The sequence below is a fragment of the Mya arenaria genome, chromosome 2 (genome assembly GCF_026914265.1).
Source record: "Mya arenaria isolate MELC-2E11 chromosome 2, ASM2691426v1".
Lineage (NCBI taxonomy): Eukaryota > Metazoa > Mollusca > Bivalvia > Myida > Myidae > Mya > Mya arenaria.
In genome coordinates this window covers 12,206,549-12,278,637 of record NC_069123.1, presented here as the reverse complement: position 1 = coordinate 12,278,637, position 72,089 = coordinate 12,206,549, and the positions used below count along the sequence as shown (strand labels likewise).

At 36.8% G+C, this 72,089-nt stretch overlaps 1 protein-coding gene across 4 annotated transcripts; it reads left to right on the top strand.

Annotated features, from left to right (window-relative positions):
• The first annotated feature begins 15,434 nt into the window (after positions 1-15,434).
• LOC128220601 (uncharacterized) lies at positions 15,435-29,248 on the top strand. Of its 4 annotated transcripts, none has more exons than XM_052929077.1 (9): positions 15,435-15,553; positions 22,345-22,390; positions 22,882-22,964; positions 23,821-23,910; positions 25,191-25,308; positions 25,633-25,701; positions 26,021-26,161; positions 26,355-26,703; positions 27,108-29,248. In XM_052929077.1, exons 3-9 carry the CDS (start codon positions 22,888-22,890, stop codon positions 27,170-27,172), a joined length of 909 nt encoding a protein of 302 aa, XP_052785037.1. In that variant the 5' UTR covers positions 15,435-15,553; positions 22,345-22,390; positions 22,882-22,887; the 3' UTR covers positions 27,173-29,248. The 4 variants fall into 4 exon arrangements, with proteins under 4 accessions (XP_052785037.1, XP_052785044.1, XP_052785028.1 ...); XM_052929084.1 differs by lacking the exon at positions 15,435-15,553 and adding an exon at positions 15,567-15,812; XM_052929068.1 differs by lacking the exon at positions 15,435-15,553 and adding an exon at positions 15,567-16,005.
• Positions 29,249-72,089: the final 42,841 nt, after the last annotated feature.

Sequence of the window (72,089 nt, the reverse complement as noted above, 5' to 3'; positions counted from 1 at the left end):
AGGTGTTCTTATATGTCATAACGAGAAAGTAAATATATATTACGGGTGGCGGTGTGATTACAAAGATTGGCTGTTACCCGACTTAATCAGCGGAAGTACATGTTACCAGTACCAGACCTGCTGCTATGGCTCCAGCTGTGGTATTGGGCAGATCGCTGCCCCTTTGACTTTTACTACAACGACCGCTGCATGTACCTCTAAATGCGATGCGTATGGATTTGAAGAACTTCACTATAACGATAACAACCACCTGGCCTTGATGCTTCTAAGAGCAGATGACAACGGCTGAGACGATAAATCATATTTAAACAAATTACTAGTTGAAACATACAGTCATTTTCAAGTAAGGCATACTACCAATTATTTCATGCTTTATACATCTATTAACTTAACCATCAATATGCCAGGAGCTTATTCATACTACGTTGTGTCCGGTACCTATTTAGGTTAATCATTTAAGGTAATAAAATCATATAGACGGCCACAGTTTCCATGGAAACTCTTACTTTATATTAGTTATTTAGAATCAGACGTCATCTCCGCCCGCGCCTACCCGCGCCAAGACTCACGCGGCGTCATTTCGTTCCCGCGGTTTTTGTCATTACTATTTGTCATTACATTACTACATAGCTACCTTATCCCGCACTCAATGTCCCTGCCGTGCTATTGTACACGCGTGCGTGCGTGCGGGCGTGTGTACATACATGCCTGCGTGTGAGAGCGTACATGCGTTTGAGAGCGTGTGTGTGCGCGTGCGTGTGTGTGCGTGGTTATGGGCGTGCGTATAATCGTGTGTGTGTGTGCGTGCGTGCGTGCGTGCGTGCGTGCGTGCGTGCGTGCGTGCTATAACAACCCTTAACAAAATGAGCTTATATAAGATGCACACTTACTCTCCCATCTCAACTCAACTCAATATCTTAATTTCCCCATGGCTGGACATATTCATAATATATCCAAACATTGATAGACATAGAACATAAATAATAGTATATACAATAATAGTTCAGTTTAAAAGTATAGCATATTGTTGTCATAATATTTATATAGGTAGGATATAGCTATATATAAGTATAAATAAAAAGCTTACATTCTACATGCAAATAAAATAAGTCTATTTGACTTTCATGAAAGTAAGGTCGTATGTGATCTGACGCTTGGATGCAGAAATCTTGTCGAAAACAAAGGTTCTTATGAGAAATACCGAGTTGATTTGAAAGAAATGAGCATTAAACATGGTATTTTTACATTTTGAGATTAGAGTAGACCACAGTAAATATTTTAGCATTCACCAATAATTTAATATTTTTGTGCATTCTATTATTAAACACGCGGTTAAAATCTTGTAATCAGTAATTAATTTTTCCATAAATGCATAATTGAGTAAGAAGTTAAAGTTTTATTAGACAAAATTGATCTTGTTATACATGTTTATGCATGGATTTTGGATAAGCATGTCACTTTAACTATAGTTCATTTACAATCAGTGCTTTAGTTATTTAAAAATGTTAACTATTCGTAATTCAACAGAAGAAAACAATGTTGAATTATCAATCTAACTAAAATTAACAACAACTGTTATATGTTATTGATCAGTGGTTTATTCAAAACTAAGCTCTTATTAGCGTAAATAATAGTTCGATTTACGTCATGCTAAACGTTTTATAACAATACGTAATGAAAAAAAACAGGTATAGGGGTTAGATTATTTGATACTGCGCAAAAACGAAGTCGGTGAGGTACCCTTTTTTTGATATCGGGCGATTTGTAATAAAACATTGAATACATGTATTTAAAAAAATCAAAAATTAAACGAGCAGTTTTTTCAAGAATTAAAGAAAGGCGCACTTTTTTCAGCAAAACACGACGCCGTTTTTCCCGCGAAAAATGACGTTAAAGACGAATTTTAAATAAATAACGTAAAACAATAGAAAGAAAAATATATGAGCGTGAACGTTTTTACAAGACGCACTTGAGGTTTAAATTTCTAAGCGGTAAACGAAGAATTGGTGAAATTATCGGTTATTGTAGCTGGAACGCAAAAATATGAGAGACGTCTCAAAATTGACGTCAGTGGTATATTTTGAGGAGTCATAGTTTCAAAACCGTTCCGAATATTGAAAAAGTAAAAACAGTCCCTAATTGGGCATATGCTCTTCTATTCGTATACCAATTTTCAGACAGTAACTCGAAAAAAAATTCATAGTCGCGTTCCACCTTAATGTGCCTTTAAACATATTATGTTATATAAAACTCTTGCTACATCACATAACAAGGAAACAGCCATATTATAGGACTGCATATAATGTACGACGTCATTGCAGACAATCAATAAGGCACAAATACGCACATGGCAATATATGCCCGCTTTCATCTAATAAAGAAACAGAGTGCAAACACTGTAGAATCTGAACAATAATATATAACATCCATGTTGGCTATACCATGCATGCGTTAGCAGCATTTAAAGTTGTGAGCGACGTCCTAATGTGTTTACCAAAATGTATGTATAGTTTTAATAGCTGAGGTATTTCACGTTGCAATATTTTGTCAATTTGCGCGGATTTAATCGCGATACTTTATAAACTGCATGTGTCTGCAAATCCGTCGCTATATTTTGACATTCGATTTCTTTAATGATTTATAATTTGCTGACCATTTTTCATAAATTTTAAATGGACGTTGTGCTTTTCGTTTGTGGAGTTATGTGGACATGACTATTTTTTGGAGCGGTAGTTGTTTATCAGAACACAACAGACATACTTATTTATGAATATATTACATATTGAGATTTATTAATTAGTTTTCACTTACACTTTTCTCTGCATCATTAGTGGCAGATAGACCGATGAATAGATGTACTTGTATGTTTTTAACCAAGGACCAGTTGTGGCTTACCATTATTTCTTTAATTTAAGAGTTAGAACATAAGTTAAAGCTCAAAATAAATGTTAGTTACTTTCCAACTTCAGTGATCTTTCGCTTACCATTTATAAGAACATGATATGTATTGATCGACTGTACTGGGTTAATTAATATACAGAATGTTTTCATTCTTTGGCTGTTCAAATGTTTGTCATACAGAACACGTTTATTTACAAGGGATGCAAGGTATTCAAGTAAGCGTATTACCCTTATCGGATTATATAAATGTAATGATGTGTAAAGGTGGATTGTGGACTGACACAGTGGCAGTGCGGTCTAAGCCACAGGTAGAGTGATCAAGGTGTGGACGGATCACCTCTGACTGGCGCTTGTTCAAGACCAACCAACTGCATGGGAAACACAAACACCAACGACAGCCAACTCAAACGACATGAGCAGGTCATCGGACAATCATGAACTATTTTTATTGATTTATTTCAGTCATTTTATAGAAAAACATTGCAAGATAAAGAATGCTTCAAGTTTCAGAATGACAAGATACGAAAACGTCATTTTTGCTGTGAACAGATCAAAATTGAACACACATTTCAACTAAAGTTAAAATGGTGTTTAAGTTGGATATATTCACCTGGTAAGTAAGATATATCACTTTTCGCGCAATATAAATACACCTTCCATTCGTGCTTCATCATAGTTCTTACATTGGTATAAAGAGTAATTATTTTATGCGCTTATATTTGAATTGCTAGAATAGAATACTACTGTATCTGGTAGGAAATTTTGCATTACAAATACGCAGTCAACGATGCTATAATATGGCTTTGAGTCAGTATAACACAACCTTCAGCCTTATGCGTTCAAAGAGTTTAATTGTATTCCATACAATAGAAGGATTCTCTAACATCAACCCTCAAAGATACTCGGAATCATAATTAACAGCTTTGTCTTTATTGCCAGGCCCTGTAAACGAACTTGATAAAGCATAGTGAACATATTTTAGCCTTACAGTCGACATGATTTATAATTCAAATCAATAATCATGGTAAAGCATAACACTTTAATAAATGGCTTAGCCGATTGAAAAAAACTGTAAACCATCGTCATTTTGCGATATTTCCGGGTCCTAATTGGTCCTGTTGTTAATGAATATGTATAACTTTTTGTTAATGCCTCTAAAACATAGGTGCAAAAAATGAGAGAAGCTTACACGTGTGGCCTCCGGGTCGGCGTATTTATATTGCGAGAAATTGATATAACTTAATAGGTGAAAATATCTTCCTAATACACTAAGAACACCGCCATTTCATTCCGCATCACACATTTGCCGCACTTATGATTCGGAAAACACCAAATACGTAGGACACCCTCCTTAAGCATCCCCTAGTTCTAGATTTTTATAAACATATTTGACATATAATGGTGCTTACCTTGAATGTGTAGAAACAAAACGTTATTTAGACGAACAATGAAAAACATATCACTGTTAACTAAATTTATCTTTTTTTGGATAACTTTGCATTTAATCAAGACAAACTTTATAATTATGGGGGTAGCTCCTGTAGCTGGGGAGAAACCTGGCGGGGGCGTCAGCGCCTCCGAGGTTACGGTTCCGGAAGGCGGCGGGGTTTTGCTCGACATACTTTGACATTTGTCCGGCTGGTCTGCGGTTGATCCTGGCGACGCCTCTTCCTTCGAGCGCTTTTTACTCTTGGTCATGGATGAAACAGCATAGAGCGTCAATCACGAGACGTTACTAAAAGATCAGCATTAATGTCCACACTATACGCACTATTACAGATTGCGGGTATTTCTACAAGGTCAGGACTGGAAAAGACACACTGTTTTGAACCCGGTAGAGAGGGGTTGGGAAGTAGTGAGTAACAAACTACTATATCCAGTGACAACTGAAACAGCACCAGTTCAAGCTCATATTATAAAAGTTGTACAGTGCGCTTGTAAAACTGTCTGCCCTAATACAGTAACATACACCTGCAAGAAGGTTGGATTTGATTGTGTAAGGCCTGCTCCGCATGCAAATACTGTAGGAATGCCATCAGCGTTTAAGGTTGTGCATATCTAATGCTACATTAAGGCACTGACATTGCTACTCTAATCAACTAAATACAGAGTTTAATGAATGTAAAAATAACCAATAATACATATGTTACAAAATATCTACATTATGTACGTTAAATTAGAGAACCTGTTCAGATATGTTCTCAAAAGTCCTATACAGTATCCTTCTTGTATAAAGACATGGAAGGACGACTTATTCTGTATACGGGGTGATAATAATGTCCACATACTTATATAGTTAATCTAGCTCGAAAGCGAAACCCTTAAATAACTAAGCGTGTTTTGCATTGTACCAGAGATTCAAATAAGCATGAGTTCAAATAATAAATAGAAACTATATAACATTACAGCCGAAGCATATTGCAAATGAGTATTGCAATATATACGTTTTTCATTTCGTGATTATCGTTGGTAACCGCGGCTATACCACGTAGGTTTTGGCATTGATTTTTCAGAGAGCTAGTTCCCTGAAGTTAGTGTATCCGTGTGGTGACTGCTCCCATGATACTCCGAGAACCCTGTCGAAAATTTTGAAGCTTATAGTCATTTATAAAACGTCATCGTGTGATATACCCTACTGGTAAACCACTGAAAGTCCATCGTAGTACAATTATTCAAATACATTGTTATATATCTATAACAAACCTCAGGATCATACAGCAAGGGAGGTAACCGTTACTAACGCGGTGTGAAGGTTACAATGCAGTTATCTCGCTTAAGTAACAATGAATACTAAGTATCAAAGAACGTATTCATTCACAGCAGTTTTACATTTTGGAAGAGTTTTGCCTTTGTGATGTTAGTAATATATTTAAACTTCATTAAAGCGTCAAAAAACAAACTTAGTATCGATTAGGCTCTGACGTCAAAGGTCTTTTCAAACAAAAACACAAAAGCCGAAGATTTTACCATTGTTGTGAGGCTATTTGAGACATATATTTGATACACTAAACGGAAACGTCAAATCTAAAATACGTCGTCATTCTTATACGCATATTTTATGCATTATTTAGTATAACTTGCAATGCGTTGCAAAATGTAAAATAAAGCTACAGCTGTGTTAAAATTGGCTTATTAATAATGTATAGTTCAAGATCTATCCAAGAACTGAGAAAGACAACTTTCTGTTATTCATTGATACTTACCACAATCCAAGTGATCAACCATTAAGCTGAGACACAAACTCATATTGTATTTAAATGACTATTTACCAACAGACATAAGAGTTTTTGTTCACATCAGTTTAATTCTATGCTCCCCGGTGATTTATCAATGAATGAAAGATAATATTTCACAGTCTTAGCCGTGTCTTAATTACGCTAACGCCGTGCCTCCCATACGATAACGCGGAAGCCGTACCTCACCTACGATAACTTTTAGCCGTACCTCACGTACGATAACGCGAGAGCCGTGCCACACCTACAATCACGCGGAAGCTGTGCCTCATCTACGATAACGCGGAAGCCATGCCTCTCCTACGCTAACGGTTATACCGTGCCTCATCTACGATAACGCGGAAGCCGTGCCTCACCTACGATAACGCGGAAGCCATGCCTCACCTACGCTAACGCGGAAACCATGCATCACCAATGATAACAGGGAAGGTGTGCCTCACCTACGATAACGCGGAAGCCGAGCCTCTCCTACGCTAACGGGTATACCGTGCCTCATCTACGATAACGCAGAAGCCGTGCCTCACCTGCGATAACACGGAAGCCGTGCCTCACCTACGATGACGGAGAATCCGTGCCTCACCTACAGTAACGCAGAAGCCGTGCATAATCTACGATTACGGGGAAGCCGTGCATCACCTACAATTATCCGAAAGCCGTGCATCACCAACGATAACGCAGAAGCTGTGCCTCACCTGCGATAACGCGGAAGCCATGCCTCACCTACGATAATGCGGTCACCATGACTCAACTACTATAACGCGGAAGTCGTGCCTAACCTACGGAAACGTGGAAGTCATATCTCACCTAAGATGACGGGGTAACCGTGCATATCCAACAGCAACGGGAAAGACGTGCCTTACCAACGATAACGCGGTAGCCGTGCCTCACCTACGATAACGCGGAAGCCATGCCTCATCACGATAACGCGGAAGCCGTGGCTCATCTACGTTAACGTGTAAACCGTGTCTCACTTACGATAAAGCGGAAGCCGTGCCCCACCTTCGATAGCGCGGAAGCCGTGTCTCATCTACGATAACGGGGAAGCCGTGCCTCACCTACAATTATCCGGAAGCTGTGCCTCACCTGCGATGACGCGAAAGACATGCCTCACCTACGATAATGCGGTAACCATGCCTCAACTACGATAAAGCGGTAACCGTACCTATCCAACAACAACGGGAAAGACGTGTCTTACCAACGATAACGCGGAAGCCGTGGCTCACCTACGATAACGCGGAAGCCGTGCCTCACCAACGATAACGCGGAAGCCGTGCCTCATCTTAGATAACGGGGAAGCCGTGCCTCATCTTAGATAACGGGGAAGCCCTGCCTCTCCTACAATTATGCGGAATCTGTGCCTCACCTGCGATAACGCGGAAGCCGTGCCTCACCTACGAGCATGCGGTAACCATGCCTCAACTACGATAACGGGGAAGCCGTGCCTCACCTACGATGATGCCATCACCATGCCTCAACTGCGATAACGCGGAAGCCGTGCCTCACCTACGAGAATGCGTTAACCATGCCTCAACTGCGATAACGCGGAAGCCGTGCCTCACCTACGATAATGCTGTAACCATGCCTCAACTGCGATAACGCGGAAGCCGTGCCTCACCTACGATAATGCGTTAACCATGCCCCAACTTCGATAACGCGGAAGCCGTGCCTCACCTACGATAATGCGGTAACCATGCCTAAACTTCGATAACGCGAAAATCGTGCCTAACCTACGGTAACGCGGAAGTCATATCGCACCTACGATGACGCGGTAAACGTGCCTATTCAACAACAACGGGGAAGACGTGCCTTACCAACCATTAAGCGGAAGCCCTGCCTCACTTACGATAACGCGGAAGCCGTGGCTCATCTACGATAAAGCGGAAGCCGTGCCTCACCTACGATAAGGTGGAAACCGTGTCTTACCTACGCTAACGCGGAAGCCATTTCTCACCTACGATAACGCGAAAGTCATGCCTCAACTACGAAAACGCAGAAACTGTGCCTCACCTTCGATAACGCGGAAACTGTGCCTCACCTACGATAAAGCGGAAGCCATGCATCACCTGCGATAACGCGGGAGCTGTGCCTTAACTTCTAAAATGCGGAACCCTGATTCACCTACGATGACGCGAAAGACGTTATTCACCTATGATAACGGGGAAGTCATGCCTCACCTAAGATAACGCGGAATCCGTGCCTCACCTACGATTACGCAAAACCCTGATTCATCTACGATAACACGGACGCCGTGCGTCACCTACGATATCGCTGAAGTTGTGGCGGTGTAGAATTAGTCCTGCCGCATTTATAATAGATATGAAAACTTGAAAAGCATGAACGCCTGGGATATAAGTACGAAGATTGCAATATTTGTATAAAAAAACTTGAGATAAAAGTTTGAACGCCTGATATAAGTATAGTACCTGTGATATAAGTATAAAAAGACTTGAGATAAAAGTTTGAAAGTCTGAGATAAAAACCTGCGATATAAGACTGTATAAAAGGACTTGAGATATAAGTTTGAAAGCCTATGATATAAGCATAAAAGCTTAAGGTAAAATGTTAAAAGAGTAAGATGAAAATAATCTTTCATAGCCGAGAGTGTAAGATAGATTTATACCGACCCGAGCGTAGGATGTTTTGCGGAAACGAGGTTTACCGAGTAAAAATGCACGGTATGCATTTAATGTATAATTATGTTGATTTTTAATGTTATCATGAAAGATAAATCACTCAGGTAAATCGGTCTGCTATAAATGTGTATATAAAAGACTGGATTTATTGATGCTGAACTAAACATTAAACCTGTCAATATTTCCCTTGGAACGCCAAGTATATGTTGAACGTTTTATTAAGATATGTTTTACCAGTAAACAAAAAGACAATACCTGTTTTCCTATATTTTCTTATATTGTTATATCGTAACAGAAATGTTTGCTTAGCGTAATTTGTACGAATAATAGCTGTATTTACACGTATAATGAATAACTAACCCTTGTCACGCGGGAGACCGGGGTTCGATTCCCCGTCGGGGAGCAAAATTCAACCTTTTGGCGTATTACTTTGTAAACGCCGTGATGGGTTCGATATTTAGTTTATTCATATATGGAGAAAAAAAACAGCACAGCTATGATGTCTTTATGATATTGAAAAATTTAGTATTGAGTATAGAATTTCGGTATTTCTCTTACGAGAAGCAAATGTGGAATAACATAAAGAAAAAATGAAAGGGACAAAGGATTTAATAAATTGTGCATAGAACGTGAACACAGCAATTAGGTTAGTAAAATGACAGGATAATAAGTATTCACACTCAAGCTAATCATACATTACAGAACAAACACGCCTGGGAAACACTCGCACTACCTATAATTAAACACCTGGTTTCATATGCAGATAAATGTACTGTTTAAATATAATATACAGTCGAACCCCTTTGGCTCTTACCCCGATGGACCGGCGAATATACCTCGAACCCCGGGAATTTTGAGTTATGCGGGAATGCTTACCTTCTGAAATAAGAAATCGGTCCTCAACATCCAGTTCGAGCCTACAACGAAATCTAGCAAAGCGAGTTCGAGCCAACAACGAAATCGAGCAAAGCTAGTTCGAGCCAAAAACAAAATCGAACAAAGCTAGTTCGAGCCAACAACGAAATCGAGCAAAGCGAGTTCGAGCCAACAGTGTTCGACTTTAATCACATTCTGATTTTTTCAACATGATTGCATTTACAACCAGAAATGGACGCGCAAGCACAATGACACCAAAATATAACTCCTTAAAAAGCAGGCCCACGTCAATGTCGCCTTCTAACCATATACAGTAAACTACAGTCGAACTCGTTATGTCGAAGTCTTCAGGTTATCTGAAAATATTCGAGATAAATATCCGACATAGATGAAATGCAAGGAAATAGCACAAACAAAACACATTTAAATTCGAATTGTGGCTGATGCTTACAAATGTAATTGAATTTGTTTTGTAATATACTTCCGTGCGACTATCACTTAATAAGTTACATTATAACTGGTTAATAACAAGATAAGATTCGTGTTGCCACTTATTTATAAATATAATTATTCAAATAAATAGATCTAGCCACGATCGGCGAATTTCACTTAGTAAGTGGTAGTATGCTACTCATTAATGCACCAGTCAATTGTAACTACGGCCCACCAGGTCCGGGGGTATACCTGGGATAGCCGGGGAAAATGGGCCGTGTTTTTACCTTTTAGGTGGCCCCGCAGTGCCGGGTGAATGCGGTGGTTTTGTCTTCGCTTTAATTATAGCGAGGATTGGGCCTTACCTAGGGTCCCTGGGGTTCGGGGTCATTTGGCGGTGATTTTATCATCTGTTCGTCTCCGCAGGGCGGGGATTTTAGCCGGGGTTGGCTGGACCGAAAGTCAAAGTCCCCGCTATTCGCTGGACCTGGGGGGCGTGGTTACAATTGACTGGTGCATAAGTGAAATTCGCAAACCATAACAAGTTATCCTGTTAATGTTGTACAGCTCAAAAGGCAATTATATGTCACCATAAATTCACTATTTCCTTTTCATTATCTTATTGAATATATGTCTTACTTGAAAAGAAATCACATCAAGACACACGAAATAGTTGATTATATATTATCAGGCATATTTGCAAAAGGCATACAGTAGTTATATGGTCCGAAAACAATGCGAACGCATTTTACCCAATTCTGAGTACAATCTTCTTTCGTAACAATTAGTCAACTTATTTGAATTCATGCAACAATAGACAATGTATCACGCGATATTGGAAATGTATACACATACATGTACATAATAATGTAGCATAATCCTCTTCACTATATACATGTATTAATATTTTCGAGCGATTTTACCTGCTTGGACAATAAAGAGCACGGGGATTTCACCTGAGTGAATGAAATCAAAGATTCCCGTTAACAAAAGTATAGAAACGTTTTACACTCAAAATTATCTCCTAGGGCGTAGCTCTAGCAAATGCCAGGCCCTTAAAATGATGTCTGAATTTTATAAGGCGTAGGCTTGTGATACAAAATAAAGTTTGAATTGTTTTTCTCCCCATCTTTTCTCGAGTCAACATTGTAAGCATTTTCAGTTATGCTGGTAAGAAATGGTAGAATTTGTGGGAATCGCTTCCGTTGCTTGTTAAAATAAAATAATATCCGGCTACACCCCTGCGAATCAGATGGTGCGTATCATCCTAACCTGTATATAAAGAGAATTAGACCACGAGCCGGCGGAGTTAGTTCGAGTTAGATTTCTGAGAGTTTATTTATTATTAGAATGGCAGCTTGTTTTTCGTCGTCGTCGTCGTCGTCGTCATCATCATCATCTTCATCATCATCATCTTCAACACCACCAACTGCAGCGTCGTCAGCAGAGCCGATGTCTTTTGTAGAGGGATGGGGCTGGGAGCCGGGAACAGACGTCCGTGAGGTCCCTTGTCTGGTCAAGGACTCGCGGACAGGGGTTCAGAGGTATGTGTTCGTAGGGATTCACATTTACGAAATTCATTGTTTTCTGTGAACTAAAACAAAAGTATCAAAATGGTGCAATTGAATTGAAGTATTTAATTGATAAAATGAATGTTTTGAAAATTGAAAATGAGTATAAATGAGTGTGTTCTAAAAGATACTGCCTCGTGTTCTATGACGAAAACAGAATTGTTTGAACAATTCAAAGTGCCTGTAAAAATATCAGAAGTTTGTTGTTGTTGTTTCTAGCAGTCTAACAGTGTAAAATTCAATTACACGAAAACTCGATCAGTGCCCACGTGACCGGGATTGTCTTATGGTCACCCAAAACGGGCAAAGTGTGCACTCTTGTTCTTGATAAGCAAACACCGACACAAGATCATACTGGCTCATGCCTGGTCATGTGGTAGATAAATGTTCACGTGCTGAGCAATCATTTATGAGCCTACTCTGGACTGATTCACGCACTCGGGAAAGAATTAAAGTATATAGTGTTTAAGCTTTATATCATACATAAAGATTGGTTTTCAATATAAATCCGAACAAGATTCAAATCAGGAACACCTGTTAAATTACGTGTTGTTTGCGGTGGTTGATACTTTGATCTAGAATAATACCAACACTTGCTCATTGACAATTGTATTGCCTTAGTAACACATATTTTCTTTGAGTATTTTTTCTAAATATGCCATCCATTTTTCTTATGTATACCGTAATGCTCAAAGATCAAATTGTTGCATGTGGAAGGAGAAACACCATAAAGCGCGCGCGCAGTTAATATGGGGCCTCGAAAATATTTTGATCTTCATTCAAGGGTTTAATAAATAGAAAACCTTTATTGAGTTTGCAACTCAAATCATTTTTTCTTTTCATTCGGTATGACATAACAGACAATACATTTGTTTTGAATAGCTATTCCCGACCGACTACACCTTTAGGGAATTGCCCCTTTTGAAATACAGAAAAAACATCTTTGTTGATAGAACTAATGTTTTAAATTTTGGAATCGCGTGTTTTGAAAAAACATTTGACTGCTAATGTAAAAAAAGTTAACACATACATATCAACCAAACTCATGTACATATACATGTATTTTGAACATTCGGAACTCCTCGGTCGTATACAAGTTTGCGATGGAAAATGACCGAGAGGTAACGAATGGGTTTTTGGCAAGTATTTTGCATTCATTTAGCCTTCAAGTCAATTCAAAATCTAGCACCCATCTTTTTTCTCCTCGTAGCACATTTTTTTAAATGTACTTCACGGTAAAATCTAAGAAGCCTTTCTTAGCACGAATATAGAATGATGATTTACTGTCCACAACATGACCTTTTAAGCAAAAGATTTATAAAATGTGAATATGTTCTTCAGTGACAAATGTTGTCACATTAATCTTTTACTGAAATATAAAACTCCCCTAACAAAAACTACACATAAAAATGTCAAAAAACTACAATGTTGTTTTTTTAACATTATTTTATGCCAGAAGCAGTTTGCTTCTGAACACTGTGGTTTAACACATTTATAAATATTAAAAAAAATGTTGACCGGTAGCCGTACCACCATGCAGGCTGTTTGGGGTCCCTAGACTTACCGAAATACGATTATTTACCGAAAGACGGATAAAATTACCGAAATACGCATGAAAGTTACCGAAAGACGCCTTCTAGTGCATTTATTTTTAAATAATCTTGTATATATAATGAATATACGCATTGTAGTAAAAAATTATAAAAAAAATATTTAGAAATAATGACTTTATTGACAAAAGAATTTCCCTTTTTTAGTCAAATAGAGTTATCTCCCGTCGTCAACCGAAATACGATTTATGGATATGGTTAAACTGGAGTTAACATGATAGAAATTTACCGAAAGACGCTTGCTATTGTATTTATTTTTAATATTCATATATATTTGATGATTTTACACATTGAAGCCAAAAATTATAAAATAATATCTAGAAATAATGAGTTTTTTGGCAAAAGAATTTCCTTTATTTAGCCAATAAGAGTATTCTCCTGTTCTCAACCGAAATACGATTTATTGATATGTTTAAGGTGAAGTAAGAACATGACAAATATATACAGTTAACTTAATACTAAATTTTTATTTTATTTTTCATCATTTCTCTACAAACATGACATATAGATACATTTGATTAACATCGAACATGGAAGGCTGCATAAAACATAAGTCATACACATAATAAAATTACATGAAATATTGAACGCTGCAAATACAAAATAAAATTATTAACTTACAATATGTATTTAAATCATTGACAAAGACATATATACATGTTAATGACAAAAGCTATGTTAAATGTACATTGAATATTCACCTTGTGTTACAAACAAATGTGTCAGACATACAAACAATAAAATTGAGATTGAGTTATAAGAATATATTAATAATTACCTTTGAATGCACCATGCGTATATATGGCCATGAAGAAAAGAAAGTTATTGTTACCTAAGTTCATATGTGCATGGCAAAAATGTTGCCCGAATTGAATTATGTTTCATTATTATGTGCAATATTTATTATTAACTATGTAGATATCTTCATCGTTGAAATCAAACAGTTAAAGTTAAAATACTTTATTTTGTATGGTTTAGCATGGTGCATTAGAAATAATAGCCTGCATTTCCAGCACATATAGCACAAGGAAACTCATCCATCATTAATGATTTCAGAGTGTTCTATTAATTTGGACTTCTTTAATACTTACAGCAATAACTTACCTTTTTACTCGCGATTGTTATTTATGAATCTTCGAATGAAGCCGTCAATTTGTGTGAAAATCACCCGCAATTATAAATGTACACGTAATGTGGTCCTTTAATGCGTAATTATTATGGTATTTACTCAACACGTGTCACAGAGCCGAAAAGGGTTTACCCAAATTAACACACTTTCAATAATACCAAACTGTCCCCCAAAAAACGTGCCGCTACATTGTGGGGTGTCATATACCGGGTGATAATTATGTTGTTTTAAACATCGCCTGATTTTGTGTATTTGGTGTGGTCTGGTTATTATTGTCCATAAATAAGCTAATTTATCTGAAGATGAGAACTTCGCTGTTTAAAACCTTCTTTTTTCAATTTTCATATAAACAAAAATTAAAATTTGAAAGCCCTGAACTATACTGTAGATCTAAGTTAGTTTAAAAGAAAATGATTTTAGCGACATTTTCGACCTATTTCAAAGGCAATGTTTCAAGTATATTCCAAAATACTTTCAAATGCTGTATATACAATTGATCTAACATTTCCATAAGAATATAAATGCTATTATTTGAATCCAAATTCATAATCATTTTCATAATACAACAACTAATAAGTTATTTTTACCTGCGTTAAATCGTCTTTCGGTTGGCGAAGGGAGACAACTATTTCACTGACATATTGTCTTTATTCAATTGAACAATAAGTACATATTTTCATGAACTTTTTCATTTTTATGAGTGTGTTTTAGTTATATGAATATTATGACATCATCATTAATTGGAATAATTGATTATTTTGGAAGCTTTATCTGTCTTTCGGTTGGCGAGTCGGCACGCGGAATTCGATCTCGAACACTGAAATTTCAACCTCCTATTACATCATTATATTTTAATATTTTTCTCTAAAATTTGGTTTGGTAATGTATTTGTATAATATTAATATAAAAACAATAAAATAAATGCATTAGAAGGCGTCTTTCGGTAACTTTCATGCGTATTTCGGTAATTTTATCCGCCTTTCGGTAAATAATCGTATTTCGGTAAGTCTAGGGACCGGGCTGTTTGCATTCGTTAGCAATTCTTTTTTGTAATTCGATGGTGTATTTTTCGTATTCTTATGTGTACAAGACGGCTGTTTTCATTGAAAATCTTGTTTAAATACATTGCGGCGTGTAGTGGTGACATGATATCTTCTAGATGCAATTAGTACGTGTAAATTGCAGGATCAATTTGAGTAAAATAATTCGGAGCTCCTCGGCGATTTCATTTTTGATAAAAAAAAATGGTCATACGGAAGTCGTCGACGTTGTTTTTGAAAAAATGGCCGAGGAGCTCCGAATGGTTGACAATTGCTGGTGAACGAGTTCTACCGGAAGTTATTGCGGCTAGTTGGGGCCGAGACGAAGACGAAGACGACGTTATTATAACAAATTATACCATGTGCAATTCATATATTAAGGCATCGGTGACGTACCTGTTTAAAACGGCTTTTTTGTTTAAATATCATGTTGGTAGTCTTATATATTAAAGTCTATTTACTTTCGAGCACCATTGTAATAGCGAAAGGTGACAAAATGTTCGAATAACGTGAATATGAAATTGATACGGTGACTTACGCAATAGGTCTTGTTAAAGCTGCGGGAATGATGCCTGTTTAGGTAACTTCTTTAATATTTTGATATTCATTTTGTTCTCTACTGTACTGGTTGAGAAGCAGTTTCTGACAGTTTTTATGTTTTTATTGAATTATTTATACGTGTTTAAATACCTACTAAAATTGTTCACAAATTAGATAACTACAGCTTAAGCTGCTTTTGTCGATATATTTTTCACATTTGTGACATCACATATAGTGTATCTAAGCAAACGGGGTGCTGTTCTGATTTCATGCCAATTTCATATAATTTTGAGTTTTTTTAAAAGCTCAAAAATCAGTAGATTTCAACGGGAAAGCGGTATGGCATTAGAAGGGTCTCAAAAGCAATATAGTTTTCCTACCACCTGAAGAGTTCACATGTCTGATTTAGATCAACTTCTGTCAATAAAGCATCGCCATTTTGAAATCGTCTAGCAGGTGCCCATTATCTTAATGCTCAATATGCTTTATGTGAAACACCTGGGCTTTATCAGGCCATTTTGGGAAAAGACCTCAGACATTTTGCGTAAATTTGCATGTCAGGAAATTTGTCCAAATTTGGAAATTTTACTTTAAAAACAAGCTTTTCCATCCTGCAAATGGGGAAATCATTAAATGTTTGCTCTTTCATACAGCTGAAACAATAATTTCTGAAATGATATCTCCTTGAATATCAATCATATTTAGTCTTGCTAATTTCTGAGAGGCTTCCAAGGGGATTTTGGTTTGAATTTAGAGGAATTGATGTTTAACCAGTTTGTTTTTTTTGATTTTAGGCAGATAATGGGGAAGTCAGAGGTATTGCATGTAAGATCAATCCTTGGGATGTAAATATCTATTACAATAAATCATGACAGACATTTCATACTGATCTCTGAATGGGATGAAGATCAATAATTTCTGAAATGATATCCCCAAATCTTTTATTTTTTTATGCAAATTTATATTACAGTAATATGTTGTGCAGGAGAACATCAATATGTACATTTCTTGAAGAAAATGATAATTGATTAGGTGGATATTCGCAACTTATTAGCTATACATTTATCAAAAAAGGGCATTTGAGCATTTCACAATAAATTTTTCATAATCATTGGATAACAAAATAATATAAAAAATATGAAATATGTAGAACATAGTTTATCATAGTTTGTTCTGTGTTTTTTTATGTAAGAAAAGAGCATTTTGAACACAAAAAAAGGGGATTTGGGCAGGTGATGATGAAGACTGATTAATATTAGAACGGATGTAAAACCATTTATTATCATGCTGCTTCATTTTATCAATTATCAAGGCAATTTCTTTCTCTATATTATGTCTAATTATCATGTATTTATATACTGAGTGAATGAGGCGCTGTTTTTCTATACTTTGAACCAAAGATGTAGAATTTCATCAGCACATTTATTAAGAAATTAGTAATCGCTGTGTGTTTTTCATTGCTGACTATTCCGAAGCTGATATTTTTTAGTAATGTTAAATTTATATTAATATGATTATCTTTTAAGAATTGGTTTTATTTACTCCATAGCGGTTGTATTTTTGGGCACTCCCAGAAAAGATGTTCCAGTGTTTCAATATTGAATTGACAAAAGTCACACAATCTTTGTTCATTTATTTTACATTTATAAAGGAATTCATTACAAGGAACGATTCTCTGTAAATATTTATATTGAAAACTTCTTATGTTTGTGTCATTGGAACATCTGTATGTGATCATATTTATATTTTCCCACTCTTTATCTGTTATTTCATTTAAACCGGGTTTTTGTACCCACTTCTGTTTACTTAATACACATGTGTCAGTTGATGGGATAGTCTTTGCATATAGAAACTTATGAGGTATTTTACAACACTTTAATTTGTACAATACTGATTTTGAGTCATTGGTAGGGATTTGATAATTGTCTGTAGATAAGTATATATCTTTATTTCATTTGGAATGCTATGTATTAGGGACAAATATTTTAGATAGTCGTGTTGATTTACTTGATATTTTGATTGAAATGTTTCAAAATCATACCATGTTTTTGACTGAAAATCAGATAGTTGCCATATAAATTTTATCCCTATTTCATACCAAGCTTCATAAAACAGGCTTTCGTTATTAAGTTTAATGGACTCGTTATTCCAGATTATGACATTTCTTTCTATATAAGACTCCTGATCAGTTTTTGTAATTTGCTTCCATGCATTTAATATATCGAACTTAACATAATTTATAAGGATGTTGAACGAACCAGCTCATGTAAAAAGACTTTCATAAAAAAGTTTTTTTTAATTGGGATTTTTCTGAAGATTGGGAAAAAGATTACATTACTTGCTTTGAGAATGGTCCAATAGTCAGACCTGTGGTTATTTGAGTAAAGGCCTGGAAACCTATCCAAAATTCAGTATAAATATGTTGGCTTAATTGTCAGTATTTAAAATATGCCAAGTCAATTATCTATGTGTAAAGTTGAGCTTTTAGATGGAAATGTTTTCAAAAGATTTGAGATTTGAGCTGATAATCTGTACAAGTAATATAGCAAAATAGACCTTGAGACTGATATGTCTGAATAAAAAAAAAATCTGTTCTGTTTCTGTGATCAGAGTAAAGTCATTTGAGTTAACTTAAATCAATGTCAGGTTCTGCATTATGTTTGGTGAATTAAATCATCAATGCTCAATTTGATGAAAGTCGCAATGAAATAAAATTCTGCAGTTACTACTTTTAGATTATAGAAACATTGCACGCTAGTTCACCATCATGTCCCCAACCTGTACACAGGGGGAGGTCACTGTATCAAGCATTTTGACAGAATTATGCCCCTTTTTAGACTTATAATTTATGTTAATGTTTGCATACCACCTCAAATATTTTTCCATTAAATTAATGTTAATATCTCAGCACAATCATCATGATTTGCATTGACACCTTATCTAACAGTGATCCATGATGTTTTGTCAAAACTTTTCAATCCATACACTGAAAAGTGGAGGAATAGTCAAGCGCCCTGTCTCTGTGACAGCTCTTGTTCTTTCAATGTCTAAGTCCTAAACTAGTTGTTAGAGGAATACTGGATTCTGACATTTATTTCTGTAAAGCTAATGGAATGAAGATTCATACAGTATATGATAGGGGTGTCTATTGGTATGTGACGAAATTTGATAAATCTGCAACTTAAGTGCTCAATATTTGGACAAGACCAAATTTGCATCGAGGTTGAAGTTTTTTAACTTATTTAAAAAATATTTTGTCATGAATAAATTGTTGTTTTTTTTAAAAAAGACACTTTCATGGGGTCTTAAATTTCTGGACTTCATTTTATTCATTAAAAGAAAAAAATCCTAGCCCTGGGGTTCTAGGTACAAAAACGTTTTGAAATACTAAATATCAATCATATGTTAAGATAATTATGCTCACTTCCCACTTAGGACACTCGGGTTCGATTCTTGGTCTGAAAGCATAACTTAAGATTGGTAAATTATCAAAGGTGGAAAAATGATCACTGATGAGTGCTGCAGGTTATGTTGAGGCACAGCAGGCACCTTTTGTGTTTCTCTCATATGTTTCTGTAGAGGAATTGTTGCCATATTTGGCCGATTCTTTACTATGACGTGATGAGAAAATCCACTTGTTTCATTAAGGACCAATAAAGTCAAATTCAAATTGAAATGATGTTCTTTTTTCATTGACCAGTAGATGACCCATAATGATATTAGGGATAATTGTGTCAAGGTTCCAGGTCAGTGACCCTGATAGCAAAAGGCTGTTTGATAACTTGACAATGCCTGCACCAATGGCCCTCAAACTTTGCATTCAGATTGGGGGAAACCAGTATTTGGTTTTTGCTAGTTGAAGTTGAAATGCTACAGTATAATTGTTAAGTTATCTGGTCATTTTCTAATCTAGTCAGTTACTATGTACAGTACCTTTATTATTACAAACTGTCCTTGTAATTGAACCTTAATGGATTGGTTCTAAACTTCTCATATTAATTTTGTGATTTAAAAGTGAAATTTAGCTCACCTTAGACGTAGACTGAGGGTGAGCTTTTAGGAATGATGATTGTCCGTCGTCTGTCATACGTCCACACTTAGTTTGTAAACACTCTAGGGGTCACATTTTACCTGAATTGTCACGAAACTTGGTCAGGACGTTTGTCCCAGTAATTACTCGAACAAGTATGAATATGGGATATCTGGGGTCAAAAACTAGGTCACATCGCCCTAATAATAAATATGAACAAACCGTGTTAACACTCTAGATGTTATTTCAGCCCAAATATTGTGAAAATATGTCAGAAAGTTTGTTTTAATGATTTCTAGCTCAAGTTTGAATATGGGTCATCTGGGGTCAAAAATTAGGTCACAGAGCTTAAATATGGAAAAACCTTGTTTACACTCTAAAAGTACCATTTTCAGCCCAAATATCTTGGAAATTTGTCAGAAAGGTTGTTGCAATATTTTCTAGCTCAAGTTTGAATATTGGTCATCTGGGGTCAAAAACTAGGTCACAGAGCCTAAATAAGGAAAAAACTTATTAATACTCTTGAGGTATCATTTTCAGCCCAAATATCCTGGAAATTCGTCGGAAAGGTTGTTTCAATGTTTATAGCTCAAATTCAAATATGGGTCATCTGGGGTCAAAAACTAGGTCACAGAGCCTAAATAAGGAAAAAACTTATTAATACTCTTGAGGTATCATTTTCAGCCCAAATATCCAGGAAATTTGTCAGAAAGGTTGTTTCGATGATTTCTAGTTAAGTTTGAGTATGGTCAATCTGGGGTCAAAAACTTAGTCACAGTCCCCCAAATTGGTCAAAAACTAAGTCACAGAGCCCAAATTGGAAATACCTTGTTAAACACTCTAGAGGTTACATTTTCTTACATCAGAGAAGCCAAATCCCTGTTATTGCCCATTAATTATCAACAAGTCTATAGCACAAAGTTTTACTGAGTTGAGTGATATAGGGCCATCTTGGCCCTCTTGTTTAAAAATGAAATTTATATCTTTCTTTGTTTTTATTTTACACAAGTGACATGTATACAATACAAAATAAAATTATATAAGTTAAACCATAGAGCTAGTGGTCTCATGTTATGTAATAGTAACTTGTAAACGCTAAAGGAAAGTTGCGTTCTGGATAAATAATGTTATCTAGCAAAGAAATGTACCGGGTACACACAATATTGTAAGGGAACATTGGTGCTTAAAACTGGTGCATGTACTGTATCTTTATGCCTTAAGTATGATGACCAAGGATAATTAAATAATGATCAAATTGATTAATAATCAATTATATATATAGGTTTCATTAACTGATTATCGATTTTTCTGTCTGATTCCAAACACTAGTACATGACCCCTATGGATTTTGAGGTCATAGAGTCAAAGGCCAAGATCACAATTGTATGAATATAGGTGAACAAAGTTAAATGTAGTTCCTATTTACTTGTTTCCTGCTGCTTCAAGAATACAAATTTATCTGCAAATATCAGTCATCATTTGAACATCATTAAAAACTGTACCTACTATCCCCACACTTTCGAATGGTCATAATCTTAAAGCGACTGTCTCACAGATGATAAAATAGTGAAAAAAATTAAAAATTGTCGAATAAACTTGGCATCGATGTGTTCAATCAATTGAATCTTACTAATTGAAGTACCACATAGTTAACAATTTATTTAAGTTTAGCAGTTATTTCGTATTTAAAAGATTACTGGTTATGTCTACCAGGTAGAATTCATTCCTTACGCGTGATTGGCTAGTCGGTGTTATCATGTGATATAACCGAGGTAGGTTTATAGCTTAATTATGTCACCTGTTTGGTGTAAGCCTTTTAGATAGCTCAGTAAGGAAGACGCTGGCCTTCAATTTTGGCGACGCGCGTTCGAACCCGGTCTCCAAAACAATCTTTTTTTTTTACATTTTGGTACTTTTTTTACAATTATGACATCAAAGCGTAACACATTCTATAAGATAAATGTCCTGAGATTCGTTACAGAAAAAAACTTTTTTTGGTGCAAATCTGTGACACAGTCCCTTTAAGACTGCCTCAAAGGCAATAAATGTCTGCCAATTAGTTTTCATTCCAGTGAATGCATATATATTTCATTCATTTGTGCATTTTTTCCTGATGAAATTGCTCTTGAGTTATTGTGCATTTAAGGCCATACCACCCTGAAGTTTGAGAAACTACAACAATAATACATGTAATCTTTTATTACAAATCAGTGTATATATGCTTAATTTCAAGGATAAAAAACACAACATTTGGTCATACATTTATATTATTGCTTGCCACTGTAGCTTATTATATTTACTTGAAACTTCAGTAATTTTTCAGAGGAATATTCATTTGTGTATTTTCAGGGTAACAAAGATAAGAGTTACAAGAGAGATCGTCGAGGTTGGCATTGTAAGTTGAATTTGGTAGTATGATATGGTATAGTTTAAGAATTCAATGATATTGGATTTATTAATGTACGAAGTGTTTTTTGTGCTTTATTATATCAATTTGGCATTGACAAAAGTTCTACAATGTCTGCATGACAACAAAATTGAGTGATATACATGTAGTAAATTGAAATAGTTCTAATAGTAATAGGTCTTTTCTCAGCAGGAAATGTTTCTCTACATGACTTGGCCCATGTTTTTTTTTGGTTAAAAGCTGAGCTATGAGTGGCTAAATACAATTGTTGTGGTTATGCATGTTAGGAATAAAATGGGCATTTAAGCAGACCACAAAAACAGCAGCTTTACATTGTAACAGATAGTATTGTAACAGAATTGTATCGTTGTATATTGCAGTTTCAGAACAAATGACTTTACATTGTAAGAACTGGTGGAACTGATTTTTTTAATAAACTTTTTCAGTCTTTTTCATATTCAAGTTTGTCCTTTTTTCAGCCTGAAATGAGGTTCACCCTAGAGGAGGAGAACGATCCAACATTTCTCTATACATTTATTTGCCGGGAGAGAGACTTTATTCAGTACGTGATTCTTTTAGTGATTCTTCCACAATTATCTTTTTTTTCTGTATGTTGCAGTGAACTTACTAATTGGTGGGTACTTTAAAAGTAAAAAAGTAGTTAAGCTCAAAAAATTGCACCCACTTTCAATTATGCCAACATGTGATGTCTCTGAAGAAAACTACAGAATACACAGATCTGTTTTGCTCATAAAATCTAAGAAAGCAGACAGAAATAGTGTACTAGTGCTTGGCATCAAATGGTTAAAACAAGATTCAGTATATAATCTAGAATTTTTGATCAAGCCAATTATGCAATTCACTAGTGCAAGGCTTGTGGGCTTGTGCTTATTTTACCACAGGTATAGTGGATGTGTTTAAAGAGATAACCATTTGAGTGTTCAGTAAAAAGGGAGACTTTTATTGGTCAAAACAGATCATTCTCTTGAGATGCATGAATGATATAACGAGTCCTTCTAGCACAGTCTGAAAATATATCATTTTGTTGTTGTTGACCACACACAATAGTGACTTGACTCAATGTATGATAATTTAGTTATGTGGATTATCATGTTGACAAAAAGCATTAACTGACAAACCTTTTACATAATGATTTAAACTGGACCAACATACTTTGTACCAGATTTTGGCAATTTGTCATCCAAAACCTCATGATAAAATCTGAAGAAAATAAATAAGAACTACATACGAGTACTGTCCATGTACTTATAATAATAAGTGACATGTATCTTTCCATACTGTGTTCAGTCATAAAACATCAGTACATTTATCAAATCTGACATTCTGCTGTGGAAAGACGCAAGTACCTAGTAATAGATCTTTCACAAAAGATATTTTACAGTTTTCTTTTATTGCAGATTGTGCAAAAACCACAACCTCCATGTTGGAGATTCGGAAAACTTGTGTGAGGGTATTCTCGATTGCCTTCGGGAGGTGAAGCAGTCAGGGTGAGAAATTAACTGCATTGTAAAATATCTGTGTATTCATTCTTGCTTGTGAAGAACGGCAGATACACTTTGATTACTTTGTTGAGTCCGGTCGGCTTCACACTTTTGGATGATAAGGTGTTACATCAAGCTTGGTTTGGTCAGTGGTTTGTAACCATTGGCCTCCAATTGGATATTGAGCACAAACTGATATATGAGGTTCAGAAATGATATATATGAGGTTCAGAAATGATATATATGAGGTTCAGAAATGAGGTGTATTGACTGATTTTCAATGAAATGATGTGGAGTTGGAGTGGTTATGCATGTAAAATGAACTCTGGCCTAGCTTAAAATCAAATCCATTCAAGCCATCAAATGAAACTTATTACACATGTCCCAGGGGTAATATGTATGTAAAAGTAATAGAATTTTACTCCCTGATTAACAAAGTGTATATTGGAGTCACTCAGTGGACGATCCGTCTGTTGCAATTTTCCTTGTCCAGGGTATAATTTTAAAAGGAAGTGCAGTGTACAAAAACTAAAACTCTCTTGTCATCAAACCAGCCTATCTTCCTACCCAATGTGATTCTTAACAAAACAATAATCTCTGAGGGATGGTCTTATTTAAAAGATTCAGGTGACATTCCTGTGTCCAGGTGGAATTTAGGGCCATGTTTCACTCCTGTGATAGCTCTTATTTTCCCTTGAGTTACAAGACAACCGGCTTTTGCATTTTACATGCAAATGAGTTTATTACTGAAATATTTGCAACATTTTCACCCTTTAGTTGCACAAACTGTGAGTACATGATAGTACCTTGATATAAGATTTAAACTGCTTTTCGTCATGTGTGGCGGATCCGTGGTCCGGAGGGACGTTAAATGGGGGCCCCGTGTGACAGTGTATACACAGGTGCACGTAAAAGAACCAGGGTAACCCTAACCAGGGTTACATTCTGTCTGTGCAATATGCTCCACAAACCTAAAATGACTTAAAATCTTAATGGAGCACTCGCGGAATGGGCAAGGCCCGGGGCGAGTATAAATAAGCTGACACACCCACCTCGTCATAAAATGAAATTTTTCTGTCAAATTTCTATATAATATGAAACAAAATGCCTGAAATAAATGTCAAAGAGATTTTATGTGGTTAAAATATTTCTGACCTTAAAAATGCGGGGGTTCTTGAAATATGGGTATTTGACACAAGATCCCCTGACAGAAAAGTTAAGGTTAAATGCCTCCTTATTTGTATTTGTGTTGGAATATTATTAAACTGTTTTTAAATGTATTTCAGGCTCAGGGTTCGTCCCATACAATTTGAACTTATGAAGACGGTGGCCCACCTGAAGTTACCACATCTTCAGATCAGATGGAGACCGGCATGTAAGACCAGAGTCACACAACACAACAAGGTACATGTAAAGTCTTATTGGGCTATTTTTGTCAATGATAACTTATTACAAGCACATTTCAACTACTGAGAATGCTGGATTTCAACTTTTATCTTTTTACAACAATTTTAAGATATAATAATGTTTATAAAGGTCATTTCATAATGGCCCCGTTATTTGTCATAATATCACCTCACATGGAAACATTGTACATTATTGATTTTGTTCCATCAGTTTTTAATTAATTTTCATTCTTGTTCAATTTTCAGTAAGCTTATAGTATTTTCAGTCTTTGTTATGACACAAGTTTAACCTATTTATAAAATCCTGCCTTTCTACCATCAGATGCGACAAGAGGAGAAGGAGGCATTGAGGAAGAAGTTGGAGCGAAAATGCCGTGAACAGAGAGTGGAAGTGAGTAAATGGTACATTATGTATAAAGGGATTCACCTTTACCTTGACTATAATAACAAATATAATGACAGCTTTATACTTGTATTACTGTCAACAAAGTGTTTAGCTTTGGCGACACACCCAGGTTAAGGTTAGGCATGGAAGCCCCTGAGGTCATTATAACAACAGGGTGCTTGTGAAGACACTAACAACTTATCTTGATCTATTTAACTTGGCCAAAGGATGGGCCAGCTCATCTCATATTTTTCAAACATTACTGATTGTTAACAAAATATATTGTAATTGTAAAAGAGTTGTAAACCTATATATATTTTTTCAGATTCAGACCATGGCAGAGATGAGGGCGGAGAATGAACGCATGAGAGCTGAGATTGCAGAATTGAGGGAGCAAGTCAGGTCTCTTAAAGAAGGGGCCAATGCGTGTACAGCCCCTTCAACTGTAATGGCAGATCAGAGCAGGGTAAGATGACTTCTAATGATATTTATTAACACTTTATAGATAATCTGTTTTAATTGTTTTAGTTTACATATGAAAGAAAAATGTCTCTTCCAAAAATTTAATAATCACCTTTTCAGACATAATTTTAAGGATATGACTGCCTAAGTTAAAACTTCTTTAACTTTCCCATTAATCTTATCTTTCCTTATTTCAGATCCCAAGGCCAATGGCTCCTGCCCCTGCCACTGCCCACAGGAGCCTTTTTGCAGCTGTGGGCAGAACGAGACCTGGCTTCGCTGCGGGAAGAGTTACTACAGCAACAACAACTGTGCGCAGGACAGAACCAACAACTGCGCGCAGTAAGTCAACTTCTTCCCGCAGCACGGCAGCACCTGCAGGCAGTACAACACGAACTGCAACACGAACTACAACATCAGCCTGCAGCTCTGCTGCCACTGCCCCCAGCACATTATCAGCTGGTGGGCAGACAGCTGCCCCCAGCACAGCATCAGCTGGTGGGCAGACGGTCGAGGGTGGGGCAGCTCGAGGTCGGGGAAAAGTTTGTAAGTACACACCATCTTTATAGTATACTAAATTACCTTTAATGCAGGGAAAATATTTTCAATATAACAAAAGTAAGAATTGAAATTAATGACAGCACTTTTCAGTATATTTAAAATGTAACATCATATTGAATTCAACTTGCACTCTTATCCAGTCTCTAGACAAGATCCTTAATTATGTGAGGTCCCTGTTTGATTATCTTATAGTTTCATGTTGAATGGCACCTTAAATAGTTAAACAAAACATGAGCACTGGAAATAAGATGGGTGAGCTTCAAGTAGTGATGGGTTTTATTTTAATTTTTTATCTGTCTATGTGTTGTTCACATTTAACTTCTAAGTAACTCTCTGATATGTCCTTTTTTAAACACCTCCTCTTACTCTTTGTTTTTATATATTTTCAGCATCAAAACAAAAACGTCATGATGACGATGGGGGGCAGGCAAAGAAGAAAGCAGCTTGGAGGTGAAAATAGAAAATGCCTGCCCCTCCCCCACCCCTCGACCAAACTCCCTCTTCTGCATCTCAGCCAACATAACCTGCTCAGCTTCGTTTTACATCGTTCTTCTAAATCGCTAATATCTCGCCCAACATATCATCTCAACATCGCTCCACACTTCTCCACCTTCTACCACATCAGCATCGGTTGTCATACGAACATTACAGTGCTCTACAATGGTTAGAGCTGTGTTGTGTCATGCCGGTCTCCTTGGGCCACCGTCGAACAACGCCCTGATTGTGAACATCTCAAAAGGACATTCCCACTAACAAAAACTGACGATTTTTATAAGTGAATGTGTTAATATTTTTTGGGGTTATATACAGGTTTGCCTTTTGAAAAAATACAATTCTATTTCATTCCAACAGTGATTTTTTTTACTGGAAAAGATTGTTCATAGCCTTGTGTCGATTTTGTTATTTTGCAAAAACTTTAACCTTTACTGAAATACCGTTGATACATTCTAATGAAACTTGGTAGACATGTTGCCAGAATCATGTTGCCAGCAAGATAGAACTCTTTATTGTATGATTTTCATATTTTATAGTCTTATTTTACATCAGTTCTATTTTGGTAACATTTTTTTCTGAAATTCAGTCAGGGTTATTATTCAAGCATTTAAACTTGACCACTTACATCTACCAATTAATTATTTTACTATGGTCAAGTGCCATCTTTGATGAAGTTTTATACATACAAGCTGTGTATGGTTTGTACAGTTTCGTCATTTATACTGGATTCACTCTTTTAACGTTGTTTGGTCATTGAACAATTTCAATATATTTATAGTTATATATCCATTTGTACATCTATATGTCCATTCTATTTTAATTCTATTTTAGCCTTAGTCCTTGACCTGCCCCACTTGTCCTTGAAATAAGGGGCCCCTGTATTCCTACTTATATCCAAACAATTTGTCCTGGCCTACTGTCCCATCATTTTCCATCTCACCCTTTATCCTGCCCAACACATGCCTTTCCCAAATCCTGGCCCAATTCCTGACCTGCTGTCCACTGTCAACCTTCTTTTCTACACTTAAGGGCCGGCCCAAATCATACCATCTTCTCTGATGGACATAGATGTACAAATAGATTGAAGTATGTAATATATCAAAAATCTAGTACTGCAGGAAAGGGAAAAATTCACCTGCTTAGTTGTCATAAATTTACAAGATCTTGCTTTTTGAAAATTTTAAAGCATTCAAAAAGACTTATTTTATATTTTACTTCTAAAAGAAAGCTTTAACTTAAGAACATGAAAAATAGTTGGAATTTATTTTTGGCTGTCAGAATATAATATTAAGAAACCTTTAACGAGTCGGCATTGACACAACTGATTTTTTGTTGGTCATCTAACCTGAACAGTATGCTTCTTTTGAATGGCATACGTCGGTATTATTTTAGTATTCACTTGAAATTAAGAAACCAATTTAAAAAATAATCATTTATTTGACCTGGTTTTTCTATATATAACCTACCTGAAACTGAGCTTATTCCCAGTAGAAATATTATTATGTAAGTTACCATACAGCAGAATTATCAGAAAAAGGAAAATTGTATGAACCATGTTTTTGTTCACAAGGTATATGGTAGAAAGGCAAGCCTATTAACCATTTACGAGAGCATTATACACAATAGTCAATGTTCGTTGGGAATGAACGTTTCAATATGATACTGTATTATCACTGATTGCATTCAGTGAACTTGTTGTGAGGGAATGTTGCAATCGTTCTTTTGATTTTTTCTGCTTTTGTGCAGTTTTATTTATTTTTTCGGTATGCTGACAACTTGCAGTTGGTGGTGTTAAAGGTGATGATGATGAGGATGATGATGATGATTGGAGGATGTATATAGTTTTTTTTTAATATTTTGTTACGTTCTAGTAACTTTTATAAAAAAATAAAACCAAATAAAAAATATTTTTGTGCAACCTGTTATGTATGTTTATTTGTTTCATTTATTTTGAAGCATTTATTTGTTTTATATTGTACAAAAAGGTGTAATTAATTGGTAAAACAAACAAAAAACATATTCAAAATAACTTCAAAAGCAGTTTTATATATATATATATTATTTTATTCTGAACATTTTTTTTTTTTTGCATTGAATTATAATTATGGTCATTATTTTAGACCCTTTTGTGTTTTACCAAATACTTAGACCTTTTTGTGTTTTACTTACATAAAAAAATACAAAAAAAATATTAAAACTTAAAAATTCAAAAAAAGTCTTGTTTGAATTATGTACATATTTGATTTCAGCAGGACTGTTTCAAAGAAACAAGTCTAGCTATTCTCATAGCCTTGGTGTCGTAATTATTATGTCAAAGCATATAAAATGTTCAAGCTATCAAAATGAAACTTGGTACACATGTGGTAAGCTATTAAACACACATGAATAGCAAGGCCATAATTCTGGTTATTGGTGGTGAATTATGCCTCTTTTTACACTGAACAATAGGCGAGTGTTGGCGTCCACTTTGTGGCGCTCTCTATTTTTGTTGGTAATTATCAACGTGTTTTGTTTTTGAATGATTCGCAGCATTTCCCTCAGTTATTGTAATTTTCTGTAAAAGTGTTTGTAATGTTGTTCTGATGCTTCTGTAAGCGTATAAATGTAGTTTGTAAACTATTAAAACCATGTAAATGCTGTAGGGTATTTACATTATTGAGTGTTTATGTTCTACTGTTGCTATTACTGTTGGGACTGTATGCATTATTTTGTGTACTGCATGACAATGCTGATTTAGAATTTTGAACACTTATCAATAGTTCTCATTAATTTAGTTGTTGCTGTTACTGCAACTGTTGATTATAAACAATTTATTTAGTTGTTGCTGTTATCGCAACTGTTGATGATAAACCATTTATTTAGTTGTTGTTTGCAACTGTTGATAATAAACCATTTATTTAGTTGTTGCTGTTACTGCAACTGTTTATAATAAACTTTAACCCGTGTTTGTCCTATTTGGTATAGAGTCCTTCTTTTATTATTGTAGAAATAATATAATTTATTTGTCAAAGTTATTCAAGGAAAGTTCTATACTTATGCTAAAACTAAAAAGTTTGGAAACCTACTCATTATTAATGTTGACCCAAATTAAAATGCTTTCTCATTCTCGAGTTAAATAATATAGTATAAGATATCTTTTAAACTGAAATGTTTTAGGTTGGAACAAATGTTACTTACCATTGCTCGTTATATTATACTTGTGCAATATGCTTCAATCCTTGTGATCTATTTTCCCTGACAATGTTCATATGTACAGCATTTGACTTCAGGAAGCAGCTGATTGAATATGATTGAATTATGTGGTAGACAATTGAGTGAATATATGAAATTCTTGATGATAAAAGTGTTGAATATGATTGACTTATGTGGTATGACAATTGAGTGAATATATGAAATTCTTGATGATAAAAGTGTTGAATATGATTGACTTATGTGGTAGACAATTGAGTGAATATATGAAATTCTTGATGATAAAAGTGTTGAATATGATTGACTTATGTGGTAGACAATTGAGTGAATATATGAAATTCTTGATGATAAAAGTGTTGAATATGATTGACTTATGTGGTAGATAAATTGAGTTGAATATATGATTTACTTGTGTTGAATATGTTGACTTATGTGGTATGACAATTGAGTGAATATACGAAATTCTTGATGATAAAAGTGTTGAATTTGATTTACTTAAGTGTTGAATATGATTGACTTATGTGGTATGACAATTGAGTGAATAGACGAAATTCTTGATGATTAAAGTGTTGAATATGATTGACTTATGTGGTATGACAATTGAGTGAATATATGAAATTCTTGATGATAAAAGTGTATTTGTGCTAATGTATAGCAAGGTAACTCTTGCTAAAATAATAGTGTAAGAGTTATTTCCCTTTTTGATGAAAAAGAACAGTCAAGCATTGTATTTTTCCCTGTGGTGCTCTTATTTAATCTTTATTCAAACTTATTTAGATAATTAACTGTGTTTTCATTACAACTTAAACAGTTTGAATGAAAATTATTTTCAAAAGCAATATTGAATCTTGAATTTACAAAAAAGTACCATAGTTTTACTTGGCTTATGTTCACATCTGAATAATTCAGATAATTATATTATTACTTGTTTAGGTGCTGTTATATAGGGTCAGTTTGGCAAACCAGTCTGTGTTATTGTTTTGGCATTTTAATTAAACGGCATTATGTTTTTCAAGCACAATTATCAGATTTTAGTTTGCAATGACAAAAATGGAGCTGTATGAGTGAAATAGTAATTTGAGGAATTTATTTTTTGTTTTGACCTTGTTGCTAATTAAAACATTTTGTTTTTAAATAAATCTATTTGTACATCAATCTGTCATTCCTATCCAGACCTGATTCCCAGTCCTGTTCCCTTACTTTGTCTACCTTGTTCTAAAAATCAGGGGCCCCTGATTCTGACCTTATTCTGAAAGAAAATGTCCTGGCCTGATGTCCCGCCTTTGTCCACCCACCCCCCACCCCTTTCCCGACCCCTGACCTGCTGTCCCCCATTTAACCCACCGCTTTCTCAAGGGCTAGCCCAAGTAACTCTCGACTTCTCGAGGGAGACATAGATGTACAAATAAATATACTGCCTCTTATTATTAATATCTTACAACTAAAGTTAGTTATACAAATTTATTTATGGATATAGTACAACAAAAAGAAGTAATACAAATTTACTTTTGGCTTTTAAAGATTTATAGTTTGGGGCATCCTGATTTGGACGTATTTGCCAAAACATTTTTTATATCCAGATTATAATGACTTTAGTTAATGTTTAATTCATGTATTTATCTTATGCATTTTACTTGCTTGTATAGAAAGTTGTGCATTCATCAATCAGAAATTGTATGTTATTTGAAATACTTGTATATCTTTCATACAAGTTTGATTGTTTTGTCATATTTTGTAATACAAATATTTTCACAATTTGCTACACTTATTGTGTACTTAATATTTAATAAATAAATGAATTTTTGGGCTGGTGGCCGCTGAAAAACTTATTGAATTATGATGTGTGTATTTTAGCCTGGTGGCCGCTGATATACTTTATGACTAATGATGTATATGTTTTTGCCTTATTGCTTTTGATATACTTAATGAATTATGATGTATGTGTTTTTGTCTTATTGCTTTTGATATACTTAATGAATTATGATGTTTGTGTTTTTGCCTTATTGCTTTTGATATACTTAATGAATTATGATGTTTGTGTTTTTGTCTTATTGCTTTTGATATACTTAATGAATTATGATGTTTGTGTTTTTGCCTTTTGGCTTTTGATATACTTAATGATTTATGATATATGTGTTTTTGCCTTATGATCGCCTATACACATACTTAATAATGATGTTTATATTTTGGGCTTATCACAGCCACTGATAATGTTAAACCATGTTGTATGTTAAACTAGAAGCAATAAATGTCTTTGTTGTTTTTACCCCATAATAAATATTTGCTTGTCCTTATTTAAAAGTCTGACATCGAAATAAACTCCCTATTTAAGAATCCCATCCAACCATTCAGTCAGTGCACAACAATAATTATAGCATATCTGTTTCATTAAAACCTGCGTAGGTTTTGACTTTCAATTGGTTTGATTCATCATGCTAATAGTTGTATTTTCCCTGAGTTAAAATTTGGAAAAAAGAGTCCATACATGATACTTATACTGTTGTTGAATAAAGACGGAGGAAAAAACTAGAAGTGGATTGCTCTGAACTGATTGTGTTTTTTTTTATCTTCGACTGAGCATGAACAATAAGGCCTTTATTCCAGGTTAATAAACAATAGCAATGACAATGGGCCAATGTGACTCCGGGTTATCAAGAAAAAATGTCTGTTCTGTAAAAAATGTTAGAATTTCATCAAATAATGATGGTATACTATTAAATGGAGTGTGTGTGTGCTCTTAACTCTGGAAAGGAACTTGTTTAAAATCTTTGAAGTTGTATAAAGAAATTAATTTGAACTCGGATAATTATCAACATAAGTCAACGATGTAGATTTCTATAAAATATATAAAACATATCCTTCATTGAACCTATACAATGAATTATATAACATTTTGTGTTTTTGAAGGAAGGCGAAATTCATTAGTTTCAGGAACCTTACATTTAAGGCACATAGCACTTCCTACAAGTTGAGTGCTGTAAAAGAGGTACTGATCAATCAGTTTACTGATAAAATACTTTTTAATAAAATCTGGTCCATAAATAATGAAACCAAAAAGTAAACGATTTGAGGTAGATTGAAGTATAACCAGAAAACGGTGCAAAGTTGCATTTCTTAACAAATTAAAGCCATTTCTGTTTTAAAGGTAAATTGTACACCACAAAGACGAGGGTTTTTGAAATGCTAACAGTGTTGAGAGTTTAATATGGCAGAAAATGCAACAGCAATCCGTTTCACCATTTCTACAACTGCAGAAGTGTCGGCACTACCATTTCTACTTCTGCAGCAGTGTCCGCATTACCATTTCTACTTCTGCAACAGCGTGACAGTAATGGATACTTCGCATTTAACTACAACCACATTGATTGGTACTACTACTTCTACTACTGCGGCACTGATCATCACTTCTATTAAAGAGACATTGATCAGCACTACTTTTTTTAACTTTGACGACAATGAATTGAACAACTTCCTCCCCCATGACACTGATCAGCACTACCACTCTTACTACTACGACAACAATGATTGCACTACTACTGTGGCATTGACTGCCACTTCTACTCCTATGATACTATCGGCAATAGCCCAGTTACTACTACAACAATGATTGGCATTAGATTTACCACTGCGGCATTGATCACCACTTTTTCTCCTGCGATCGGGATCAGCATTGCCACAATCTACTACAAAATGATAGGTACTACTACTTCTACTACTTCTACTACTGCGGCATTGATCACCACTTTTTCTCCTGTGATAGGGATCAGCATTGTCACTATTTCTACTACAACAATGCTAGGTACTATTACTTCTACTACTACTACTACTACTACTGCGGCATTGAACACCACTTTTTCTCCTGTGATAGGGATCAGCATTGTCACTATCTACTACAACAATGATAGGTACTACTACTTCTACTACTACTACTACTACGGCATTGATCATCACTTCTTCTCCTGCGATAGGGATCGGCATTGCCACTATTTACTACAACAATGATAGGTACTACCACTTCTACTACTACTACTACTGCGGCATTGATCATCACTTCTCCTGTGAAAGGGATCAGCATTGCCACTATCTACTACAACAATGATAGGTACTACTACTTCTACTACTTCTACTACTACTACTACTACTACTGCGGCATTGATCACCACTTCTTCTCCTGTGAAAGTGATCAGCATTGCCGCTATCTACTACAACAATAATAGGCACTACTACTTCTACTACTACTACTACTGCGGCATTGATCACCACTTCTTCTCCTGTGAAAGTGATCAGCATTGCCGCTATCTACTACAACAATAATAGGCATACTACTTCTACTTTTACTACTACTGCGGCATTGATCACCACTTCTTTTCCTAAGACAGTAACATTTGATTGGCATTACTTCTACTACTGCAACACTGATTACAATTTCTCCAGTGGGAGATCAGCACTACCACTATCTACTACACCATTGATTGGCATTACCTCTTCTACAACTGCGACACTGATTACAATTCTTTTGAGAGAGATCAGCACTTCCTAGCTACTACACCATTGATTGGCATTACCACTTCTACTACTGCGACACTGATTACAATTCTTCTGAGAGAGATCAGCACTACCACTAGCTACTACACCATTGGTTGGCATTACCACTTCTACTACTGCGACACTGATTACAATTCTTTTAAGAGAGATCAGCACTACCACTAACTACAACAACATTGATTGGCATTACCACTTCTACTACTGCGCGACACTGATTACATTCTTTTAAGAGAGATCAGCACTACCACTAACTACAACAACATTGATTGCATTACCACTTCTACCACTGCAACACAATGATTACAATTCTTTTGAGAGTGATCAGCACTACCTCTTACTACAACAGCATTGATTGGCATTACCACTTCTACTACTGTGGCACTGATTACCATTTCTTCTGGCAGTGATCAGCACTACCACTTATTACAACAACATTGATTGGCATTACCACTCTATTACTGCAACACTGATTACAATTCTTTTGAGAGTGATCAGCACTACCACTAAATACTACAACATTAATTGGCATTACCACTTCTACTACTGTGACACTGATTACTATTTCATCTCAGAGATTAGCACTACCACTAACTACTACAACATTGGTTGGCATACCACTTCTACTACTGTGACACTGATTACAATTCTTTTGAGAGAGATCAGCACTACCACTAAATACTACAACATTGATTGGCATTACCACTTCTACTACTGTGGCACTGATTACTATTTCATCTCAGAGATTAGCACTACCACTAACTACAACAACATTGGTTGGCATTACCACTTCTACTACTGTGGCACTGATTACTATTTCATCTCAAGAGATTAGCACTACCACTAACTACTACAACATTGGTTGGCATACCACTTCTACTACTGTGACACTGATTACAATTCTTTTGAGACAGATCAGCACTACCACTAAATACTACAACATTGATTGGCATTACCACTTCTACTACTGTGACACTGATTGCCATTTCTTCTGAGATGATCAGCACTACCACTTACTACAACAACATTGATTGGCATTACCACTTCTACTACTGCGACACAATCATTATAATTCTTTTGAGAGTGATCAGCACTACCACTAACTACTACAACATTGATTGGCATTACCACTTCTACTACTGCGACACTGATTACCATTTCTTCTTAGAGAGATCAGCACTACCACTAACCACTACAACATTGATTAGCATTACCACTTCTACTACTACGACACTTATTACCATTTCTTCTGAGAGAGATCAGCACTGCCATTAACTACAACAACATAAATATGCATTACCACTTCTACTACTGTGGCACTGATTGCCATTTCTTCTGAGAGAGATCAGCACTACCACTAACTACAACAACATTGATTGACATTACCACTTCTACTACTGTGGCACTGATAACCATTTCTTCTGAGAGATCAGCACTACCACTAACTACAACAACATTGATTGGCATTACCACTTCTACTACTCACTCAGTGGCACTGATAACCATTTATTCTGAGTTATCAGCACTACCACTAACTACAACAACATTGATTGGCATTACCACTTCTACTACTGTGGCACTGATAACCATTTCTTCTGAGAGTGATCAGCACTACCACTTACTACAACAACATTGATTGGCATTACCACTTCTACTTCTGATGTCGCAATCAGCAATTCTACATTTTTTTCTTGCGATATTAAAAGACAATAACTATATAGACTAGGCACTTGTTTTTTTACTTATGATTTATATAGAACCAACAATACTTAAGAATTAATTTGAAGGAGAATAAGACTGCTATTATACTAGATGGCAAATGTTGCCATGTCACAATGTGGTCAGTGGTTGTAAACTGCTTCTGTTTGGAAAATTCCTGAATGCAATTGCCTGGTAGTCCTTCACAATAGAAACAATAATAAATATCCATGTACATTTAATCCTTAACTTTTAATGGAAAGTGACTAACAAATAACGATATAATAATTAATGTTGAAAGATCCTTGTCTGTGACTAGGACGCCCTAGGAACGCCTTTTTTGTCTTTCATTTGCTTTTGTTGGCAAATAGAGTTCCGCAAAATATGGCAATTAAAGGTCTTACTCCAAAATAAGATTAACCACAATCATTTCAATTTATCGAAAATGATGAATAATATCAAAAACAATGGTTTTTATGAAGGATTCCATGTTTAATTTTAAATAAAAAGGTGCAGAAAAACTGGTATTTCTTCCTTGTGTATTGACAGCTTTTTGCATGCAAAAGACACTTTTGCTTTGCTAGTGAGAGGGCGAATCACGGGTATGGCAACCAGTTGGAACCAACTCAAGATATTCATACACTCTACAATTGTACTGTATCTTCTTCACTCTAATGGAAACCAAACCCATAGTCTTAGGGTTAAAGGCAGACAATCCTCTCTCCTTGACCAAGTGTTGTTCTTGACATTACAAGGAAGAAATTATGAAGCAACGCTCGTGTCATTTATATACAATTTATTGAGAGAGTACAGCCTGCTCATGAATGAAATAAGTTCATGTAAGATAAGAAAGCAAAATATAAAACAGAACAAAACACACAAAGAATTGACCGCCTAACAGTAAAGTATTTAAAATAAAAAGGCTAAAATGACAGAAATGTCAGTTTTTGCAATTTCAGGAAGTTCAATATTTGTACTGATGTAGATTGTGAACTGGCTTTATCTATTTGAGGGAAAACAAGCTTTTATCTTTGTTTTAAATTAACATGATTTGTTCCATCATATAACATTAAATATTGTTATTAACATGATAAAACTCAGGACAACGAATAGTAATCACGATTTCAAGCTTTTCGGTCGACAAGTATCCATAAGAAATCAAATATTCTATCGATTTGCACATAATAAACTGTCTGTTATTCATTGGGAACATGTATTGTTTTAATGAAATTTGCCTTTAAATCTTATCTTTAGATAGTAAAGTCCATTGTATACCTAAGTAAATGGAGTTCTAAGTAGACATTCAAAATTCTGCTTTAATAATTTGATATACAATAGTGACAAACTAGTAACATCTCTTAATATTCATTTGAGAAAAACAATCACAAAATACTATCAAACATTGCTCCTGTCAAAGGCACCTGCGTTTTCTTCTGATTTCTTTCCCACCTTTACTTTTTCATTATTCTGTTGTTTATTTGCTTTCCTGTTTCTTCATTTCCTTTTTTTTTTGGATTCTCTCCTTACTTCTAATCAGCTCATTATATTTCTTATAAAGCTTTCTTCTTCCTCTTACCTTTTCCCTGTTATTGTCGTTCTCAACCTCGGAAAATTATTGGCTATTAATTCGGCAAATCTTTGTAGGGTCTGATATTAACCTCAACCTATATTCCCTTAATCTTCTCCTCTTAGACTCTTTTGAAACATGCTTGGTATTATTCTCCCCACTCTTACTTAATTCAACATTTCTGCTCCTTAATCTATATATAAAGGTGAATTTTACAATTAGCCTATCCATACATTCACATGAAATCATTATCTGCAAGTGTATAAATTATATGTGATTGGTTCAGCTGTTATGTGAAAGAAGCTTACCATGTACTTTTATGTCTGTACTACTGGTCTGCTTTTCAAATGTACAGGGTAACTTCTTACAAATAAATTACATCTTAAATATAATAACATTTTTTAAAGAGGTATGTGTCTGTTTACATTTAATTCTGGTCAGTGCAGATATATCCTCAAGAGAAAATAAAAATCATCCTTTTATGCATTTATTTTGTACATTTAAAAAACAATCTTACCTGTAATTCTTAATACAGAATGGATAATCACTTTTTGTGGTACAGAAAACTTCAGGGTAGCCAACTTTCAAAAACTGGAAATGCCATGTTTATATCATGGCATTGGCACCTCTGTCAATCAATGGTGTCAAAAAGGGCGTACACTCAGAACAGCAGTTAAGTTCCAAAAAAAATCAATACACATCACTGTCATCAGATAAGGGATAAATAAATCAGTATGGTTATATGCTATTTGGAAATTAAGTCTGGTGTAATAAAATAATAAGAACTAAAAAAATAATGGTAATTGTGTTCCAATCGTACACTCAGGACAATGCTGAGTCAAGTAACATATTGGGCTATAGCTTATTCATAAATGAAAAATCCTGCCTAATTGTTGTTTTTTTCAAAGTTCAAATATTACATTGATGTAAGAAAATACATTCATACATAAAATTATTCTCAAATTGTAAAACCTATAAAGGTGAGGTTAGTGCATATCTGCACCCTCAAAATTATTTAACGGTCATGTTCATTTCAAGACTCCCTTAAATTGTTCAATCCAAGATGGCTGATAAAATACAAATCTATTGGTGGCAGACATGCTAATAAATGAATAGCAGCAGAAAATTTGCCATATATCTTGAGTATTATTCAAACTTTAAAATGACAGCGAAGTTGAAATGTCACGCGAAAATCAGTACACTCAGGACATTTTGGCGACTTTTTCCTTCGGCATTGTTGAACAAGTGAAGCTATCAAAATAAAACTTTCCAGCAGCAACACTTTCCACAATACACACTTGATCAGCTTAAAGTTAAGCTCATGGACCTCTGTTATAAAAGTTTATGAACAAAAATGGAAAAGGATTCATTTTTTTGAATTCACCCATTTGGCACTCTTGAATTTTCTTCGTGTTTAAATCATTAAAAGATACTTTCACACATAACTTTTCATACACGCATGATAATGTTAAAGAATGCTAACATATAGTAGAACATTCCAAGAGACCCTGTACTTGACTGTTGGCAGTTTTTTGTGAAAGTACATATATCTAGAAACAAAAAAAAACATTTTTAAATATAGAATGACTTTGATCACGATTCTGTTTTAGCCTCCATAAATAATGAGATACAAACACGTTTTTTATTGAAAATTATCTTCTAGCAAATAAGACTTGTTAGTCCAATTTGTGTCACATAAATGCAAGAAATGTAGACTGCGGTAATTCTTAATGTCATCCATGATTGCAGCGAGTTGAGGTGGCACCTTTCAGGAGTGCCCATCATTCTGGCAATTCAAGGGCCGTAACTCTAGAATGAAAATGGCCATCTGACTGGCAATCACAATGATTTGAGATATTGAACCAATTGCATTGCTGCCAAGTTTTGTAAAGATTGGAGAAGAAATGTCCAAGTAAAGAGCAGAAATGAAAGAATGACCCTGAAAGAAGATGCCACTGAACTATCTGATTGTGATGTGTCCGCATGGTACCCAGGCCACATAAAACCATGTGCTTTGTTTTTACTGTTTTTACTTTGATAATAGAGTCTCATCCAAGTAATAACAATACTCCAACAATGGAACTTCATAACTCATTATTCAGAAATACACTTACCATTAGCATTAACATTATCATACCACACTTTGATCAAACAACAAGAACAATACAAGCTCTTCAAGATCACTGCTCTTCAATGTACAAAATATATTTTTATTAAAAAGATGTGTTTCTCTATGTTTTAACAGTCACTTGGCCTTCGGCCCAACAGTAATTGAAGTATAGAAGGTAGAGTATAATCATTGTTGTTTAAATGGTATGATTTTTGCAATCTTTTTTATATGCATGCAAAATACATGTAGCAGTGTTATTCGAACTGCACCTTCATTGAATATTATTAAGTAATTTTGCTAGAAATTCTGGTGGCTTGTATTAAAATCAGATGAACTCAAATACAACCTGGCATGAGGCGCAATACAAGATAAAGACATTCAATCATCAATATACAGCAATCTTGTCAGATGTAGACAATAGTACAAAAAGTTGAGTAAGCCTTATCACCAAATCATTCCATTCTAATATACCAGTTATCTGAGCGCTGAAACATTTCAATCCTACATTGACATGAATGTAACATAAGCCAATATTTGCTCCTTGGTTAATATCAACCTAACATAGATTTATTTACCAGTTAGCCAAACAAACCCTATTTTACACAACTGGCAGGTTGATTGCTATTAAGGTGAGAGTTTTTTATTTTTCATTTTTCGGGATTTTTTTTCAAAAATAAGCGCCAGGAGAAGGGTATAAAATTAAGAAAAAGATGTCGAAAAATGAGCGTCGAGATAAAATAAACATTAGATTCGTATTTCTTTTTTTCGGAAACATTTAAAGAATGTATGTTTTGAAGTTGTGCACACTTGTTTCGTACTCCACACTGCCTGTTGTATAATAGATCTGTATAAAGAAGTCAAAACAAGATGTCATTTTCACAAGTAGCCACAATATAATGCACCAGTCAATTGTAACCAGCCCCCAGCCAGGTCTGGAGAATAGCGGAGACTTTGACTTTCAGTCCAGCCAATCCTTGGTAAAACCCCTCCATGCGTAGATACAAACTACTGGTCAAATCCACGCAATATTCCCCTGCACCCCGGGGTAAGACCAATTCGGCGCAGAAACAAAACCACCGCATTCACTGAGCACCGCGGTGCCACCTGGAAGGTAAATATAGGTTACACACCACCATTGTTATTCCCTATATAATTCAATATAAAATTATAATTTTCAGACAACATTTAAAGGCATTTCGAGCGAATGCAGGCTATGATAACCACATATATTCTTAAAGTACAAGCTTTAAATTAACTTTTAAGCCAATAAAAAAGGGGGGTCAAGTTATTCCTAAGAAAAATCACTTCACTTGAAAAACAAACTCTAAAATTTGCACCGTCCGCCATGACAGTTCTTCCAAAATGACCTTTCAACTATAAGGCAGCGGTTTATGCTTTAATCTCTACTTTAAATGATAAATCAAGCAAGAATAGATACTTAAGGTAAAAAGTTTCAGGAATAATGATATTTTTGATTTACAGTGTATTGAACATGTGAAAACATGTCTATCAATCATAAGAACATTTTTTTTTATTGAGAATTTTCCACACAACGGAAGTACATATGACGTAATGGTGACGTCATTCCTATAACTAAAACCGTCCCTGCATTTTTTATGAAAGACACTTTCGATTAGTCCTTCATACATAAATACACCCAAAGCTAGCTCAATCTGATAGTCTGTGTCAGGTTTTCCAGTTTCACTGCCTGTCACCCAAGTGCCTGTGCGTCTGTATTTTCTAAGGCGTTTTGGCCCAAAATGCCTTTCTTTGAGGTTTTTCAACTGAACCTTGACTCAAATGGCATTCTAAGCATCAAATGGGGCAGTTCTACACATCTTTGCACACATTTTAAGTTCTCGCAGTCAAATTTTCACCAAATTTGGACATTTTCAGTGCTCGTAAGATTGCAGACGACTCATTTTTAAAAAAAAAAAATAGGCGAAAGTTGTGAAAACCAGGAAATAGCATATTTTGATCAACCGGACAAGATAAATACATGCAATTGTGAAAATTTGCCAGAAATAGTGAAATGCAATACATTTCTTACGAAAAATAACACTTTTTAAACAAAGCAGTTTGGTCCCTTTTACTAAACCCGTCCCCGCATTTTTTATGAAAGACACTTTCGATTAGTCCTTCATACATAAATACACCCAAAGCTAGCTCAATCTGATAGTCTGTGTCAGGTTTTCCAGTTTCACTGCCTGTCACCCAAGTGCCTGTGCGTCTGTATTTTCGAAGGCGTTTTGGCCCAAAATGCCTTTCTTTGAGGTTTTTCAACTAAACCTTGACTCAAATGGCATTCTAAGCATCAAATTGGGCAGTTCTACACATCTTTGCACACATTTCATGTTCTCGCAGTCAAATTTTCACCAAATTTGGACATTTTCAGTGCTCGTAAGATTGCAGACGACTCATTTTTAAAAAAAAAATAGGCGAAAGTTGTGAAAACAAGGAAATAGCATATTTTGATCAACCGGACAAGATAAATGCATGCAATTGTGAAAATTTGCCAGAAATAGTGAAATGCAATACATTTCTTACGAAAAATAACACTTTTTAAACAAAGCAGTTTGGTCCCTATAACTAAACCCGTCCCTGCATTTTTTTGAAAGACACTTTCGATTAGTCCTTCATACATAAATACACCCAAAGCTAGCTCAATCTGATAGTCTGTGTCAGGTTTTCCAGTTTCACTGCCTGTCACCCAAGTGCCTGTGCGTCTGTATTTTCTAAGGCGTTTTGGCCCAAAATGCCTTTCTTTGAAGTTTTTCAACTGAACCTTGACTCAAATGGCATTCTAATCATCAAATGGGGCAGTTCTACACATCTTTGCACACATTTCAAGTTCTCGCAGTCAAATTTTCACCAAATTTGGACATTTTCAGTGCTCGTAAGATTGCAGACGACTCATTTTTAAAAAAAAAATAGGCGAAAGTTGTGAAAACCAGGAAATAGCATATTTTGATCAACCGGACAAGATAAATGCATGCAATTGTGAAAATTTGCTATAAATAGTGAAATGCAATACATTTCTTACGAAAAATAACACTTTTTAAACAAAGCAGTTTGGTCCCTATAACTAAACCCGTCCCTGCATTTTTTATGAAAGACACTTTCGATTAGTCCTTCATACATAAATACACCCAAAGCTAGCTCAATCTGATAGTCTGTGTCAGGTTTTCCAGTTTCACTGCCTGTCACCCAAGTGCCTGTGCGTCTGTATTTTCTAAGGCGTTTTGGCCCAAAATGCCTTTCTTTGAGGTTTTTCAATTGAACCTTGACTCAAATGGCATTCTAAGCATCAAATTGGGCAGTTCTACACATCTTTGCACACATTTCAAGTTCTCGCAGTCAAATTTTCACCAAATTTGGACATTTTCAGTGCTCGTAAGATTGCAGACGACTCATTTTTAAAAATAATTGGTCCCTTTTAAGGGACCAAACTGCTTTGTTTAAAAAGTGTTATTTTTGGTAAGAAATGTATTGCATTTCACTATTTCTGGCAAATTTTCACAATTAAATGCATTTATCTTGTCCGGTTGATCAAAATATGCAATTTCCTGGTTTTCACAACTTTCGCCTATTTTTTTTTAAAAAATGAGTCGTCTGCAATCTTACGAGCACCGAAAATGTCCAAATTTGGTGAAAATTTGACTGCGAGAACTTGAAATGTGTGCAAAGATGTGTAGAACTGCCCCATTTGATGCTTAGAATGCCATTTGGGTCAAGGTTCAGTTGAAAAACCTCAAAGAATGGCATTTTGGGCCAAAACGCCTTAGAAAATACAGACGCACAGGCACTTGGGTGACAGGCAGTGAAACTGGAAAACCTGACACAGACTATCAGATTGAGCTAGCTTTGGGTGTATTTATGTATGAAGGACTAATCGAAAGTGTTTTTCATTAAAAATGCAGGGACGGGTTTAGTAAAAGGGACCAAACTGCTTTGTTTAAAAAGTGTTATTTTTGGTAAGAAATGTATTGCATTTCACTATTTCTGGCAAATTTTCACAATTAAATGCATTTATCTTGTCCGGTTGATCAAAATATGCAATTTCCTGGTTTTCACAACTTTCGCCTATTTTTTTAAAAAAAATGAGTCGTCTGAAATCTTACGAGCACCGAAAATGTCCAAATTTGGTGAAAATTTGACTGCGAGAACTTGAAATGTGTGCAAAGATGTGTAGAACTGCCCCATTTGATGCTTAGAATGCCATTTGGGTCAAGGTTCAGTTGAAAAACCTCAAAGAAAGGCATTTTGGGCCAAAACGCCTTAGAAAATACAGACGCACAGCACTTGGGTGACAGGCAGTGAAACTGGAAAACCTGACACAGACTATCAGATTGAGCTAGCTTTGGGTGTATTTATGTATGAAGGACTAATCGAAAGTGTTTTTCATTAAAAATGCAGGGACGGGTTTAGTTATAGGAATGACGTCACCATTACGTCATATGTACTTCCGTTGTGTGGAAAATTCTCAATAAAAAAACATGTTCTTATGATTGATAGACATGTTTTCACATGCTCAATACCCTGTAAACCAAAACTATCATTATTCCTGAAACTTGTATACCTTAAGTATCTATTCTTGCTTGATTTATCATTTAGAGTAGAGATTAAAGCATAAACCGCTGCCCTATAGTGGAAAGGTCATTTTGGAAGATCTGTCATGGCGGACGGTGCAATTTTTAGAGTTTGTTTTTCAAGTGGAGTGATTTTTTTTAGGAATAACTTGACCCCCCTTTTTTATTGGCTTAAAAGTTAATTTAAAGCTTGTACTTTAAGAATATATGTGGTTATCATAGCCTGCATTCGCTCGAAGTGCCTTTAAATGTTGTCTGAAAATTATACTTTTACAATGAATTATATAGGAAATAACAATGGTGGTGTGTAACCTAAAAGGGACCAAACTGCTTTGTTTAAAAAGTGTTATTTTTGGTAAGAAATGTATTGCATTTCACTATTTCTGGCAAATTTTCACAATTAAATGCATTTATCTTGTCCGGTTGATCAAAATATGCAATTTCCTGGTTTTCACAACTTTCGCCTATTTTTTTTTTTTTAAAAATGAGTCGTCTGCAATCTTACGAGCACCGAAAATGTCCAAATTTGGTGAAAATTTGACTGCGAGAACTTGAAATGTGTGCAAACATGTGTAGAACTGCCCAATTTGATGCTTAGAATGCCATTTGGGTCAAGGTTCAGTTGAAAAACCTCAAAGAATGGCATTTTGGGCCAAAACGCCTTAGAAAATACAGACGCACAGGCACTTGGGTGACAGGCAGTGAAACTGGAAAACCTGACACAGACTATCAGATTGAGCTAGTTTTGGGTGTATTTATGTATGAAGGACTAATCGAAAGTGTTTTTCATTAAAAATGCAGGGACGGGTTTAGTTATAAAATTCATCCTGTAGTATTTTCTGCTGAATAACTACCGCATGCATTTCTTTCTAGCATTTTTGTAAAACCTCAGCCTTATGAAAGTTGAAATTTCTTATTTATTTTTTATGTCAGCTCCAAACAACGTTTCTTCTCGATTTCATACCACATGAAACGAAAAACAAAAATGCTATCCGGGTTGAGCTGGTATTAAGATCTTACGGTGCTTAAAATAGCCAACCATGATCTTATTGGTGCAACTTATTATTAATGGAAAGTAACGGTTACGCACATTCGTGGGTACAATACACTGCAGGCTACAGACAACATGTTCACTGCATACTGAAAACATGTACACTGCAGGCTACAGACACCATGTACACTGCAGCTACTGACAACAAGAACACTGCAGGCCACTGACAATATGTACACTGCAGGCCAATGACAACATCTACACTGCAGCCTACAGACAACATGTACATTGCAGCTACTGACAACAAGAACACTGCAGGCCACTGACAACATGTACACTGCAGGCCAAAGACTACATGTTCACCGCAGGCCACTGACAACATGTATACTGCAGGCCAATGACAACATGTACACTGCAGCCTACAGACAACATGTACACTGCAGCTACTGACAACAAGAACACTGCAGGTCACTGACATCATGTACACTGCAGGCCAAACACAACATGTTCACCGCAGGCCACTGACAACATGTATACTGCAGGCTACTGACACCATGTACACTGCAGGCTACTGACAACATGTACACTGCAGGCTACAGACAACATGTACACTGCAGCTACTGACAACATGTACACTGCAGGATACTGACACCATGTACATTGCGGGCTACAGACAACATGTACACAACAGGCTACTGACAACATGTACACTGCAGGCTACAAACAACACGTACACTACGGGCTACAGACAGCATGTACACTCCCGGCTACTGAAAACATGTAGACTGCAGGCTTCAGACAATGTACACTGCAGTTTCTGACGACATGTACACTGCAGGCTACAGACAACATGTACACTGCCGCCGGCTACTGACAACATGTACACTGCCGCCGGCTACTGACAACATGTGCAATGCCGGCTACTGACAACATGTACACTGACGGCTACTTACAACATGTACACTGCAGGTCACTGCCAACATGTAAATGTACACTGCAGGCTACTGACATCATGTACACTGCAGGCCACTAACATCATGTACACTGAAGGCTACTGACAACATGTACACTGCGGGCTTATGACAACATGTACACCGCGGGCTACTGAAAACATGTACACTGTATGCCAAAGACAACACTGCATGCTACTGACAACATGTACACTGCAGGTCGCTGACAACATGTACACTGCAGGCCACTGTCAACATGTACACTGCAAGCCACTGACAACATGTACACTGCAGGCCACTGCCAACATGTACACTGCAAGCCACTGTCAACATGTACACTGCAGGCCACTGACAACATGTTTACTGCCGGCTACTGACAACATGAACACTGCGGGTTACTGACAGCATGTACACTACAGGCCAAAGACAACATGTACACTGCAGGCCACTGACGACATGTACACTGCGGGCTACTGACATCATCTACACTGCAGGCCACTGACAGCATGTACACTGCGGGCTACTGAGAACATCTACACTGTGGGCCACTGACAGCATCTACACTGCGGGCCACTGAAAACATCTACACTTCGGGCCATTGACAACATCTACACTGCAGGCCACTGACAGCATCTACACTACAGGCCACTAACAATATGTACACTGCGGGCCACTGCCAACATGTACACTACAGGCCAAAGACAACATCTAAACTGCAGGCCACTGACAGCATCTACACTGCAGGCCACTAAAAAAACATGTGCACTGCGGGCTACTGACAGCATCTACACTGCAGGCCACTGACAACATCTACAATGCAGGCCATTGACAGTATCTACACCGCGGGCCATTGACAGCATCTGCACTGCGGGCCACTGACAGCATCTACACTGCGGGCCACTAACAGCATCTACACTGCAGGCCACTGACATCATCTAAACTGCAGGACCCTGACAGCATCTACACTGCGGGCCACTGACAGCATCTACACTGCGGGCCACTGACAAATTCTACACTGAGGGCCACTGACAGCATCTACACTTCAGGCCACTGACGACATGTACACTGCGGGCTACTGACAACATCTACACTGCAGGCCACTGACAACATCTACACTGCAGGCTACTGACAACATCTTCACTGAGGGCCACTGACAACATGTACACTGCAGGCCACTGACAACATGTACACTACAGGCCACTGACGACATGTACACTGCGGGCTACTGACAACATCTTCACTGCAGGCTACTGACAACATATACACTGCAGGCTACAGACACCATGTACACTGCAGGCCAATGACAACATGTACACTGCGGGCTACTGACAACATGTAAACTGCGGGCTACAGACACCATGTACACGGCAGGCAAATGACAACATGTACACTGCGGGCTACTGACACCATGTAAACTGCGGGCTACTGACAACATGTACACTACAGCTACTGCCACCATGTACACTGCGGGCAACTGACACCATGTACACTGCGGGCTACTGACACCATGTACACTGCAGCTACTGACAACATGTACACTGCTGGCTACTGACACCATGTAAACTGAGGTTACTGACAACATGTACACTGCGAGATACTGACACCATGTACACTGCGGGGTACTGACACCATGTACACTGCAGGCTACTGACACCATGTACACTGCGGGCTACTGACACCATGTACACTGCGAGTTACTGACACCATGTATACTGCGTGCTACTGACACCATGCACACTGCGGGGTACTGACACCATGTACACTGCAGGCTACTGACAACATGTACACTGCGGTGTACTGACACCATGTACACTGCGGGGTACTGACAACATGTTCACTGCGAGGTACTGACCACATGTACACTGCGGGCTACTGACACCATGTACACTGCGGGCTACGGACACCATGTACACTGCGGGCTACTAACACCATGTACACTGCGGGATACTGAAAGCATGTACACTTAGGGCTACTGACACTATGTAAACTGCGGGCTACTGACACAATGTACACTGCAGCTATTGATAACATATACACGGCGGGCTATTGACACCATGTACACTGCGGGCTACTTACAACATGTACACTGCAGCTATTGACACCATGTACACTGCGGGCTACTGACACCATGTACGCTGCAGCTACTGACACCATGTACACTGCGGGCTACTGACACCATGTACGCTGCAGCTACTGACACCATGTACACTGCGGGCTACTGACACCATGTACATTGCGGGCTACTAACACCATGTATGCTGCGGGCTACTGACAACATGTACGCTGCAGCTACTGACAACATATACACTGCGGGCCACTGCCACCATGTACACTGCGGGCTATTGACACCATGTACACTGCGGGCTATTGACACCATGTACACTGCGGGCTACTGACACCATGTACGCTGCAGCTACTAACAACATATACACTGCGGGCCACTGACACCATGTACACTGCGGGCTATTGACACCATGTACACTGCGGGCTACTGACACCATGTACACTGCGGGCTACTGACACCATGTACGCTGAAGGTACTGACAACATGTACACTGCGCGCCACTGACAACATGTACACTGCCGGCTAGTGACAACATGTACACTGCCGGCTACTGACACCATGTACACTGCGGGGTACTGACACCATGTACACTGCAGCTACTGACACCATGTACACTGTGGGCTATTGACACCATGTACACTGCGGGCTACTGACACCATGTACCCTGCGAGTTACTGACACCATGTATACTGCGGGCTACTGACAACATATACACTGCGGGCCACTGACATCATGTACACTACGTGCTATTGACACCATGTACACTGCAGGCTACTGACACCATGTACACTGCGGGCTACTGACACCATGTACGCTGCAGCTACTGACAACATGTACACTGCGGGCCGCTGACAACCTGTACACTGCGGGCTATTGACACCATGTACACTGCAGGCTACTGACAACACGTACACTGCAGCTACTGACACCATGTACACTGCCGGCTACTTACAACATGTACACTGAGGGCTACTGACAACATGTACACTGCGGGGTACTGACAACATGTACACTGCGGGCTACTGACAACATGTACACTGCGGGCTACTGACTCCATGTACACTGCGGGCTACTGACAACATGTACACTGCAGCTACTGACAACATGTACGTTGCGGGCCACTGACACCATGTACAATGCGGGCTACTGACAACATGTACAATGCAGGCCAAAGGCAACATGTACACTGCAGGCTACTGACAACATGTACACTGCGGGCTACTGACAACATCTACACTGCAGGCCACTGACAGCATGTACACATCATGCTACTGACACCATGTACACTGCAGCTACTGACAACATGTACTTTGCAGGCTACTGACAACATATACAATGCGGGCTACTGACAACATGTTCACTGCGGGCTACTGACAACATGTACACTGCGGGCTACTGACAACATGTACACTGCAGGCTACTGACAACATGTACGCTGCAGGCCATTGGCACCATGTACACCGCCGGCTACTGACAACATGTACATTGCAGGCTACTGACAACATGTACACTGCATGCTACTGACAATATGTACACTGCGGGCTACTGACAACATGTTCACTGCAGACTACTGACAACATGTACATTGCGGGCTACTTTCAACATGTACACTCAACCTCTATATTGTACGCATTGATTATGTGACTCCTGTCGCACAAATCCAGCCTCTCCAAACACATATTTGGAGCAAAAATTAACCATTTCCGCACCAACCTAATTGTGGCGATTAAATACAAACAAACTTAATTTTAAATGAGTTTCAAGCATGCAATGAAAGCGTCTTGTTTTGAGATCAGACATCGATAAATGTAATGTGTTAGCTGGAAGTTTTCTTGATTCTACTTTATAAATATGTATAAGTGACACCGTTACATGATCGAACGCATCGCCCGTGTGCTCATGCAATATGTATACGTGACACCGTTACAGGATCGAGTTCATGGTTCGTGTAGCCATGCTATATGAATGGCGATGCGTTCGATCCCTAATCGGTGTCACGTATACATATTGCATGGGCACACGGACCATGCGCTCGATCCTGTAACGGTTCCACTTATACATATTGCATGAGCACACGGACATTTCCTTATAATACTATCTTATATTTTGTGGTATTTTCCCGTCAGTATATTGCAATTGTCTGGACATTTCCTAATACTACTATCTGATATTTCTTGGTAATTTCCCGTCAGTACATTGCATTTGTCTGGATATTTCCTCATACTACTGTCTGATATTTCTTGGTAATTTCCCGTCAGTATATTGCATTTGTCTGGATATTTCCTCATACTACTGTCTGATATTTCTTGGTAATTTCCCGTCAGTATATTGCATTTGTCTGGACATTTCCTCATACTACTGTCTGATATTTCTTGGTAATTTCCCGTCAGTATATCGCAATTGTCTGGACATTTCCTCATACAACTATCTGATATTTCTTGGTATTTTCCCGTCAGTACATTGCATTTGTCTGGACATTTCCTTATACTACCATCTGATATGCACTGATATTTTCCCGTCAGTATATTGCAATTTGTCTGGACATTTCCTTATACTACCATCTGATATGCACTGATATTTTCCCGTGAGTATATTGCAATTGTCTGAACATTTCCTCATACTACTATCTGATATTTCTTGGTATTTTCCCGTCAGTATATCGCAATTGTCTGGACATTTCCTCATACAACTATCTGATATTTCTTGGTATTTTCCCGTCAGTATATCGCAATTGTCTGGATATTTCCTCATATAACTATCTGATATTTCTTGGTATTTTCCCGTCAGTACATTGCAATTTGTCTGGACATTTCCTTATACTACCATCTGATATGCACTGATATTTTCCCGTCAGTATACTGCAATTATCTGGACATTTATGTTCATTAAACACTCCAATCAAGTTCTTTCAAGTTTCGTCGCAAATCCTTTTGTTCCAAATCTTGTCCTGTTTCACTGTCCGACTGTTGCTGTCTTAAAATTCACAAAACCTAAGCAGACTTACTTTCAGTGCAAAATATGGTTATATGGCGATTATGTAAAATATAACGATAAACTCAGATCATCTTCGGCTGGTTGTTCATCGAAAACAATCAAAATCTAAATGCTACCGCAGACACAATCGCTAACTCAATCTTAAAATCAGCCTCTGACAACATTCAAAATAAAAACGTAACTATTCGTCCAGGCGACGTCCCTTGGATAAACAAAGAGGTAAAACAACGAATCAGGAAACGTAACAAATTACAACAAAAAGCTAAACGTTCCAATAATGCACTGACTTTGGAACAATTCAGAAACTATCGCAACGAAACAACAAATATAATTCGAAAAAATAAAAAAGGAATACGAACATAAAATATAAACAAAATTAACTCTGAAAACAAAACAACTAACATAACAACTAAATTATGGTTCAAACTAGCTAAACAACTAACTCAAAAACAAACATTGACACATTTTCCTTTCTGACCGTAAACAACAGGTAGTCTTATCCAACTCTGCTTCAGGAATCCTCACTATCAACGCTGGTGTTCCTATAAGCAGCACTCATAAACATCTTGGGGGTAACCTTCTCTTCAGATGGCAGATGATGATGATGATGATGATGATGATGATGATGATGATGATGATGACGATGATGATGAAAATACAGATAGCCTGTAGGTAAGGAACAACCTTGGCAAACCTTTGAGCATTAAGGTGAATCGTTTTGACCCTTAGCGTTTATGAAATCTTATCATGGAAAGTTATTGTGTTTATCAACTCAACTCAACTCAACTCAACTTACAATATATAAATTGTAATAGATATGTGAATGAAAAGAAATATTGGTGGCTAGTTGGAAATAGTTATAATTATAATATTATACGCTTACATATGTACTTTAGTCCTGGGACGGTCCAATTTCGTGTAAAATGCGATCCAAAATGATTGCTCATATGATGAGAACATCATCTAAATGTCAAAGAAGTTTCCCAGTGCTAAAATGTATGGAAATGTTTTACACATTATTATAAAATAAGTTCCAATTTTCGGAGGCGCGTTCAAGGGACTCGTTGATGTCTACAGTTGCCAGACATCGAACAATTAAATCTCGCGTGAAAAGTAATCAAAATACTAAGTACAATGATAAAACCAAAAGCTGAAATAAAGGCTCTATTGTTTCAACTTATTAAAAAATGAGAGCAAATATGCTCTTTTTCATATTTAATGATTTTAGGATTCGGTATACAAAAGTGTCTAAACATTTGTATCAGCAAGCTGCAGTTTGAAATGCCTTGAAAACTCACCATGATGAAGTGGCATGTCGCGCATGAAACCCAGAGGTCAATGTCACGCTTAGAGTCAAAGGTTGAAATGATCCTTGTCCGGGATTTATCTTAACCATGCATTATATTATACAAGTATTCAAAACAACTTGCCCTGAAGGTTCATCATGATGGGGAGACGTGGCACAAGACACAGTTCTGTATCTGAAAGATCAAAGTATCACTTGTCACATGTTACACGTTTTGTTCAAATCCATGTTATTCTGTGATACAATTGCTTGGAAGAGCATAATACCTGCGTAAATGGCTCTTTCATCGAACTCGACATGTCGCCGTTTTCAGCGTCTAGTTATTTGATTTTATCAAATTATGTTACTTTCTTTTATTCATGTTTTTGTATCATTGTTATGGGTAGATTATTGAACTGTTACATCACATTACTATTCAGTACAGTAAAGTACATTGCATTGCAGTGCAGGGCAAACTACGCAAATTAGGAAGATACTGATCAGTGAATTCTTAACAAATGACATGGTTCGACCAGTTTAAAAACTGAATGGTATGTGATTTAAAAAGAAATTTTAAGCATATATTTTCACAACATTGTTAGTACTCCTGCATCGGATGTGGTAGCTTTATCGAAAACATAGCGATTACGTTCAATCAATTTTCTTTTTCTTATTAGAAACATTTTCTTTTTCTAACGTTATTTAGGATTAGTACACCATTGGAACTGTGCTCCCATATATGGTGTTGGGGTTCGTAAAACAATAGAAATCAATCTCAATACGCGAGAAAACTGGTCGACTATAGAATAAATAGAAAATTTATTTAGAAATCTAAATTGGTGCCTCATACATATATTATATTGTCCTGTTTTAAGTCATTGCAGTAAACCCAAAGTACCTGATGGCAGAACCAGCGTTTCAAGTAGTTCCATGGCTTCCAATTGTTTGGGCGATCCATCAGCCGGACACACTCGAGTTGTTATTTTGATGCAAGTTGCCAACTGTTTGCGAATTTCATTTGTCACGTTTACACAGAACTGTGTGCTAGTACAGAACAGCAACACACTGGTGTACAGAAAATGTCAGCAAAGGCAGTAGTTTTATTTATCAATGTAAATGTTTTCAGGTTTTTAAAGGTACTCGCTCATGTTTTTGCAAAATCGACTTGATTTTGTGTGACATGATAATTGTGGCAAATCATTAGGAGTGTTAAAACTAAGATACCAAAAGCTGGAACCCTTCAGCAAAATTTAATGTTGGTATTTGTCTTCGAGAACAGCGATTTTCATCAGCGTTCACAACGCTTATACGCAAATAATAACAGTTTTATTGTTGCGTGTTGGTTCATTGACATTATCACGTGATGTTATCTATGTATTGGTAAAAGTTCAAAATATCTACTACTTTTGGAAAAGTCCCAGTGGCCTTATGTAGGCGGGGGCTTTTAATTTGTCTTGGCTTTACCGGCGTGAGTTCGCACCCCACTAAAACCAAAATACTTTTAATACCATTACTGTATTTGTTCTGTAATTTCGATATCATACAGTAAAAATAATGACAAGATAAGTGTTTTCAGATGTAATACCAAGAAAAAAAACTCTTTTTTTTGGGGGGGGGGGGGCAAAAACATGAGCGAGTACCTTTAAATGTGTTATGGTCGACATATAAATACGTCTTAATAGACATTTTGTGTTTAATATGTTTGAGATGCCCGCACGAGCCCGTGACACCCCGAGCTGGCGCCGCCACAGACTGATAGCCAGAAACAGTGTTACACTTTGAAAAGTCAAAAATCCTCGTCCGACATAGTTCTATCTGCCTAAAGCAAAGTGGGAAGTCCGTGGATACTATTACGCTAAGTTATTTGGTAATTTTTCGAGACGAATATTTGACTTGAACATTTGCTTGTCTGCTCAGGGAAAATACTCAAGAAAAATTCTTAATCTCAATCTCAACTTAATTTACCTCATGACGGCATACAACGATTTAAGATATTATACATGTTATATAATTATGTAAATTATAAACGTTGCAAATATTTCAATGAAAACATATTCTACAGCCAAAAAATGTAATCGTGTACAACTCATTGTTTGGAGCAAAAGTACACTTTTTGCTCTAAAATTATTTTTTCTTTTTAATAGAGACTTAAGGTTATTATCTAACCAACTATGAGAAAAAAAGGTTTTAAATGGGTACCAGCATACAGTGTTTTGAAGTATGATGCTCGTTTGTGGTAAAATAAACTAAGACTCAGATTGAGATCTGCCCTGAGTATTTTGGTGACATTTGGGCTTCCAACTATTGATCCAATTCGTTATAATCTTTGTGTTGTTGTTGTTGTTGCTGCTGTTGTTGTTGTTGTTGTCCTTATTGTTGATCAGAGTTAGAGATAAGTTTTCCTATGTATTTGAGTATTACCCCACAGTTTTGAAAAAATGGGTATCTCACATTATAAATGGGCATTCTATAAACCTCGTTTCTGCAAAACACCCTACGCTCGGGTCGGAATGAACCTATCTTACACTCTCGGCCATGGAAGATACTTATAATCTTTTATTTCCGTCAAACTAGGAGACCGTTGTAACCAAAGTCGCATGACTTTCATTCACTTTAATGAAATAATCCCTCTTTTAAGCTTTGGCGGTGGTATTGTCTTCGTTAAGGACATGTCCAGTTCTCTGACAAGAAGGAAGAATGTCCTGTACTCGGTACCTTTATAAAGGTTATATCCACAATATACGCAGACGTTTTTGTTTTGTCTGTTTGCTATAAAAATGTGACAAGTGAAAGGAAAGGATTGGACACTTCATTATTTATTTTTGACTTATTTCACGAATATAATTTTAAAGTGAGCAGAATCTATAATAAACTGCCAATTAAATACAAAGTGTTTAAATGGAATAGCTCCACACGGACGAGGAAACAGACAATAGATCCTCAATGATCTGAAAGTGTTTGTGAAGTGCTTACAATTGCATTCATTTTATATTATGTCAACGAAAGATTGTGTAACAAGTTTATAATAGGTTAACATTATTCGAAACGTAAACAAAGGGGCGGAGCTTATCCGTGCTATAAGTAGCGTGCGTGTCGATTACAACGCTACACATTACCACACACGATAGTTATTGAACGTTGGCCTTGACAACATGGTACAGCAGAGTTACGTCCACTCCCGCTACGTCCTCGTGTAAGAACATCGTTCTTAGTTCAGGAGCTTGTTTCGTGATACATGGGTATTCAGTCATCCCTCACTGTCAGAGGCGTGTTTTGTTGAACATTTTCTGAATTTAATTACTATTCGATATTATACAGTTGTTCATATTATTTTTGTAAAACGAATTAAAATAAGTGCTTTTTTGAGTCTGAGAAAGAATTTGACTTGAAACTGTTCGTAATCACGGTCCCTGATCTTGAAATAGACCTGATGAATGTACAGCTGGATATATTACGGACTTCCCTTCGGCTCTGTGTGACGACTTCATCTTCAGCTTTCTTAGGTAGGGGACGATTCCTGAAAAGTGGTGACTGATGACATTAGTTAGAACTCCGTGATTCTTGCTACCAATGCAACGAGAGAACGAATATTCTCAGCATCCAAAACATAAGGTGCGTACAACCGGAATTCAGGACCAAAACAATCACGCGAGTTCTTTCAGTGAATTGGAAACATAAATAGGTTAACTTAATGAATATATTCTACTTCCAATTTAATATCAACACAGGTATTTTCTACTCGCATCCGCAAATCAATAAACTGCCCAATGGAGCAAACCCCAAGACCCACCTCCAATGCCTTTTCACATATACTTTGACCGCACTACTCTAAAAATGTCGATGATAGGATTGTCAGCTTTTAGTTTAGTTGCAGTACAAAGTCAGAAGACAACATAGTTCATGCAGTGTTGAGTACAAAAATGGCTTCAGAAATACCGACTACTTCTTATGTAAAGCGGGCATTCCGCATCCGCAGTTGTGTCCCTTAGTGTGTGTACACGTGTAAATTGGTGTGCGAAAGAAATTGAAAAATGGGGATCGATACCGTGCTGTATAGAGCACGAATAGGATTATTTACAGTGCAGAGGAAGTGTAAACTTTCACTCAATAAACGGACTGTGAGTTTGATTTTTCGACTAGTTTTGTGCTTGTCTGTGTTAATCACACTGGGTGGGGATGTGGAAACTAATCCGGGACCGCCGCGTTCCCAGAAGCAAAGAACTTTATCGTTTGCTGAACCAGCAGGTGTAGGGTTGGCGTCAGCGTCTTCTCCACCGCCTTCTCAGGAAGCCACTAAGCGGGCGACCAGAGGAAGTAAAGATAGTGAAGTTATGGCTTTTCTCAGGGATATGAAAGCGGAAGTGCGCACGGACCTAGCCGCCATTAATTCGAAAGTGGACGACATACACAATTCTGTTAATATTCTAAAGGCTGAGAACGAATCTCTCAGGCAAGAAAATCTGGAAATTAAGCAAGAACTTGGTAAGCTTGTGTCAAAAGTTGATAGTCTCGAGGGGCATTCTCGTAGGAACAATCTGCGTTTTTATGGTATTCAAGGAAGGCTTGGCGAGAAATGGGAGGAGACCGAGTTGAAAGTAAGGCAATTTATTTCGGACAAGCTTGGGCTTTCCGAGTTAGATCGCGTAGAAATAGAAAGGGCACATCGCGTGGGTAGTAGGAATTCAGACACATGCCCTATTATTGCTAAATTCTCACGCTATAAAGATCGCGAGACAATTATCAAAAAATCAAAACAATTATTTGACAGACAATCACAGTTTTCAGTGCGCGAGGATTTCACTGAACGTGTACAATTACATAGGCGAGAACTAGGTAAGAGATTAGTTGAGGCCAGAAGTAGGGACCAGTATGCTTCAATGCGCTACGACAAGCTTATCGTTGATGACGGAGTTTATAAGTACGATGACCTGTCAAAGCAAGTCAAGAGGATCGGACTGACTAGGATGCAGGTCAAGGCCCCGTAAACATAAACACTATCACGTGGAATGTGTGCGGTTTAAGAAAGTTGACTGATGATAAACATTTTACAAGTTATTTGCAATCGTTTGACATTATTGGTCTCTTGGAAACGTGGAGTGATTTTAGTAATGAATTTGAGAATTTGCTTGATAATTTTACATGTTTTGATTGTGTTAGATCAAAATCCTTAAATGCCTTGCGTAATAGTGGTGGAATAGCTGTTTACATTAAGAATAATTTGTTGAAAAATGATTTTATTACTAGAATATGCCATTAATATACAGATTGCGTAGTATTCTGTATCAACAGTACTATATTTCGTTCTATGCACGATATAATATTATATGTTGCTTATGTCTCACCCGAGGGCTCGAACATTTATAGCAATAGAGATGAGAAAAATGGAATTAAATCTATTGATAATAATATTTCAATTTTACGAAATAAGTATCCCGGTTCATATTTTTATCTAGCTGGGGACTTTAATGCCCGCACGAAAGAAATGTTAGATTACATTCCAGATGATAATCTGCAAAACATTTTTAATACTGATGTTGAATATAATTCAGACAATTTTGAGTTAACACTTAATAACAAAGATAAATTAGGATATAATAACTTTGGGAAATCTCTTATTGAGCTCTGTTGTACTCATAACATACATATTTTAAATGGACGTATTTATGACGACATTGTTGGCAATTTTACATGTATAACATATAATGGTGCAAGTGTTGTTGATTATCATATTATGTCTACTGAGCTTTTTTCTCATATAAGTTCTTTCAGTGTCACAATGCGCGATGAGTCGGATCATTTACCAGTTTGTTCTAAATTGTCATTCTTCCTAGATAGAATAGAGCATACTGATGAAAACTTAGCGGGGCCACCAAACGGCGATGGTTTTGTACGTGTAGAAAAGTTTAAATGGAAACTCGCATGTAAAGATGAATTTTTAACGTTATTTGCAAATAAATGTAATACGCTCGTCGCTCAAATCGCACTTGAAATTAATATAAATATAAATGACGCGGTTGAGAAAATACTTGGACTTTATCGGGATTCGGCTTATATGATGCGCTTAAATAACCGTGATCCAACAAATCGCGATGTAATTTCAAATAATCAACCCTGGTGGGATAGAGACTGTGCTTTAGCTAAACAATTAACGTACGCTGCATTACGAAGATTTAGATGGACAAGTGGGTTGTTAGATTTTCAAAACTATATTTCACTGCGTAGACATTTCAAAATTACGTGTTTCACTAAAAGGCAATTGTATCAGCAAGCTAAAAGGAATGAGCTAGTGTTATCTAGTTGTAATCCAAAATCCTTTTGGAAATTGTTAAAAATGTCCCAACGTAATAGAAAACAAGAGCTTCTGCGCGTAGACCCTGTTACATGGCGGTACTATTTTCGAGGATTATTGTTTAATGAAGATCAACCAAACCTGAACGATATAGCTTTTGGCACGAATATATTTAATGAAGAATATGATTCCATTTTAAATTGTGATATTACTGACGGGGAGGTTATTGCAAGCATTTCAAAATTGAAAAAGGGGAAATCTCAGGGACCTGATGGATTTGGGGCTGAATTTTACCAAAGTACAAAACAAACCATAACTCCAGTGTTGCGTCAATTATTTAATAGGGTTTTAAATACGGGTGTATTTCCGGATATTTGGAGAGATAGTATTATTGTCCCAGTGCACAAGTCGGGCTCTAAAGAAGACCCATCAAATTACAGGGGTATTTCTCTTATAAACGTTATGTATAAAATATTTTCAAATATAATACATGACAGATTATGTACATGGTCGGAACAGTTTAACAAAATTGATGAGGCACAAGCTGGATTTCGGACTGGTTATTCGACAACAGATAATATATTTACTTTGCAAAGTATGGTTCAGAAATATACCAGTAAGCCCGGGGGGAGATTCTATGTATTATACGTCGATTTTAAAAAGGCGTTTGATGGATTGATACACCGTAACTTGTTCACCAGTTTGCATAAAATAGGAGTTCAGGGAAAGCTCTTCCGTATATTAACGTCTATGTATTCAAATCTACGCGGTTGTGTACGAGTTGGCGGCGGCACAGTTACGCAACCCTTTATTTGTAACGTTGGCACGCGACAAGGGGACGTAACCAGTACAATAATTTTTAATCTGTATATTAATGAGTTATCTTCCTTCCTACGATCAAAGGGACATACTGGTATCTTTATTACTGAGCAAATCGCGGATATAATATGCATACTTTTTGCAGATGACGTTGCGAACTGCGCTGACACTGCCATTGAATTACAATTACAACTAAATTCAATTGTGGAATTCTGCGAAAATACTGATATGACTATTAATCAGAGGAAAACAGAAATAATCGTGTTTAGAAATGGCGGGCCTCTGCGGTCATACGAGCATTGGTATTTTAATGGCACCCCGGTAAATGTTACATCGGTATACAAGTACATGGGACTCATATTCACGCCTAAATTATCCTGGACAAAGGCAAAATCAAAATTAGCTGCGCAAGCCCGGAAGTCAATTTATGCTATAAAGGCCTACCAGATGGCTTTTGGAAACTTTTCTCACACTGAATACTTTAAAATATTTGATTCAATGGTTAAGCCTATACTTATTTACGGTGCTGAAATATATGGTACGGAAATATCTGATATTCTTGAACAGGTACAAATTCAATATTGTAAGGAATTCCTTGGGGTAAATAATTATGTTAACGATTGTGTTGCATTGGGGGAATGCGGGAGGTTTCCTCTGTGTATTGATCATCATGTAAAATGTATTAAATACTGGTGTAAACTGCTATGCATGTCCAATGAACGTTATCCAAGAAACTGCTATATAATGCTTAAACGACATGATGATATTGGAAGAAAAAATTGGGTTACATCTGTAAAGAATCTATTATTCAAATATGGTTTTGGTTTTGTTTGGCTAAGTCAGGAAGTTGGAAATGTTGGCGATTTTTTAATAACATTTAAGCATAGGTTAGTTGATTGTAAAAGACAAAACTGGTTCGAAAATGTGGGAGACTCAACACGATGTGACACATATAAGCATTTTAAAACTTTGTTAAATCCAGAAAAATATTTATGTATTAATCTACCATTTTATGTGAGAAAATCGTTAGCGAGATTCCGATGTTCTAGCCATAAATTGTTTATTGAGACTGGTCGACATTTGAGTATCGAAAGGGAAAATAGACTGTGTAGATATTGCTTAATTAATTTTGATATCAGATGTGTAGAAGATGAATTTCATGTATTCTTTCAATGTAACAAATTCAGGCAAGAAAGGCAATTTTATATCTATAAATGGTACACGGGTAGGCAAGACTTCCAAAACTTCATAAATCTTATGCAAAGTCGAAACGATGACCGAATAAAAAATATAGCATTCTTTGTAAATGTAATAATGAAACAAAAAGATAAGGAAACATGAATGTCATTAAGGAATCACAACTCTAAAGATCTTATGCTTTGTATTGTATGTGTTGTATTATGGGCCGGAGGCCTTTCTTTACAAATAAAATTTGAATTGAAATTGAAAAGTTGAAATGTACTGTTTCTATTACATGTTTCATCTTCGGCTTCCTTATCCTTTTCACACATGGGATTGGCCTTTAGTTTTGCTATATATGTATCTACAAGTCAAACAATTCTTAACTGGTCCGGTTTTACGAAGGGCAAGACTTCTAAGATTTATAAAGATTTATAAGACTGTCAGCCCGAAAACAGCTGGTGGACAATCAGATGTACCACCTCTACCCAATCTCGAAGAGCTGGTTGAGTACAGGCTTCAAGGGTTTCATTGATTCGGAGGCAAACGCTGCTTAATGTGACTGCAGACAACGAGTCTGTCTCATCTAATTGCGAAACCATATAAAACAGTCTACCTGACAATGTAGGTATTTTGAGGCGTGTCTCTAAGGGAATAACTGAAAAACTTGTTGGTCGCTAGTTTTATTCATTTAAATAAAAAATGATCATCCAGATCTCGCATAGCACCTTCACTCTGGTGAACGATCATGCATATCTCGCATAGCATCAACGCTCTGGTGAACGATCATGCATATCTCGCATAGCATCAACACTCTGGTGAACGATCATGCATATCTCGCATAGCATCAACACTCTGGTGAAAGATCATGCATATCTCGCATAGCATCATCGCTCTGGTGAACGATCATGCATATCTCGCATAGCATCAACACTCTGGTGAACGATCATGCATATCTCGCATAGCATCAACACTCTGGTGAACAATCATGCATATATTACCAGTAATTTTTGGAGATTTTATCTAGCCAAAGAATATCTTGCTTTATGACCCTCTGGACCAAACCATGGTTTATTATTGACGTCGGAATGAGTTTTGTTTTTTGTAAACACTTTTTGGAACTATTTATAAAAAATAACTGATTTCATCAGCTACGACATGTAATTCTTTGGGGGGGGGGGGTGAGAATCCATTTATTCTGTTTTTCTCTCTTTGGATTTACCAGTTCATGGCAACCCGTTTATTTTCTAAAGTACACACAAAATATATATACAACAAGAGAAACAATATCATTTAACAAATGGGTCAAATACTAAATATTCAAAAAGTTGCCCAAACATTATATTGTAATGTTATTAACAAAATCGTTCATAAAATGAATAAAAAATTATTTCCCATATGATTTTGAAGAACTTTCAAATCAATAAATAAATGGTACATAATATTTGTCAGTTCATATCTCCTGTCGCAAATAAAGTAGGTCTTATTAATACGATAGACAATAAATATCTGACCATAACTATATTTTACAATAGTGTATACTTTATGATCAATTTTATGACCTTTAGCTTTATATCTTATATTCTTAATTCCTTTCCGTATTCCACATCTTTTAGCATTCTAAAAAGGTTTTCAAAACTGGGCATTTAACATGTCTTAAATGCGGTATTAATCTTTATTTCATCCACAACAACCTGTCTAATTGTTTGTGTAGGAATTGTGTTTTGATAGTCGTTTGTCACATTGACAATGAACATGAAGTTGAGCAAATAGAAACAAATCGATGTATTGCTAATTGTGGCGTTGATACAGATTTAAGATAATTGAAGACTGTGATCATTTGAAACGGCCGCTTGACCTTATATGACGTGACGTATCGAAGACTTGAACCGCTCGTTCCCGTACACATATATCCAAGGTTTAAAGCCTTTAAAGATTGTGTTATAATATAAAAAATATTTATTAAAATGGCAGCTTGCTATATCCCGTGTCAGAGTGTCATCACGGTCGACATGTTGTTTTCAGAATAAAATAATATAGTTACAATTTTGTCCTACTCAGACCTACTTTGTACAAAGAAAGCGGTGCTGTATCTTGCTTATTTTTTTTCTCTCTTGGCGAGCCACGCACGTTACGACAAGCGAGCGAATGTCATGCATGATTGGCATACAAAAACACGAGCATGAACAATGCGCATTGCCGAACACAAACTACATTGAACCTTTTTTTTAATTGGTCTCCTAACTTAAAAAAAAAAAAAAAATAGCGCACACATTTTCAAATTCGTGTTATCATTTCTTTTTCGTAAGTAATTCATATGCATCTCTTTCCGCTGAATTTCATGCTAATAACTTTTGAATAAAAAGAGATATGGTTACTATTAAATGGTAACCCTCAAATCCAAAAGTCGCATTGAGCAATACAAAATTTGAATAAAATTTAACACCAATAAAAACTGATTTTTGAAAATCAAGAATGAAGTAGACGGTAGGTGAACATATTGACGGTTGAAGGTTGGTCGCGAATTACCTGTGCTCTCGTCTAAATGTCTAGGTCTGTTCGAAAAGCAATAACGTTTTATTCCATGAAAACCTTCCCATTTTAGGAAGTCTGGTCTAAATTCAATTACGATTGAGTAATGGGAGACAACTTTTTAGATACAAAAATATATTGAATAGTGAAGAATACACGAAAATGAAGGTCCGCCTATTTTTTGTATATACCTGATGAGTTTTTGGCAGACTTAAGATTAACAATTATTAGGCAGAATCGTACATATAACTATTATTTCGGTTGTCTAGATATATACATTTATCTTGTTACAAAATAAGTAGCACCAAATGTTACGTGTTTAGCTGTTAACTATAAGCTGACCAGATTGCTATAATCGTAATACAATTTTGCAATTAATAGATGAGCTATTTTGAAAATAACTATGCAGTTTGGACATTTCTACCACTATCATGATCCGCCTAGTGAGAAGGACTCCATTAGGTCCGCCTATGGAGAGTGACTCCGAATGGTCCACCTATGGAGAGTGACTCCGAATGGTCCACCTATGGAGAGTGACGCCGAATGGTCCACCTATGGAGAGTGACTCCGAATGTTCCACCTATGGAGAGTGACTCCGAATGGTCCGCCCATGGAGAGGAACTCCGAATGGTCCACCTATGGAGAGTGACTCCGAATGTTCTGCCTATGGAGAGTGACTCAAAATGGTCCGCCTACGGAGAGTGACTCCAAATGGTCCGCTTTTGGAGATTGACTCCAAATGTTCTGCCTATGGAGAATGACTCCGAATGGTCCGCTTATGGAGATTGACTCCGAATGGTCCGCCTATGGAGAGTGACTCCGATTGGTGCACCTATGGAGAGTGACTCCGAATGGTCCACCTATGGAGAGGGACTCCGAATGGTCCGTCTATGGAGATTGACTCCGAATGGTCCGCCTATGGAGATTGACTCCGAATGGTCCACCTATGGAGAGGGACTCCGAATGGGCCACCTATGGAGATTGACTCCGAATGGTCCGCCTATGGAGAGTGACTCCGAATGGTCCGCCTATGGAGAGTGACTCCGAATGGTCCGCCTATGGAGAGTGACTCCGAATGGTCCACCTATGGAGAGTGACTCCAAAAGGTCCGCCTATGGAGAGTGATTCCGAATGGTCCGCCTATGGAGAGTGACACCGATTGGTCCGCCTATGGAGAGTGACTCCGAAAGGTCCGCCTATGGAGAGTGATTCCGAATGGTCCACCTATGGAGAGTGACTCCGATTGGTCCGCCTAAGGAGAGTGACTCCAAATGATCCGCTTATGCAGAGTGACTCCGAATGGTCCGCCTATGGAGATTGACTCCGATTGGTCCGCCTAAGGAGAGAGACTCCGAATGGTCCGCCTATGGAGAGTGACTCCGATTGGTCCGCCTATGGAGAGTGACTCCGATTGGTCTGCCTATGGAGAGTGACTCCGAATGGTCCGCCTATGGAGAGTGACTCCGAATGGTCCGCCTATGGAGAGGGACTCCAAATGATCTGCCTATGAAGAGGGACTCCGAATGGTCCACCTATGGAGAGTGACTCCGAAGGTTCGCCTATGTAGAGGGACTCTGAATGGTCCGCCTATGTAGAGGGACTCCGAATGGTTCGCCTATGTAGAGGGACTTCGAATGGTCCACCTTTGCAGAAGGACTCAAAATGGTCCACCTATGGAGAGGGACTCCGAATGATCCACCTATGGAGAGGGACTTCGGACTCCGAATGATCCGCCTGTGCAGAGGGACTGCGATGATCCGCCTATGGAGGGGGATTGCGATGATCCGCCTGTGCAGAGGGACTCCGAATGTTGATTTCAGTGTAAGATCGTATTTTATTTCACGAGTGTTTTAGAAAAACATGTTTTCACGAGTGGCAAAGCCAAGAGTGTTAATATAGTTTTTCTATGGTCACAAGTTTACTGAACGAGAATTGAAATGTTATAGCGCGTAAAAAACGAATTTGAATAACATTGGATTTAATGACAGTTTTAAAGTTTGTTTTATAATACATGGACATTCAATAACAACTCACTGTCAGAACCCAGTGTGATTCGCTTTTCCAGATATAGAGTGATTACCACGCTTGGTTGTTGACAATTTTAGGCTGTTGTGGGAAAAATATCTGTTAATTGCTGTGTCAATTTTCCAGGAAGTTGGAACTACAAAGTCAAATTATGTAAAAGACATTTGTTAGATAATATAACATCGAATTTATGTTCCAACTGTCGTTTTCGTCTGTAATTTCTTTTGTACGAAAGCAAATGTTCGAAAGTTTTGCTTCAAGTTCAAGAACACGTTAAAAACAGGATAAATAATTTTCGAATAAACGGTAAGTTAAGTTTATTTGTGAAAACATATTTAGTTAAACATACGCATTTTTAATATCTAATTATTTTTATGGCAACATTTACTGGTTCCAAAGTAATGAGTTTAGTTTGATCAAGGGGAAGTATCTACCCTTGATTTTATGTTGATATTGTAGCGTAACAGCCACAGATCTCTCTAGAACTTTCTAGAACTCTAACTTATAAAGCAACAATTGTTGCAATGTTCATTCTTTATTTAAAATGTTCTTTCTTAATATAATGATATAATTCTAGGTACAATATAACGTTCTCTATCTCATTACCCAAACCTGACTCAATTTCAAACCGGACTCAACCCGGATTTCACCCGGACTCTCTTCTTAAAATGATCCAACTTAAATACCAATAATATGAGGCAAATGTGCCAGCTTAACAACCCAAAGCATACACGTTTTTGTAATTGTAATTAACATGACAATGTATGCATTGCTGTGCATTTGTACCAAGTCGGCTGTCAACCACTTACGCATTCATTAACAATCAAATATGCCCTACAATAATTACTAAATATTCAGTATGAAGACAAATATCCATTTAATTAAAAATTAATTATATCATAAAAATAACCTTAATAAGATCATTATATAGCATTATTTTCACTCCTTAGTTTGCAGTGGAAATATCAAATTGATATTTTCACTGTTGTTATTGCACTGATTAAACTCCATATTTCATCCAAAAACATGAAAGTAAAGCGTGTATGAACGTCGCAATTTCATCAATATAAATCGACGTTTGAACTGCTGAATGTACAGGATTTAACTACTCCGTGACGTGTATTTATACATTGCTTTCATTGTTAATTTGTCTTATTTTATCGTCTCTCTCGGCGTGCTGGATCGATATTTAATTTCAGTTTGTATTTGATGTAGAGTAGTAATAAAGGCTTCGTAACTGAATTTCAATGAGTATTAATTTCAACTCCCATGCGCACATGATACTCTTCTTGGGGTTTTGTGATCATATTGTGTCTATCAACAGTAAGTTATTTTAAGAAACAATCATAATAATGGCACGCTATATTTCTGTATTGTTATGTTTGCTCATAAAGGCCCCTCAATCTGTATCGGACACTTAGTGAGAGCCACATCGAAAATGTGACCACAAACTTGCCCGACTTAATGTTTAATTTAGTTTCAACAAGTTATATGAACAGAGTAAACATAATTCAAGCGATATACAAGTTGACAACAAATCGAAATGGTTGAATAGATAACAATGGCTAACATGGTGACACCGGGCAGGTTATTTAATTCTGATCATTTTGGCGACAAAATACTGTAAACCATTTGGTTTACACTTCTCGCAAACGTTTGGCAATTTAGTGAGCATCCGGCACTATACCTTTAAGTGACATTTTACAGTGACTGTATAATTTTGGTGGCTTACAGATTTACAACGAAATTTCATTGGCACCGCACTGAAGTGCGCGCCTATTATTGGATGGGATTTTTTAATTAGCGGTAGGAGCGGTTTTAATCTGATTGACAGTTAATTTTAATTGTTATTTTATTATGATTTGAAAGAAGGGAAATGGATGGCCATAGCATGGATGTTAATTATGCTGTTGATGGTTAAAGCATTGTTTTCAAATTATCTTCAAAACATTATTTCAGAAGAATGACAAATAAGTTTGATAACTTGTCACCCTAGCGCAATAACTCAATAACTGCATATATATAAAGGAGCAGATATTGAGTTCTTGCACTAAGGTGACGAACTGTTCCCGATTCGTTTACGTTTTCCGATTGGTTACCTGTAATCATGTGTAAAATTGGTGGACCGGTAATTATGTGATTGCGAATAATTATGTTTTATTTTGTTTTGCTATGTTTACTGATATTTTTTTTAATTTTATCGATATCGAAATTAAATGTTCTCCTTACTTTATTTGTTAATGTGTTGAAGGCGACATTAGTAAAATTTCATAACGATTGTCCCGAGTTGTTTGAATTTAGAACACTACACAGTCAGCGCACAAAATGATTGGTCGAGTCAGTCATGTGATATGATGTTTTCGCGGGAACTTCTAAATCTTACACTTTGGAAAGAACATTTTCCCTTAGTTTGTTTGCGTTATTATATGCCCGTTGATCGTAACTATTCATTGTTTTTAAACATATAACAAATGCATAAACTATTAAACGGCGCCCTTTTTTGGTCTTTCTTGTACAAAACTGGCATGGAAACGGTCAGTCAGAACAGCCATCACGAGGAAATGTGGTAATGGACACACTTAGTCTCCCATGCAATAGTGCAGAGTTTTTTTACTACAGTACTGTATTAGCGCGACTCGTCATGAACATGCTGCACCGAATTCAGATAGACACTCGTATCCGCCCATTTTGTCCCCGTTGGGGACATTTCGAGTTCAATATTTCACGACTTTAACTTCACGAATTCGTTATTTCAAAATCAAGATTTCATGATTTTCGAGCTGAAATCGTAAAATATTGAAATATAATTGATTTTGAAATGTCACCACCGGTCTTTCGTAGTATTGTCATGCAATACCAAGACCCCTACCGGCTAATACACACGACCAATAAGCGCCAGCTCCATAACTTAACAGTGGAGCAAAGACAATGTGCTGTCCACACTTTCCTGATGCAGTTGAACCTTGTGTTTACTTCTATACACGTGAGTATTATTGATATTTTATTTAATAATTTTATTAAACGGACATTACTCGAAATTCGGAGAATGTGGTACCGTGTAAGAACACTTTAACTGTAGGTTGGCTACGATTTCGTTTCAATATTGTGCGAACTGTGGTACCAGGAGCTTTTCTCCCGAATCGGACTTATAATGAAAGATTTTGCGGTTCATTTCTTCATCCTCGTGAAAAGTGATAATATTGGTGCTCACTCGGTGAAATATATCTTTCACTAAAGCAAACATTATCCTCTATACAATCATTTTTATTACAGTAGAAGTATAAAAGTGATATGTTCACTGTTTTGATTTTTAGCCCGCTCTTACGTCTAAGTCAAATATCATAGCATACAGGGTTGGGACACACTTTCAAGGAGGTCATTTTCGAGATGACATTACGTTCGCATACAATATGGTGCCCTAATTGAATATAATGTCTTTTTGACTAATGTTCAGTATGTAATTACTGAAAATCACCAAATTTATCAGAAATCATCTACATAATTTATACATTGCGCTGATATAGCCAATTATTTTCGAAATGTTGTCAAATGATAAGTTGTAAAGCAATACAAAGAGGATAATTGTTGATTTCAGTGTAAGATCGTATCTTATTTCACGAGTGTCATAGAAAAAACAACATATTTTCGCGACTGGCGAAATGTAGTTTATCTATGATCACTACGATTCTATGGTTTGTTACGATCATTACGATCTTACACAAATATTCTGTTTCTTTTATGATTATTTCCGGAAAAAAAAAATTTGACAAAAGAGGGGGCATACATTTAGGCCACAAGTAAGATTTAAAGATATAATCAATTGCTGGATCAGCCACCGGCCATACAAAAGCAGCTCCATACAAGGCTTGAACCTTTGCCCTTTCCGCTCCGCTAGAGCACTGAGGCTAGAGCACATCATGTAGAAGGACTATTGTGACAACGTTTGTTTTAGTGTATTTATTTAAAACATATATGCATGTAGATCATCTTGAAGTATGCTTGAAATAATAGTGACGTCGTAGGAGTGGTCTAGTGATAAACGTGCTAGCTTCCCATTCTATTGGATTCAATCCCACCGTCCTTTGTCGGTACGGGTTTGCACCCAGGAACCCCACTGTCCTCTGCCTGTACTGGTTTGTACCGAGGTACCCCCACTTCCTCTGCCTTTATTGGTTTGTACCGAGGTAACCCCAACTTTCTCTGCCTGTACTGGTTTGTACCCAGGTAACCCCAACTACCTCTGCCTGTACTGGTTTGTACCGAGGAACCCCCACTTCCTCTGCCTGTACTGGTTTGTACCGAGATACCCCCACTTCTTCTGTTTGTACTGGTTTGAACCGAGGTTACCCCAACTTCCTCTGCCTGTACTGGTTTGTACCGAGGTAACTCCAACTTCCTCTGCCTGTACTGGTTTGTACCGAGGTAACTCCAACTTCCTCTGCCTGTACTGGTTTGTACCGAGGTAACCCCAACTTCCTCTGCCTGTACTGGTTAGTACCGAGGTAACCCCAACTTCCTCTGCCTGTACTTGTTTGTACCGCGGTTACCCCAACTTCTTCTGTTTATACTGATTTCTACCGAGGTAACCCCAACTTCCTCTGCCTGTACTGTTTTGTACCGAGGTAACCCCAACTTCCTCTGCCTGTACTGGTTTGTATCGAGGGACCCCCACTTCTTCTGCTTGTACTGGTTTCTACAGAGGTAACCTCAACTTCCTCTACCTGTACTGGTTAGTACCGAGGAAACCCATGGATATAATGTAACAACATTGCGTATTGGTAATAACGATATATTTTGTTAAACATGCACATGTTATAATGTGTGTTTTTGAGACACTTTATATTGATATTAACATTCCCAAACAATACATGATTATCCCTCATACTGATATAATCACCTCAAACAGTACATACCCTTTATATTGATATAATCATCCCAAACAGTACATACCCTTTATATTGATATAATCACCTCAAACAGTACATATCCTGTTTATATTGGTGCTCACTCGGTGAAATATATCTTTCACTAAAGCAAACATTATCCTCTATACAATCATTTTTATTACAGTAGAAGTATAAAAGTGATATGTTCACTGTTTTGATTTTTAGCCCGCTCTTACGTCTAAGTCAAATATCATAGCATACAGGGTTGGGACACACTTTCAAGGAGGTCATTTTCGAGATGACATTACGTTCGCATACAATATGGTGCCCTAATTGAATATAATGTCTTTTTGACTAATGTTCAGTATGTAATTACTGAAAATCACCAAATTTATCAGAAATCATCTACATAATTTATACATTGCGCTGATATAGCCAATTATTTTCGAAATGTTGTCAAATGATAAGTTGTAAAGCAATACAAAGAGGATAATTGTTGATTTCAGTGTAAGATCGTATCTTATTTCACGAGTGTCATAGAAAAAACAACATATTTTCGCGACTGGCGAAATGTAGTTTATCTATGATCACTACGATTCTATGGTTTGTTACGATCATTACGATCTTACACAAATATTCTGTTTCTTTTATGATTATTTCCGGAAAAAAAAAATTTGACAAAAGAGGGGGCATACATTTAGGCCACAAGTAAGATTTAAAGATATAATCAATTGCTGGATCAGCCACCGGCCATACAAAAGCAGCTCCATACAAGGCTTGAACCTTTGCCCTTTCCGCTCCGCTAGAGCACTGAGGCTAGAGCACATCATGTAGAAGGACTATTGTGACAACGTTTGTTTTAGTGTATTTATTTAAAACATATATGCATGTAGATCATCTTGAAGTATGCTTGAAATAATAGTGACGTCGTAGGAGTGGTCTAGTGATAAACGTGCTAGCTTCCCATTCTATTGGATTCAATCCCACCGTCCTTTGTCGGTACGGGTTTGCACCCAGGAACCCCACTGTCCTCTGCCTGTACTGGTTTGTACCGAGGTACCCCCACTTCCTCTGCCTTTATTGGTTTGTACCGAGGTAACCCCAACTTTCTCTGCCTGTACTGGTTTGTACCCAGGTAACCCCAACTACCTCTGCCTGTACTGGTT

Coding starts and splice junctions, on each gene's coding strand:
- LOC128220601 (XM_052929062.1), top strand. CDS start 22,214: ATGCTTAATTTCAAGGATAAAAAACACAACATTTGGTCATACATTTAT. Junction 22,965..23,820: donor CGGGAGAGAGACTTTATTCA/GTACGTGATTCT, acceptor CTTTTATTGCAG/ATTGTGCAAAAACCACAACC. Junction 25,702..26,020: donor GCCGTGAACAGAGAGTGGAA/GTGAGTAAATGG, acceptor ATATTTTTTCAG/ATTCAGACCATGGCAGAGAT.